This window comes from Mixophyes fleayi, chromosome 9 (genome assembly GCF_038048845.1).
Source record: "Mixophyes fleayi isolate aMixFle1 chromosome 9, aMixFle1.hap1, whole genome shotgun sequence".
In the NCBI taxonomy this organism is placed as follows: Eukaryota; Metazoa; Chordata; class Amphibia; order Anura; family Limnodynastidae; genus Mixophyes; species Mixophyes fleayi.
Genome location: NC_134410.1, coordinates 873605 through 945693, shown reverse-complemented (window position 1 = coordinate 945693; position 72089 = coordinate 873605). Strand labels below are relative to the sequence as shown.

General features: G+C 47.3%; 3 protein-coding genes and 1 pseudogene across 9 annotated transcripts in view; 2 read left to right on the top strand and 2 right to left on the bottom strand.

Moving 5' to 3' along the window:
• The window catches only part of PTGIR (prostaglandin I2 receptor), a 19589-nt gene extending 17132 nt beyond the window's left edge, over positions 1–2457 (top strand). The window contains exon 2 of the mRNA XM_075186191.1: positions 649–2457. Within this exon, the coding sequence (XP_075042292.1) occupies positions 649–903 (255 nt within the window). The 3' untranslated portion in view covers positions 904–2457. The remainder of the gene's footprint in view (positions 1–648) is intronic.
• A 17379-nt stretch (positions 2458–19836) lies between these two features.
• On the bottom strand, positions 19837–30509 carry PPP5C (protein phosphatase 5 catalytic subunit). The gene is made up of 13 exons (XM_075186190.1): positions 30320–30509; positions 28461–28702; positions 28220–28367; positions 27814–27935; positions 26968–27033; positions 26782–26880; positions 26288–26393; positions 25775–25917; positions 22469–22556; positions 21061–21101; positions 20803–20981; positions 20645–20726; positions 19837–20369 (listed from the first exon to the last, which is right to left on the bottom strand). Exons 1-13 carry the CDS (start codon positions 30492–30494, stop codon positions 20307–20309), a joined length of 1554 nt encoding a protein of 517 aa, XP_075042291.1. The 5' UTR covers positions 30495–30509; the 3' UTR covers positions 19837–20306.
• Positions 30510–32803: 2294 nt separating this feature from the next.
• On the bottom strand, positions 32804–60456 carry MEIOSIN (meiosis initiator). Of its 7 annotated transcripts, none has more exons than XM_075186182.1 (12): positions 60310–60452; positions 56375–56537; positions 53930–54005; positions 47214–47309; positions 39695–39737; positions 37892–37989; positions 37200–37301; positions 36908–36957; positions 35642–35851; positions 33835–34010; positions 33664–33753; positions 32804–32999 (listed from the first exon to the last, which is right to left on the bottom strand). In XM_075186182.1, exons 1-12 carry the CDS (start codon positions 60327–60329, stop codon positions 32864–32866), a joined length of 1260 nt encoding a protein of 419 aa, XP_075042283.1. In that variant the 5' UTR covers positions 60330–60452; the 3' UTR covers positions 32804–32863. The 7 variants fall into 7 exon arrangements, with proteins under 7 accessions (XP_075042283.1, XP_075042287.1, XP_075042288.1 ...); XM_075186186.1 differs by lacking the exon at positions 56375–56537 and adding an exon at positions 49343–49442 and having other exon boundaries at positions 60310–60443; XM_075186187.1 differs by lacking the exon at positions 60310–60452 and adding an exon at positions 56736–56958.
• Positions 60457–64022: 3566 nt separating this feature from the next.
• Positions 64023–69691, top strand: LOC142101769 (adenosine receptor A1 pseudogene; annotated as a pseudogene).
• The last annotated feature ends 2398 nt before the right edge of the window (positions 69692–72089 follow it).

The window sequence follows — 72089 nt, the reverse complement described above, 5'->3', positions numbered from 1 at the left end:
GTCTGTCCCTTGTATCGGGGTTATGGGGGGTCTGTCCCTTGTATCGGGGTAATTGGGGGTCTGTCCCTTGTATCATGATTATGGGGGGTCTGTCCCTTGTATTGGGGTAATTGGGGGTCTGTCCCTTGTATCAGGGTTATGGGGGGTCTGTCCCTTGTATCATGATTATGGGGGGTCTGTCCCTTGTATCAGAGTTATAGGGGGGGTCTATCGCTTGTGTTTTGGTTATGGGGTGTCTGTGTGTTACTACAACTACAGCTTTCAGAGATAGAATTTTAGGTCTGATCTTTGTACAGCGGTTACATTATACAGTAAATCACTCACTGTGATAGGTTGGAACATACAACCATATGATATGAAGTATTACGTGTATCTGTGCTGCGTGTGAGGGTCTCTTGTATTTCCTGACGTCTATGTTTGGACTCATCAGCCCTCACCTAATAAACCAGAGAAAGATGATATCCACATTAAATCCTGCAAATGACTGGATGCACTTTAAGGGGATTAGATTTCCCTGCAGAGCTCCTCACTCTTCCTGTAATACATCTCTCCAGCTGAGCGCTGCACCCTTTCGTCCCCAGTAATGTCTGACCTAGGCGATGTGGGGTACAGGGGTGGCTGACACGTTGTCTTCTCTCTCTCCCACAGCTACGAGCTTTTCTGGGGGCCTTGTACAAGAACAGCGAGTCTCTGGATGAATCCGGCGATCTCCTGGCCTTCAGATTCAGCGCTCTCAATCCCATCCTGGACCCCTGGATCTTCATCATATTCCGGGGATCCGTGTTCCGGAAACTCCACTCTTTGCTGTGCACGGCCTGGGGCAAATCCAAAAAACCCCTTCCAGTGGCCGGATCTCTAGAGACTGGAACTATCAGTCCAATGACCTCCATCTCCGGACCCTGAGAGACCGCCAGAATCAATCTTACGGAGAGTGCAGAGAAGGAAGAGAGAGAGCCCTCGCCACTGGACTGTTTGTAAGCAAAAGAGACACCATCTACGACAATGTGACAGTTTGTACTGTAAAAAAAAAAAAAAGACAGCTTTAAGGGGAGAAGAGACGCTGGTGTGTAAATGCTTGAAAGCAAAGAGGTTTTGTGGGTTTTATGAGAATTGTATCCATGCCCGGCTGTGATAAATCTGAGTATTATCCTATAAGTTTACATTCACCACCATAGAGCGGAGAAAAGTCCGCAAAGTAATCTAAAATGTGCTCCGTGGCCGCCTAGGGCAGAATCACAGTAAGAATATGAAGAGGATAGAAAATAAAACATTTTACAGGGCGATAAATCATTATTTACTCCTGGAAACTGTCCCAGGGTCGTAAACCTGATAAACTGTTGGTTTGAATCACTAGAGATTTAACATGAATAATAGAAGATCTCTGAGTAGTAAATGTCGTCTTCTGCAGCAGAACTTGTGTCTCCAACAAAATTGCACAATATTCAGAGGCTGTTTTGGGGAAACCATAAACTATTACAGGTCCGGAAACACAAATGTGAAGTATCAGCCACCAGGAAGAGGGACGAGGAAACGGATTCAGGCTTCCAGCGTGTATCCAATATTCACTCCAGTTATATCTGCACAAGATCAGCGTAATATGCTGCTTGTAGAGGTTACAATCCGGACTGTAGTGTTATTCTGGATAAGCAGATTTTGGCTGCAGTTTGCATGAACAAAGTTATATGGAGGTTCTCTTCTGAGCAGTGTTTATTTAGATATTGTCCCCAATTGGTCTGTATTAATAATTCTGTGCCGTAGAATTCAGCATTGCCAGGATAGAGGCGGCCAGGGGGCGAGTGCGCATTTCTTATAATATTGCTGTAAGCGCAGTGTTACACGGGCCCTATTACCATACTACAGTCACTCAAATATTTTGCCCCAATCTGTAGAGGAGTTTATGCACGGGGACTGTATAAATCTCCATCTTTGGACCCTAAATATGAACCAAGTGTATAATTGTGGGGACATTTCAAGTGCGATACAGAAAGAGGCAGAGACGGTAAAATGTTCTCTCTCTATCACATCCCTGTGAAGAGGTAAAATACTTTACAAATAAATATAATTATATGAGAGGGTGGTTTAGTCATTAATTTAAGGTGCCTATTACAGAAATATGTCATTTTGTGAGCAGACCGAGTTTCTGACATTCACAGAGAGAAGATACAACTTGTCCTCCTCTGTGACATCAGCAGCGATTCCAGAGAGCGGATTATTCCATCGATGAGCGACTGCTTGGAGCGGACGCCCAGCGGAGGTGTCAGGACAGATAATACAACATAAATCACTAGAACAGCCCAGGACCAAGTATAAGAGACAAAACTACTAATATTACTGGAATAAACATGTGGAGGGTAAAAGTATTATTTATATAAAGTGCAATAACAGCCCCCAGTAGTATCAGTGTCTGTTTATGGGATCTCTGCCCCCCACAAGGAACCACATTGTCTATGTTCTCCATACAGGGCACATGTAAATGTATAAAAACTTTTTTATAAAACAATATATAAAAATGAATACAAATGATGGCTCTGAGATGATTCTGCATTTCGGAACTAATTCTGAGACCTTTGATGTCGGTGGCAGTTCACAGTAAGCACTTGCTGTATAGTCATGTTAATGTACAGAAATTCTTATCTGTTATAGTATCTGTGGCAGGATGGACCGCCTATGTCACCCTGTCTGTTGCTTCTGGGAACCACCTGGGCTTACTTTGCCACCGTTCCCTTTCGTTATCCCAAATGCGCCCTCTAACCGCAGTAGGAGGGGCTTACAAATGCTGCCACCACTGGAATCCTTAACAGCATCCAGAACCGGGTTCCTTCTGGGTAACTGTCACTACTACTGTACCCCGTTACTGGTGTACCTGGGTTGGTACCCCTGACCTCTTACTATGGATCAGGGGTGCTGTGAATGGACCCCCCCCCTGGCCTATCACACTGACCAGAGCTGCAGAGTAGCAGGCAGAGCAGTGGTACTGGAAAGCTGGGTCCAAACCTTAGACAACTGAAAACAGATTAGCATTGGGTCTAATCTGTAGGTTACAGGGATAGAGAAGTTTCCAAGCAGGTCTATGAAGCAAGTTATCTTTATTTGCTCACACTGGTTGAAGATACCAGTGATCAGGTCACATGGAACAAGAAGAACAATTTCAAATACATGACAGTGCTTTGTATACAGATTTGGACACAGCCTCACAGGGTATGCCAGGCCACTGAGGTCCGAGCTATTGTTAGTATCAGGATGCAATTTGTTTACCCAAACATGGATTTACATGCAATGCAAAGCTAACAATATTTACACTAATCTGTGATATCCTAAAACTTGCTGTGATTTCCTGCATCTTGTTTTGGACGCAGGAAATCTAACAGCAGTTCTAATTAAACCTTCCTGTGCCTTCAGGTGCTAGACACTTGCACATCAAAAAGGTCTAATTAACATGAGATTAACATGGGTCCTTTCTTCAGACAGCTGCAGAATACACATTCCCAAAGAAAGTCACAAAACCCCAAACAAGTCATTTCCCCACATCACGATACACAATACTTCCTCCACAAAGGCTTATTGCAGGGGTGTCCAACCTTTTAGCTTCCCTGGGCCACATTGGAAGACGACGAGTTGGTTTGGGCCGTACATAAGATACACTAACAATAACGATAGTTGATCATCCAAAAAACCATAGAAAACATAGTTAACATATATATATATATATATATATATATATATATATATATATATATATATATATATATATATGAGAAAAAAAGTGATTTTATATATATATATATATATATATTATATATATAAAATCACTTTTTATTCAAATCCCCCTATACTTACCTTTCAATCGCCCTGTTCAAAAAATCCTCTCTAGTTATTATACTATAATCACTTTTTGTATTGTTTCGATGCAATATCAATAAAGTGCATTTAAGCCAGGCAGTGTATATCAGGGTGCCCTGACCAGGCCTGCGGTACCTGACATATACATCACTGTGACCCCAAATTGTCACCTGTTTTGATAATTACACCACTATGTTAGTTAAGGGATAACAACTTATAATGGGCCAAAGAGAATAGTATATAATGCCCCATTAGTATTACAAGTAGAAGTATGTAGCAGGGAGATAAGGTCCATGATGCTCCAGGACCAGGTGACTTTTATTCACTGGTCAGCGTCCCTTGAAATAATAAAAAAAAATCCCCCTTAACTTACCTTTTAATCGGCTTGTTCTCCTGTCCTCTTCTCTTCTCCAATTCTGTGCTGCTGATTGTTCTTCTCGCGCGGGTGTCTCCTCTGTGCTGGACTCCGCAATGGATGTCGACATTCACCGCGAGCACCAAACGGAGGAGGAGACAAGGGAGGGAGCCGGAGTACCAGCTGACGTGACCGCAAGGTAAGTATTTTCTTTTTTTTTTGCAGGATTTTTTTTTTCCATTAACAGTGCTGCCCCCTTGCCACAACCAAAACTCTTTCTGGGCCACATTTACAGGTGTGCTGGGCCACATGCGGCCCGCGGGTTGGACAACCCTGGCTTATTGCATCAGATATATACCTCAGAAATCATGCATTTCCTCTAGCAAGGTTAAAACAAATGAGTTTCTTCCCTGGTCTCAGAAATAAAGATTTCCTTTACCAAAATATACACAATATCAAAAATAAATGCATTTGCAACTATATAAATAATTTATTTCCTATAAATAATTTTATACCATAAAAGTACAGTCACAGTATCAAATTACAAAACCGTCAGAAACAAAACAGCCCGAACAATAGAGTTCTCCAAAGGTGGACGTCACCTAAAAGAATACCAAAATCTAGGTTGTGGTGACATTTTTATAGCGGAAAGCTACAATACGTTATTGGCTTGGGAATAGCCTCACCAATAAATGCTTTCGCTCTCGTTGCTGGTGGTAACCCCCTATAATACATAGAGTGAAACAAAAATAAGACCTATTGCCAACAAAATACCCGTTTCTGTCTTTTAATAAATCTGCCCCGGACATGTACAATTAAATGACAGCAGAATCTCTATAAAGAAAACTGGGACCAACAGGGAATCCCACTACTGGCACCATCTGCAGCGCAATAGTACAACAATGTGCTGCCGACTAGTGGCGATGTGATCTACAAGAGCGCAGTCCTATGTATAATACTTTATGTTTCACTTATTCGCAACTTAATTTAGAGCTTCCTGTTTTATTGGAAACCAGGACGCCCCCACGACAACGCCTGCACTTTATAAATATCCCTTTTCTACACTGCATTGTGTAGTGCAATAGGAAAAACAACTATAAATTCTAAAACAGCGAGCATCTCGTTGCGATAAGACGGGGATAGTCATATTTGGCGTTTTCAAAGAAAGAAAACATGATCATATATTATATAATATAGAAGCAACAGCATGTTTTTTATAAATAATTAGTTAGGTTACAAATAATTTATTTTTCTAATTCTTTTTTTGGGCGTTCCCCAAAAAAGCTGTTTCTCTTCCTCAAAATTGAAAGAAAATCTCCACATGGACGTTTCCCTACAGATCGAGGGATAGTATGCTTCATTCCAAAAATAATAATGAAACCTAACATCGAAGATTATAAAAATATAATCCTGTCCCACTAAGACCTTCCCACCCAGAGTGTCTAAAACTATCACTAAGTCATCCTAATATTACTGAGAAGTATAAATAGCAAGAACTTCTCATTGTTCACCATATATACAGTAGAATGGATTACTCTTCAACAATAAAGAATCCAATTTCCAGGATCTCTCATAAGAATATTGATACTAAATATTGGGGTGTGATTTAAGACAATAATATTAACACTACTCGACATATTGGCGGGTCCCTCCATCTCTCTCTCAGAGCGAAGACTTTGAGAGCATTTAAAACACAAATGGTTAGAATATGGCGATGACAATATAGAACATCGGAACAGAACACAGTAATACGCGGACATGTGACTCCATATTTATCTAAGAGTACAAAGAACATTTCACACTGTAAACCGTTGCTCGAAGGATTCATATAAAGTTTATTTAACCAAATGAAAAGTTGGCCAAAAAAAAAAAATCCTTTCTGGATGTCTGCATATTGGGCCTGGCATAGGGAACATGACCACAGCCCATTAACTGGGATCAGCCGCACGCCCCTGCTCAGGTGGTATTAGTCTGGAAGTAGGTGGAACCTGCGAGGCCACAGTGTTCTCCAACGCAGGGATTATAGCAGGTATCACTTCTCAGATCAGCAGCATAGATCATCGTCTGCCCATCACAGCTTCCGCCCAATACTTTCGGCTATTGTACCCCATATAAAGTTCTTGTAACCTGTTCTTTTTCATCATCCGACACCTGCTGGAGCTCAGTACCAGGCATCTTCTGTAGTATCAGTCATCAGCTTCCTCGCTTGTCCACAACACCAGTGTAAGGCATTATCTCAGCCTCTAAATGTAACACCCTTGTGGGCCCTTGTAACAGGCTGGGTGACTGTACATAGGAACTGATACGTTTTGAACCCCTTCTCCGGCCTGTGCACACTGGGGGTTGGTTAAGGAGAGCCCCTGCCCCATCCCAGACCTGGCCCCCTCCAAAGGACACTTAGACAATATAATAATGTAATAAACACCCCTATAGCATCAGATTTATTTAAGGGGCTGATTAAACCAATAAAATATTAAATAAAATATTAGCAGACAGACAATTATCCATGCACAATGTGTTTGATTAAAGATTAAATATACAATAGAGTAACTCGTCAATGTTATCTTGATTCCTGGAACCTATTTTCCTGGACAAATAAATAACCTTTGTAACACAAATATTTCCTTAATTGTTACTACTAATACTCTACTAGAGAGGAAGAATAGGACAAGGGCAAATGCAGAATTTTTAAGAGGGGGGAAAGTCTGTTTACCAAGTATCGTAGTGGTACTTGTACCGCAGCAATACCTGTTCTGTTACCGCCAGCTCAGGATGCTGATAACATTTATGCTGTCTTCCTGCCTCTTGTGCTCTCACCTCTTGTGCTCTCACCTCTTGTGCGCTTGCTATCTTCCTGCTTCCTGTGCTCTCACCTCTTGTGCGATTGCTCTCTTCCTGCCTCTTGCCACGTTCGCTTGCTATCTTCCTGCCTCTTGTGCGCCTTGCTATCTTCCTGCTGCTTGTGCTCTCACCTCTTGTGCGCTTGCTCTCTTCCTGCCTCTTGCTACGTTCGCTTGCTCTCTTCCGGTCTCTTGTGCGCTTGCTCTCTTCCTGTCTCTTGTGCTCTCACCTCTTGTGCGTTTGCTATCTTCCTGCCTCTTGTGCACTTGCTATCTTCCTGCCTCTTGTGCTCTCACCTCTTGTGCGCTTGCTATCTTCCTGCTTCTTGTGCGCTTGCTATCTTCCTGCCTCTTGTGCTCTCACCTCTTGTGCGCTTGCTATCTTCCTGCTTCTTGTGCGCTTGCTATCTTCCTGCTTCTTGTGCTCTTGCTCTTTTCCTGCCTCTTGCCACGTTTGCTTGCTCTCTTCCTGTCTCATGTGCTCTTGCTATCTTCCTGCCTCTTGTGCTCTCACCTCTTGTTCTCTTGCTCTCTTCCATTCTCTTGTGTGCTCGCTCTCTTCCTTCTCTGTAGTGCAGTGGGGCAGCCACGATCTGACAGGTCTGTTCCCACGGGGCTGCACGCTGCAGTAATAGGCTGCACGGACCCTACATTCACAGACTGAGAAAAGTTTTCTGTGTCCGTTTTCTTTTTTTCTGCTCTCTGCTTGTGTAAGAAAAACCTCTGGTTACTGGAGAAAGTGATCAGAGCATAGGGGGGTTTCTGGGCCACTGAAAAACCCCCAAGTGTGCCCCTGTAGGATACTAATTTCACTTAACATTCCGGTGATATTAAGAGATACTTCAACAATACTAAATATCCAATTACACTAAGTTGTTATTATTATTGTCAGCTGAAATGATCCCTAATCCCTCTCTCTATTGTATGTCATCACCGTCTTATTATATTAAGGGCTTAATATAAACTATTAGTTATCACTCACTGAGTGATATACAAGTAAGAAAGATGCAGATGGCTGCCCAGGATTGTTACCCCATAAACTGATTGTACAACAGCTTACAGTCTCTTCTCCATCACACGGCATATTCCTCAGTACAGCACATTATTTCTTTATAACTCACTAGGAATTATAACAAAAAAATACATTACTAGCATCTAATAAATACATTAAAACTAAATTTTAAGCCCATATTATAACATAAGTTATAAATTACACCACACACTCTATAGCTATGTAAAGTCCTCCTTATTGCGAATAGTAAATCTATGTGTACATGGCCAAGGACGTGGGTGCACATCAGAAGATAATGAATTATTTAGAACACACCGCAGATAAACGCTGGTAGAAACCACTGGTCCTGAATGGGACGCGGTATAATAGTGACCACCAGATATGGCTACGAGCTCTTAGATTGTCAGACAAGTGATGACACTGAGCATTGGGTGACTGCTGTATAATATTGTTACCTTACTAGAAGATTTACTCTGTAACTCGGCCCTTTCCATAATAAGATGAAGTTGTGTAATCCTGAGTTACATATACTGGGAGGTTTATATATATATATATATATATATATATATATATATATATATATATTACATGTTGTAGTGACTGTAAGTAGATACATCGCTCCTCATCCACTTATTGTGACGTCACCCACATCCTATCACTGTGATGTCAGCTCCTGGGATTGTATCTTTGTCCTTTCTATACTCCCATCAGTAAGTGCTGTTCACCACTATATTTATCCTTATACACAGTACAAAGAGTCTCTGCCCTCACTGATACTGATCATCTTCCATTCCCCTGAGCTCTGCATACTCAACACCTGTCCCGGCTCAGGCCAACTCCTTCCTCCCCCAGAGCATGCTGGGAGTTGTAGTTCTACACAGGTCGGTGGTACTTGCGTAGTCACAGTGTAGTCGCGGGGTTACATATAGATATTAATATCAATAATGGATCATAAATAAATACCAACAAGAAACTGTGTGAGCTTCTGCTGCCATCTAGTGTCCATTCACATAAAATTCTGCCTACTACAGAATACTTGGGGGGGAGGGGGTATGAGGAGGGGGGGGGGGGGGGGTATGAGGGGCAGCATTTTTAAATACTGGAGCCAGAGTTTGAACATTACAAAATAATTTCCGTACTTCCTCCAAACATAGTAAGTAATAGATGGGTACCACAGATGTCCGTCTGTTTTACTGAGGTTGATCATTTGTAGTCTGGAGATGAAGACAAGCTTTAGAGTGTTGCCCTGTTAATAGATCAGCCCCGTTAATAGACCAGCGATCAGCCCTGTTAATAGATCAGCGATCAGTCCTGTTAATAGACCAGAGATCAGCCCCGTTAATAGACCAGAGATCAGCCCTGTTAATAGACTGGCGATCGGCCCTGTTAATAGACCGGCGACCGACCCTGTTAATAGACCGGCGATGAGTCCTGTTATTAGACCGGCGACCGGCCCTGTTAATAGACCGGCGATGAGTCCTGTTAATAGACCAGCGACCGGCCCTGTTAATAGACCAGCGATCGGCCCTGTTAATAGACCAGCGATCGGCCCTGTTAATAGACAAGCGATCAGTCCTGTTAATAGACCAGCGACCGGCCCTGTTAATAGACCAACGATCAGCACTGTTAATAGACCAGCGATCGGCCCTGTTAATAGACCAGCGATCGGCCCTGTTAATAGACCAGAGATCAGTCCTGTTAATAGACCAGCGACCGGCCCTGTTAATAGACCAACGATCAGCACTGTTAATAGACCAGCGATCAGTCCTGTTAATAGACCAGCGACCGGCCCTGGTAATAGACCAGAGATCGGCCCTGTTAATAGACCGGCAACCGGCCCTGTTAATAGACCGGCGATCAGTCCTGTTAATAGACCAGCGACCGGCCCTGTTAATAGACCGGCGATCAGTCTGTTAATAGACCAGCGACCGGCCCCATTAATAGACCAGAGATCGGCACTGTTAATAGACCAGAGATCGGCCCTGTTAATAGACCAGCGATCGGCCCCGTTAATAGACCAGAGATCGTCCCCGTTAATAGATCAGCGATCGGCCCCGTTAATAGACCAGCGATCAGCCGTTAATAGACCAGCGATCAGTCCTGTTAATAGACCAGCGATCAGCCGTTAATAGACCAGCGATCAGTCCTGTTAATAGACCGGCGATCAGCCGTTAATAGACCAGCGATCAGCCCCGTTAATAGACCAACGATCAGCCGTTAATAGACCAGCGATCAGCCCCGTTAATAGACCAGCGATCAGCCATTAATAGACCAACGATCAGTCCTGTTAATAGACCAGCGATCAGCACCGTTAATAGACCAGCGATCAGCACCGTTAATAGACCAGCGATCAGCACCGTTAATAGACCAGCGATCAGCACCGTTAATAGACCAGCGATCAGCCCCGTTAATAGACCAGCGATTGGCCCCGTTAATAGACCAGCGATCGGCCCCGTTAATAGACCAGCGATCGGCCCCGTTAATAGACCAGCGATCGGCCCCGTTAATAGACCAGCGATCGGCCCTGTTAATATATCAGCGATCGGCCCCGTTAATAGATCAGCGATCGGCCCCGTTAATAGACCAGAGATCAGCACTGTTAATAGACCAAAGATCAGCCCTGGTAATAGACCGGTGATCAGACGTTAATAGACCAGCGACCGGCCCCGTTAATAGACCAGAGATCAGCACTGTTAATAGATCAGCGATCAGCCCTGTTAATAGACCAGCGATCAGCACCGTTAATAGACCAGCGATCAGTCCTGTTAATAGACCAGCGATCAGCACCGTTAATAGACCAGCGATCGGCCCCGTTAATAGACCAGCGATCGGCCCCGTTAATAGACCAGCGATCGGCCCCGTTAATAGACCAGCGATCGGCCCCGTTAATAGACCAGCGATCGGCCCCGTTAATAGACCAGCGATCGGCCCTGTTAATATATCAGCGATCGGCCCCGTTAATAGATCAGCGATCGGCCCCGTTAATAGACCAGAGATCAGCACTGTTAATAGACCAAAGATCAGCCCTGGTAATAGACCGGTGATCAGACGTTAATAGACCAGCGACCGGCCCCGTTAATAGATCAGCGATCAGCCCCGTTAATAGATCAGCGATCAGCCCCGTTAATAGACCAGAGATCAGCACTGTTAATAGATCAGCGATCAGCCCTGTTAATAGACCAGAGACCAGCCCTGTTAATAGATAAGCGATCAGCCCTGTTAATAGACCGGCGATCGGCCCTGTTAATAGACCGGCGACCGGCCCTGTTAATAGACCGGCGATGAGTCCTGTTAATAGACCGGCGACCGGCCCTGTTAATAGACCAGCGATCGGCCCTGTTAATAGACCAGCGATCAGTCCTGTTAATAGACCAGCGACCGGCCCTGTTAATAGACCAGCGATCGGCCCCGTTAATAGACCAGCGATCGGCCCCATTAATAGACCAGCGCCCGGCCCCGTTAATAGACTAGTGACCGGCCCCGTTAATAGACCAACGATCGGCACCGTTAATAGATCAGCGATCGGCCCCGTTAATAGACCAGAGATCAGCACTGTTAATAGATCAGCGATCAGCCCTGTTAATAGACCAGAGATCAGCCCCGTTAATAGATCAGCGATCAGCCCTGTTAATAGACCAGAGATCAGCCCTGTTAATAGACCAGAGATCAGCCCCGTTAATAGATCAGCGATCAGCCCCGTTAATAGACCAGAGATCAGCACTGTAAATAGACCAGCGATCAGCCCCGTTAATAGACCAGCGATCAGCCCCGTTAATAGATCAGCGATCAGCCCCGTTAATAGATCAGCAATCAGCCCCGTTAATAGACCAGAGATCAGCACTGTTAATAGATCAGAGATCAGCCCCGTTAATAGATCAGCGATCGGCCCCGTTAATAGACCAGCGACCGGCCCCGTTAATAGACCAGAGATCAGTCCTGTTAATAGACCGGCGATCAGACGTTAATAGACCAGCGACCGGCCCCGTTAATAGATCAGCGATCGGCCCCGTTAATAGACCAGGGATCAGCCCCGTTAATAGACCAGAGATCAGCCCCGTTAATAGACCGGCGATCAGCCCTGGTAATAGACCAGCGACCGGCCCTGTTAATAGACCAGCGACCGGCCCTGTTAATAGACCAGCGACCGGCCCTGTTAATAGACCAGAGATCAGCACTGTTAATAGACCAGAGATCAGCCCTGGTAATAAACCGGTGATTAGACGTTAATAGATCAGCGATCGTCCCCCGTTAATAGACCAGAGATCAGCACTGTTAATAGATCAGCGATCAGCCCTGTTAATAGACCAGAGATGAGCCCCGTTAATAGACCAGAGATCAGCCCCGTTAATAGACCAGAGATCAGCCCCGTTAATAGACCAGAGATCAGCCCCGTTAATAGACCAGAGATCAGCCCCGTTAATAGATCAGCGATCAGCCCTGTTAATAGACCAGAGATCAGCCCTGTTAATAGACCAGAGATCAGCCCTGTTAATAGATCAGCAATCAGCCCCGTTAATAGATCAGCAATCAGCCCCGTTAATAGATCAGCAATCAGCCCCGTTAATAGACCAGCGATCAGCCCCGTTAATAGATCAGCGATCAGCCCCGTTAATAGACCAGAGATCAGCACTGTTAATAGATCAGAGATCAGCCCCGTTAATAGATCAGCGATCAGCCCCGTTAATAGACCAGCGACCGGCCCTGTTAATAGATCAGCGATCAGCCCCATTAATAGATCAGCGATCAGCCCCATTAATAGATCAGCGATCAGCCCCGTTAATAGACCAGAGATCAGCACTGTTAATAGATCAGAGATCAGCCCTGTTAATAGACCAGCGACCGGCCCTGTTAATAGACCAGAGATCAGTCCTGTTAATAGACCGGCGATCAGACGTTAATAGACCAGCGACCGGCCCCGTTAATAGATCAGCGATCGGCCCCGTTAATAAAGCAGCGATCAGCACCGTTAATAGATCAGCGATCAGCCCCGTTAATAGACCAGAGATCAGCACTGTTAATAGAGCAGCGATTAGCCCTGTTAATAGACCAGAGATCAGCACTGTTAATAGACCAGAGATCAGCCCCGTTAATAGACCAGAGATCAGCACTGTTAATAGATCAGAGATCAGCCCCGTTAATAGACCAGCGACCGGCCCCGTTAATAGATCAGCGATCGGCCCCGTTAATAGACCAGAGATCAGCCCCGTTAATAGACCAGAGATCAGCCCCGTTAATAGACCGGCGATCAGCCCTGGTAATAGACCAGCGACCGGCCCTGTTAATAGACCAGCGACCGGCCCTGTTAATAGACCAGCGACCGGCCCTGTTAATAGACCAGAGATCAGCACTGTTAATAGACCAGAGATCAGCCCTGGTAATAAACCGGTGATTAGACGTTAATAGATCAGCGATCGTCCCCCGTTAATAGACCAGAGATCAGCACTGTTAATAGATCAGCGATCAGCCCTGTTAATAGACCAGAGATGAGCCCCGTTAATAGACCAGAGATCAGCCCCGTTAATAGACCAGAGATCAGCCCCGTTAATAGACCAGAGATCAGCCCCGTTAATAGACCAGAGATCAGCCCCGTTAATAGACCAGAGATCAGCCCCGTTAATAGATCAGCGATCAGCCCTGTTAATAGACCAGAGATCAGCCCTGTTAATAGACCAGAGATCAGCCCTGTTAATAGATCAGCAATCAGCCCCGTTAATAGATCAGCAATCAGCCCCGTTAATAGATCAGCAATCAGCCCCGTTAATAGACCAGCGATCAGCCCCGTTAATAGATCAGCGATCAGCCCCGTTAATAGACCAGAGATCAGCACTGTTAATAGATCAGAGATCAGCCCCGTTAATAGATCAGCGATCAGCCCCGTTAATAGACCAGCGACCGGCCCTGTTAATAGATCAGCGATCAGCCCCATTAATAGATCAGCGATCAGCCCCATTAATAGATCAGCGATCAGCCCCGTTAATAGACCAGAGATCAGCACTGTTAATAGATCAGAGATCAGCCCTGTTAATAGACCAGCGACCGGCCCTGTTAATAGACCAGAGATCAGTCCTGTTAATAGACCGGCGATCAGACGTTAATAGACCAGCGACCGGCCCCGTTAATAGATCAGCGATCGGCCCCGTTAATAAAGCAGCGATCAGCACCGTTAATAGATCAGCGATCAGCCCCGTTAATAGACCAGAGATCAGCACTGTTAATAGAGCAGCGATTAGCCCTGTTAATAGACCAGAGATCAGCACTGTTAATAGACCAGAGATCAGCCCCGTTAATAGACCAGAGATCAGCACTGTTAATAGATCAGAGATCAGCCCCGTTAATAGATCAGCGATCGGCCCCGTTAATAGACCAGCGACCGGCCCCGTTAATAGACCAGAGATCAGTCCTGTTAATAGACCGGCGATCAGACGTTAATAGACCAGCGACCGGCCCCGTTAATAGATCAGCGATCGGCCCCGTTAATAGACCAGAGATCAGCCCCGTTAATAGACCAGAGATCAGCCCCGTTAATAGACCGGCGATCAGCCCTGGTAATAGACCAGCGACCGGCCCTGTTAATAGACCAGCGACCGGCCCTGTTAATAGACCAGCGACCGGCCCTGTTAATAGACCAGAGATCAGCACTGTTAATAGACCAGAGATCAGCCCTGGTAATAAACCGGTGATTAGACGTTAATAGATCAGCGATCGTCCCCCGTTAATAGACCAGAGATCAGCACTGTTAATAGATCAGCGATCAGCCCTGTTAATAGACCAGAGATGAGCCCCGTTAATAGACCAGAGATCAGCCCCGTTAATAGACCAGAGATCAGCCCCGTTAATAGACCAGAGATCAGCCCCGTTAATAGATCAGCGATCAGCCCTGTTAATAGACCAGAGATCAGCCCTGTTAATAGACCAGAGATCAGCCCTGTTAATAGATCAGCAATCAGCCCCGTTAATAGATCAGCAATCAGCCCCGTTAATAGATCAGCAATCAGCCCCGTTAATAGACCAGCGATCAGCCCCGTTAATAGATCAGCGATCAGCCCCGTTAATAGACCAGAGATCAGCACTGTTAATAGAGCAGCGATTAGCCCTGTTAATAGACCAGAGATCAGCACTGTTAATAGACCAGAGATCAGCCCCGTTAATAGACCAGCGATCAGCCCCGTTAATAGACCAGCGATCAGCCCCGTTAATAGATCAGCGATCAGCCCCATTAATAGATCAGCGATCAGCCCCATTAATAGATCAGCGATCAGCCCCGTTAATAGACCAGAGATCAGCACTGTTAATAGATCAAAGATCAGCCCCGTTAATAGATCAGCGATCAGTCCTGTTAATAGACCAGCGACGGGCCCCGTTAATAGACCAGAGATCGGCACTGTTAATAGACCAGCGATCGGCCCCGTTAATAGACCAGAGATCGTCCCCGTTAATAGATCAGCGATCGGCCCCGTTAATAGACCAGAGATCAGCACTGTTAATAGACCAAAGATCAGCCCTGGTAATAGACCGGTGATCAGACGTTAATAGACCAGCGACCGGCCCCGTTAATAGATCAGCGATCAGCCCTGTTAATAGATCAGCGATCAGCCCCGTTAATAGACCAGAGATCAGCACTGTTAATAGATCAGCGATCAGCCCTGTTAATAGACCAGAGATCAGCCCTGTTAATAGATAAGCGATCAGCCCTGTTAATAGACCGGCGATCGGCCCTGTTAATAGACCGGCGACCGGCCCTGTTAATAGACCGGCGATGAGTCCTGTTAATAGACCAGCGACCGGCCCTGTTAATAGACCAGCGATCAGCCCCGTTAATAGATCAGCGATCAGCCATTAATAGACCAACGATCAGTCCTGTTAATAGACCAGCGATCAGCACCGTTAATAGACCAGCGATCAGTCCTGTTAATAGACCAGCGACCGGCCCCGTTAATAGACCAGCGATCGGCCCCGTTAATAGACCAGCGATCGGCCCCGTTAATAGACCAGCGATCGGCCCCGTTAATAGACCAGCGATCGGCCCCGTTAATAGACCAGCGATCGGCCCCGTTAATAGACCAGCGATCGGCCCTGTTAATATATCAGCGATCGGCCCCGTTAATAGACCAGAGATCAGCACTGTTAATAGACCAAAGATCAGCCCTGGTAATAGACCGGTGATCAGACGTTAATAGACCAGCGACCGGCCCCGTTAATAGATCAGCGATCAGCCCCGTTAATAGATCAGCGATCAGCCCCGTTAATAGACCAGAGATCAGCACTGTTAATAGATCAGCGATCAGCCCTGTTAATAGACCAGAGATCAGCCCTGTTAATAGATAAGCGATCAGCCCTGTTAATAGACCGGCGATCGGCCCCGTTAATAGACCAGTGACCGGCCCCGTTAATAGACCAGTGATCAGCACTGTTAATAGATCAGCGATCAGCCCTGTTAATAGACCAGAGATCAGCCCCGTTAATAGATCAGCGATCAGCCCTGTTAATAGATCAGAGATCAGCCCCGTTAATAGACCAGCGACCGGCCCCGTTAATAGACCAGAGATCAGTCCTGTTAATAGACCGGCGATCAGACGTTAATAGACCAGCGACCGGCCCCGTTAATAGATCAGCGATCGGCCCCGTTAATAGACCGGCGATCAGCCCTGGTAATAGACCAGCGACCGGCCCTGTTAATAGACCAGCGACCGGCCCTGTTAATAGACCAAAGATCAGCCCTGGTAATAGACCGGTGATCAGACGTTAATAGACCAGCGACCGGCCCCGTTAATAGATCAGCGATCAGCCCCGTTAATAGATCAGCGATCAGCCCCGTTAATAGACCAGAGATCAGCACTGTTAATAGATCAGCGATCAGCCCCGATAATAGACCAGCGATCAGCCCCGTTAATAGATCAGCGATCAGCCCCGTTAATAGATCAGCGATCAGCCCCGTTAATAGACCAGAGATCAGCACTGTTAATAGATCAGCGATCAGCCCCGATAATAGACCAGCGATCAGCCCCGATAATAGACCAGAGATCAGCACTGTTAATAGAGCAGCGATTAGCCCTGTTAATAGACCAGAGATCAGCCCCGTTAATAGATCAGCGATCAGCCCCGATAATAGACCAGCGATCAGCCCCGTTAATAGATCAGCGATCAGCCCCGTTAATAGATCAGCGATCAGCCCCGTTAATAGACCAGAGATCAGCACTGTTAATAGATCAGCGATCAGCCCCGATAATAGACCAGCGATCAGCCCCGTTAATAGATCAGCGATCAGCCCCGTTAATAGACCAGAGATCAGCACTGTTAATAGAGCAGCGATTAGCCCTGTTAATAGACCAGAGATCAGCCCCGTTAATAGACCAGCGATCAGCCCCGTTAATAGATCAGCGATCAGCCCCGTTAATAGATCAGCGATCAGCCCCATTAATAGATCAGCGATCAGCCCCATTAATAGATCAGCGATCAGCCCCGTTAATAGACCAGAGATCAGCACTGTTAATAGATCAAAGATCAGCCCCGTTAATAGATCAGCGATCAGCCCCGTTAATAGACCAGCGACCGGCCCTGTTAATAGACCAGCGACCGGCCCTGTTAATAGACCAGAGATCAGTCCTGTTAATAGATCAGCGATCAGCCCCGTTAATAGACCAGAGATCAGCACTGTTAATAGATCAAAGATCAGCCCCGTTAATAGATCAGCGATCAGCCCCGTTAATAGACCAGAGATCAGTCCTGTTAATAGACCGGCGATCAGACGTTAATAGACCAGCGACCGGCCCCGTTAATAGATCAGCAATCAGCCCCGTTAATAGAGCAGCGATCAGCACCGTTAATAGATCAGAGATCAGCACTGTTATTAGTCTTGAGATCAGCCCCGTTAATAGACCGGCGATCAGCCCCGTTAATAGACCAGCGATCAGGCCTTTCTGTGTTGTATAGAACGGACCCTCAAGGGTGCCTGCAGTTACCAGAAAGCCCAGAGAGGGGGCAGCGTTGTGCAGAGGCAGGACAAGGACTCAGACTCACACTGGACCATTATCTCTGCAGGGAATATGAATATAGACTTTGTAGTGCAGCCTCGTAAAATCTGAGGGTAACCCCACCTGGAATACCACCGACTTTCATCTTTTGGGTTTTCTTGATGACACTTATGGTCAGAACCCATTTATTTAGCATATAGGGATTACAGAGCACATTTGTTTCCATTGGAGACGTATCGAACTCTGATAGTCAATGTCAGAATAATTTTATATAAGACGCTGCCCGATACCAAACACAAATCTACATAATACCGTTGACCACTCCCTCCTTTTGCAAACTCAAATCTATAGGCCTCACCAACCGCTCCTTCTCTGTCTCTACACCTGACTCCACACCCCCCCATCTTCCCTTACTATTGGAGATCCCCAAGGATCCGTTCTTGGCCCCCTGTTCTTCTCCCTCTACACCTCCTCCCTTAGTGCCCTCATCCACTCATTTGGCCTCCAGTACCACCTTTATGCTGATGATACCCAAATCTATCTTTCATCCGCTGATCTATCCTCTCCCCTTCTGTCTCGTGTCTCCTTCTGTCTCTCTGCCCCCTCATCTTGGATGTCCCAGCGCTGTCTTAAACTTAATATTTCCAAGACTGAACCTTCCAGGGCTCTCCCACCTCCCTCCTCTCATTTCTGTTAATAACACTACCCTCCTTTCTGTCCCTCAAGTTCGATGCCTTGGGGTCATCCTCGACCCCTCTCTCCTTCAAACCTCACATTCTGTCCCTATTAAAATCCTGTTACTTCCACCTCTGGAATATACGGCCCTTTCTCACCACGGAAGCCACCAAAACTCATTCACTCGCTTGCAATCTCCCACCTCGACTACTGTAACTTCCTTCTCTCTTGCCTACCTGACTCCCACCTTGCCCCTCTTAGGTCTATCCTCAATATTGCTGCCCGCCTCACGTTTCTGTCCCGCCGCTCTGTATCTGCAATTCCCCTTCAATAAATCCCTACATTAGCTTCCCATGGTCTACAGAATTAAATTTAAATTCCTCACCTTCAAAGCTCTCAATCAATCCCCCTCCATTACATCTCCAATCTCATCTCTACCTACACTCCTAGCCGCCCCCTCCGCTCTGTGACCGCCGCCTCACTGATCACCTCCTCTCACTCCCATCTCCAGGACATCGCCCGGGCTGCTCCCCAGCTGTGGAACGGTCTCTCTCGCTCCATCAGGTGAGCATCTACTCTCAAAGGCTTCAAGCGTGCCCTTAAGACTCACTTCTTTATTCAAGTCTATCAGTCCTCCTCCTAACTCCCTTGTCCTGGCTCTCCCCCCCAGTCAGTACCACCCTATTTGTGTCTCCCCCTTCCCTTTAGGATGTAAGCTCTCAGGATCAGGGCCCTCTTTCTTTGTCTGCTCCTTCTACTATTCCATCACCCCCTGTACCTCTTGGCTGCTTCCCCAGCCCTGTCTTCTTAAGCTTTGGACTTCTTCTGCTGGTTACTACCATCACTCTCACTCACTGTCAATCATATAATTTGATCTACATTACCATGTTACCTGTATATTGATTCATTCAGTATGTCTGGCCTTTGTGTTTTGTTCTTCACTTATGTTCTGTGTTACGGATCACTGATTTCTGTATATGTCATGTACGGCGCTGCTGACCATTTGTGACGCCTTATAAATATATTAGATATATTTATACGCTATATATAGATATTAAGCTGATGAGGTTATGGCGGTCAGCGCAATAGAATCACAGATATTAAGATGATGATCAGGATTACATGAGATAGTAACACTCCATCTTTATGTGATCAGAACCTTTATTAGAAGCCAAGTAATTACAGACAGCGCAGGGGGCGGGGCTAGGGGTCTGTATACGCTCGGATATACAGGGAACACACAGGTTACACATGAGGGGAGGGGGTGTAGGACTATTGTGCGTTTCTAGCTGAAACAACCCCCCCACACAGTCATCCAGATAACAAGTGTCACACACACACAGTCACACAGTCATTCAAATAACACGTGTCTCACACACACAGTCACACGGACATCCAGAGAAAACACGTGTGTCACTCATACACGCATCGCAGACATCCAAAGAACACACGTGTCAGACATTCTCCCCCTCAGCTCTATTCCTCTTTTACAGTATTAAAAATAGTCCTCTCAATTCTTTATTGCCCTTGAAACTGGGGCAAATACTGTGAGAGCCCCATTCACTGTCCACCTGGGGGCAACTGCTGGTACGGAAACAGCAGACACGTGGTCCTCACATCATCCCCATCTGGAGCAGAGAGTTGGCGTACATCATCGGCTTTACATTGGGGTGCGGCTGTGAGAGAGGCAGGAGACACAGTTACAGGATGACGACAGAGAGGAGGGCTGTCTGACGTTACATGGAGGCCGGCTGCGCATTAGGAAATGTGTCGCACAGCGCCACCAGCAGAGCGGGCACAATGGCACAGCGCCACCAGCGGAGGGCACACAGCGCCACAAGCAGGAGCGATGGCGCAATAACAGACACGGGGGAACAATATGAACAGAGCAGGCTGCAGATTAGAATCTAACTTCCCTTATTCATTATTATAGAGTTTGTGAGAGACTTACCACAGCATCAAACTGGTGGAATTTGGGCTTGAGATCAGAGCCGTTGAGATGTATATAAGCCCCTTTATTCCCCATCTGATCGCTGAGGGAGAGAGCAGGAGAGTTAGATACAGTCTGGGAGTAACGTGAGATAATCAGGGCTCTGTTCCTGTCCTCACCAGTAGTTAGGAGCAGAGAAGACTGTGACACAGTGACCACTGTGAGTCACTTCATATCCTTCCCCCTTCACTTCGTGACTGCGGATAATGTAATCCAGACTGTTCTCTTCCAGAAACCTCCGAGTCACATCCGGGCCAAACTGACAGCTCACACCCCGCTTGCTGACAGAGCGCCCGTCCTGACGGAGAGAGAGAGAGAGAGGTGGGTCACATGGAGGGATAGATGTTGGCTGGGGGGCAGAACAGAAGTCACCTTACCTGTGGCTGGGGATCAGACCACAGAAGGTCGCACATTGGTCCTGTAAGACAAGGGGAGACTGTAAGAGAAGGAAGTCTGAGAACGCATGGTCAGGGAAGGGTGATAGACCATGGTATCGCGTTTAAATTTATAATAAACTACTATTTATATAGAAATTAAATATATCAGATCAGTCACAACATTAAAAACACCAGCCCATGTGGTTCCCCTCATGCCACCAAAACAGCTCTGACCCATCGAGGCCTGAACTCCACAAGACCCCTGAAGGTGTCCTGTGGTATCTGGCACCAAGACGTTAGCAGCAGATCCTTTAAGTCCTGTAAGTTGTGAGGTGCGGCCTCCATGGCTCGGACTTGTGTCTCCAGCACATCCCACAGATGCTCGATCAGATTGAGATCTGGGGAATTTGGAGGCCTAGGCAACACCTTCAACTATATGTCATGTTCCTCAAACCATTCCTGAACAATGTTTGCAGTGTGGCAGGGCCCATTATCCTGCTGAAAGAGGTCACTGTCATCAGGGAATACCGCTGCCATGAAGGGGTGTACTTGGCCTGCAACAATGTTTAGGTAGGTGGTACGTGTCAAAGTAACATCCACATGAATGCCAGGACCCAAGGTTTCCCACCAGAACATTGCCCAGAGCATCACACTGCTTCCACTGGCTTGTCTTCTTCCCATAATGCATCCTGGTGCCATCTCTTCCCCAGGTAAACGCCGCACACGCACTCAGCCATCCACATGATGTAAAAGAAATCGCGATTAATCAGACCACTTTCTTCCACTGTTCCATGGTCCAGTTCTGGCGCTCACGTGCCCATTGTAGGCGCCTGTGGTGCACTGTGTGATCTGACACCTTTCTATCATACCCAGCATTAACTTTTTCAGCAATTTGTGCTACGTTAGCTCTTCTGTGGGATTGGACCACAGTCTAGCCTTCGCTCCCCACACAGATCGATGAGCCTTGGGTGTCCATGACCCCAACGACAGTCCACCATTTGCCCTTCCTTGGACCACTTTTGGTAGGTACTATCCACTGTATACTAGGAACACCCAACAACACATGTTGTTTTGTGATGTCTAGACACCTGGGTCAGAGCATCTCCAATTTGACACTCAGATCCTTACATTTGCCCATTTTTCCTACTTTCAACACATCAACGTCAAGAACTGACTGTTCATTTGATGCCTAACATATCCCACCCCTGCTAAATTCATTGGTGCTGGTGCTGCCACAGTTGGTGCAGCTGGCTCTGGTGCCGGTATCGGAACAGTTTTCGGCACCCTCATCATTGGTTGTGCCAGAAACCACCTTGGATTTGCCCTGTCAGAAGCTATGAGTTTGTTTTGTTTGATGGTTACTTTCCTGATCAGAAATATATTTATGGTAAAAGTCCACAGTTCACACCTGAGTCCGGCGGCTGACGGTTCCGTTCAATGCTCCGAATCTGATCCAAGGTGACTCCATCCTCGGAGAAGAGCCCCCCGTGCATGATCTGGATGGAAATAATTCATATACTGGTGTTACACACGTGATACTTCAAGTACTCAGTCTATAGGACAAGTAGATTTGGTTACTGGTTTTGCGATATCAGGTTTTCCTTATAACAATCATTCTATTAGAGGCCACAGGCTTAGGGCCCCACTGAGGGCACGGTGCCGATAGTATAGTCCAGTCCTGAGGGAACATATTCTCCCATAAATTTATTTCAGCGTAGAGACACAGCTATCCCGGCCCACACGCCGTCAGCGAGAGGACCCCCGGCCCCCTAACCTATATACATAACAGACAGCTCTCCCGTCCCATCCGCCCTCGGGGAGAGGATCCCCGGCCCCCTAACCTATATACATAACAGACAGCTCTCCCGGCCCACACGCCGTCAGCGAGAGGACCCCCGGCCCCCTAACCTATATACATAACAGACAGCTCGCGGTGAGAGGATCCCCGGCCCCCCTAACCTATATACATAACAGACAGCTCTCCCGTCCCACCCGCCCTCAGCGAGAGGACCCCCGGCCCCCCTAACCTATATACATAACAGACAGCTCTCCCGTCCCATCCGCCCTCGGTGAGAGGATCCCCGGCCCCCTAACCTATATACATAACAGACAGCTATCCCAGCCCACACGCCGTCAGCGAGAGGATCCCCGGCCCCCCTAACCTATATACATAACAGACAGCTCTCCCGTCCCACCCGCCCTCAGCGAGAGGACCCCCGGCCCCCCTAACCTATATACATAACAGACAGCTATCCCGGCCCACCCGCCCTCAGCGAGAGGATCCCCGGCCCCCCTAACCTATATACATAACAGACAACTCTCCCGGCCCACACGCAGTCAGCGAGAGGACCCCCGGCCCCCTAACCTATATACATAACAGACAACTCTCCCGGCCCACCCGCCCTCAGCGAGAGGACCCCCGGCCCCCCTAACTTATATACATAACAGACAGCTCTCCTAGCCCATTCGCCCTCGGGGAGAGGATCCCCGGCCCCCCCTAACCTATATACATAACAGACAACTCTCCCGGCCCACCCGCCCTCAGCAAGAGGACCCCCGGCCCCCCCTAACCTATATACATAACAGACAACTCTCCCGGCCCACCCGCCCTCAGCAAGAGGACCCCCGGCCCCCTAACCTATATACATAACAGACAGCTCTCCCGTCCCATCCGCCCTCGGTGAGAGGATCCCCGGCCCCCTAACCTATATACATAACAGACAGCTATCCCAGCCCACCCGCCCTCGGTGAGAGGACCCCCGGCCCCCCCTAACCTATATACATAACAGACAGCTATCCCAGCCCACCCGCCCTCGGGGAGAGGATCCCCGGCCCCCCTAACCTATATACATAACAGACAGCTCTCCCGTCCCATCCGCCCTCAGCGAGAGGACCCCCGGCCCCCCCTAACCTATATACATAACAGACAGCTCTCCCGTCCCATCCGCCCTCGGGGAGAGGATCCCCGGCCCCCCTAACCTATATACATAACAGACAGCTCTCCCGTCCCATCCGCCCTCAGCGAGAGGACCCCCGGCCCCCCCTAACCTATATACATAACAGACAGCTCTCCCGTCCCATCCGCCCTCGGGGAGAGGATCCCCGGCCCCCCTAACCTATATACATAACAGACAACTCTCCCGTCCCATCCGCCCTCAGCGAGAGGACCCCCGGCCCCCCCTAACCTATATACATAACAGACAGCTCTCCCGTCCCATCCGCCCTCGGGGAGAGGATCCCCGGCCCCCCTAACCTATATACATAACAGACAACTCTCCCGTCCCATCCGCCCTCAGCGAGAGGACCCCCGGCCCCCCTAACCTATATACATAACAGACAGCTCTCCCGTCCCATCCGCCCTCGGGGAGAGGATCCCCGGCCCCCTAACCTATATACATAACAGACAGCTATCCCAGCCCACCCGCCCTCAGCGAGAGGACCCCCGGCCCCCCTAACCTATATACATAACAGACAGCTCTCCCGTCCCACCCGCCCTCAGCGAGAGGACCCCCGGCCCCCCTAACCTATATACATAACAGACAACTCTCCCGTCCCATCCGCCCTCGGGGAGAGGATCCCCGGCCCCCTAACCTATATACATAACAGACAGCTATCCCAGCCCACCCGCCCTCAGCGAGAGGACCCCCGGCCCCCCTAACCTATATACATAACAGACAGCTATCCCAGCCCACCCGCCTCTCCCGTCCCATCCGCCCTCGGGGAGAGGACCCCCGGCCCCCCCTAACCTATATACATAACAGACAACTCTCCCGTCCCATCCGCCCTCGGGGAGAGGACCCCCGGCCCCCTAACTTATATACATAACAGACAGCTATCCCAGCCCACCCGCCCTCGGTGAGAGGACCCCCGGCCACCAGCCCCCTGACCTATATACATAACAGACAGCTCTCCCGTCCCAGCCATCCTCAGTGAGGGAGGACCCCCGGTCACCGGCCCCCCTAACCTATATAAATAAGACATCTGTCACGTCTGACCTGCACTCAGTGAGAGGACCTCCGACCAAGAAGGACCCCGGCCCCCTAGCCTGAACTCTCTGTACTGTCAGCTCTATTCCTTCTACGGCCCCGTGAGGGAATCAGCCAGCTGAACCCCCCCCCCCTCCGAACCACAGCCCCCGACTCATTTACATTCTATATTCTGCTAAAACTAACCCAAGCAGCATGTTCCAGTGTCAGACCCTACTCACACCGACCCCCCCCCCCCCCCTCAAACCTCCCCTACTCCCACCAATACACCCTCACACCTCCCCTACTCCCACCTATACTACTCACTGGTACACACTCACACCTGCCCCAATCTCCATTCTGAACCACACTCGCTCTTCGTGTCTCACCTTTACCCTGTTTCACTTACAATGTGAGCTCTATAATGAGCTGGATCCTTCACACCCTTTGTTTTCATGGCTGCATTTATTTTGTCTGCCTTGTATGTCCCTGGTTTATGTGTGTCCTGTTTTCCCTACTGTACAGCGCTGCGGAGCACTGTGGTGCCTACAAATCTACAGTGATATTAATAATAATAATAATAATAATAATAAATCCTAGAATGAAAAGTGAGCATAGAAAATAGAAGGAAGGCCTACGACATAAGAGAAGCGGTGCTGAGTAGGGGGTTAGGGGGGGTCTTCAATCCAACCCAGAGAACCTAGCTCTGAGCTCTAGTCATACGATCTTTACATGGGAACATATCTCACCAGGATGCGCTGATTAACGCACATCGCCAGCGGCAGCCACTGGAAGACCTCGCTGAAGAGCTGGAACATCTGGGTGGAGTATTTGGCCTTCACTTCTCCCTCAAATCCGTACATCTGGTTCATGGTGTCTGTCTCGTGGTTACCTAGGAGAACACAAGGCCGTGTGAGCTCCAGAAACACGCTAGTAACATACAATGCGAGAGTAGAATTGCTGAAAACAAGGTGGAGAACCATGAAGAAGAAAGAAAACTTGGAAACACGAGAGGAGCCTCAGACAGCATTGACATGATGAGTGAAATCTAGGACACAAAGATGACAGAAATGGGTCAAGAGGAAAATCAGTAGAGATCGCATGGTAGAAAATTAGGATTTTCACCTAATGTGAAGGGCCGGGAGGCAGAAAAACAAAGCACTGCGAGGGCTGCATAGAATTCTTAGAATTGTGGCGCAGATGGTAATATCTTGAATGCGTTAAAGCTCTGACCATAGATTAGCGATATGGGCGGGGCTTACCTCGCAATAAGTGGAAGTGCGCAGGATACAGCAGTTTGAAGCCACAAAGCGTCACTATTACTTCTACTGAGAATGAGCCTCGATCCACAAAGTCACCATTAAATATCTGCAGGAACTTAGGAAATTAGTTACACAACGGCATCTTACAGAAACTCAATGGGCGGCAACCGTGGCGTCTTGGGGGGCAAATGAAGGTAAATGGAGTAAATTCACCTGTGTATCTGGGGCAAGATGTTTAACGTTTACAACTGCAGGAGAACAAAAATATCCATAGAGCGAGGTGTAATACATAGGGCAAGTGCTTAACATGGAGAAGACGAGTGTACACCTGATATATACACACACACATATGTATTATAAGATAACACTGCTGGTTACACGTGCTAGATTCTTTTTTTAGTTCAGTTGTGTTTTGGGATTTAACGGAATTAGGCAGAGCCTTAAGATCCCACGGATGCTGCAACAAGAGGTCGCACAGCGCTAGTAAAGGATACATAGGGATTACTCTCAGACGGGACCCCGTTGAGATGGAAAATGTTCATGAGGTCGTAGTACTGGCCGTGTGTGTCGCCGCAGACAGTCACCTGCTGGGACTGTCAGAGAGAGAGAGCGAGAGAGAGGATGAACTGTGAGATAACACCAAACCAAGAGCAGGAATCAGCTAGTGCAGAGGTACAAACCTTGTCCAGCGAGATCTCCACCAGACTCGGGAGCTGGGACAGAATCTCTTTCACCTGTACAAGTATCTGAGCGGAGAGACGGACACAGGATTTATAAAACTACATAATGTGACTGTTCTTCCCCCATCATACAATACAATGTATAGCACAGTATTCATAGAGCAGGAATTAGGCAGTCTACATACAGACTCATTGATTGCCTTATACTTCTCATAGAGGAATAATGTAACTGAGAAAATATCCCATTGTCTCCTCCACATCAATAGTACAACTCAAACTGCAAGAAATTCACCTGTACTCCCTGCCCCGTATCCCCTGGGCGCCCCATCCATGCCCAGCACCCACTGGGCCCACCCACCCTGTATCCTCCAGCGTCCCCCCCCTCCGGCTGCCCATCCTGTATTCCCCCAGGCACCCCTACATCATCTGGGTTCATATACATATACATACTGTAACATTCCCTGTAAATATGCGAGATTCATCTCTCCTTATTTGCCTCTAACAAGGAAACATATTAATGTTCTACGAGGCTCCATTCTGAATGTATAAACCAAGCTGGCACCGGGTCCATCTATAACCTCTACAGCCGGTGCAGTATGTGAAGCGATGTTTAGGGGTCTGTGCACCCATTAACAAGGCTGAGAACCTAATAACATTGGTCTATACACAGCAAATTATACTGTTTTTAGATATCTAAGGTGGACGGAGAAACCCACTATTACTAAGGACATTGTCGCACATTAATCCCAGCTCACAGTTAGATATATCTGATCGGGGAAGACTGGACTATACCAGTGATATAGGTCAGTATGTGCTACAGATAATTCTTTACGTTTCCACAATTACCTGATAAACACATTTTCGGTGAAGCTTCTTCTGGTCTTTATAAAATGTCATTAATTCCAGCATGAACTCCAAGGTGACCTTTCCATCCTGTAGCTGTGGGCCGGTGTATTCATCTTCTATGGCTGGAGAGAAGCAAGGAACCCACTGTCAGACACACACAGTCTGTTCTGTTATTTGTTACCAATTTACTGAAAATGACAGTTTTCTACAGGATACCTGTACAATAATTCACATTAGATATCACTGAAACATTGTTACTCTACATAAGAACAGATTCTATCCTGGACACAATATCTGCACCACGCAGGGTAATGTAGGTGACAGAGCGACGGTCCGGTGGGTAAATACAATACAACTAATCTAATATCACATTGTCCTGTACTCTCTTATCTCCGCTGCTACTTACTCATCCCTTCAATGTCCAGGGAATCCACCACAGAGCGGTTGTGCTGGTCGCATGCGATCGCTCGTTCAAACGCTTTTTGCCGCACTAGTTTGCTGCACTCCTGAAACTTCATCTGAGCGTCTTTATCTTGGGGGCGAACTTTCACCACCTGGAGAGGAAACATGGAGGGTCAGGAGAGGGACGGATAATGGGGAAGGACAGGTGGAGAGTTATAGAGAGATAGAAATATAGAGGCTCTGACCGTTTCATAGTCTTTCAGGGCGGCTTTCAGTTTCCCCAGGGCCATATTGCTGGCCGCCCGCCTGTAATAGCCTTTAATGTATTTGGCGTCAAGCTGGATGGCACGAGAGGCATCAGCCAAAGCGTAGCCATAACATTCGGTGCGGAGATATGCCAAGCTGCGGTTCCCATAGTAAATGGCGATGCTTGGATTGAGATCAATGGCTTGTGTGTAATACTGTACAGCACGGTCATAATCCTTTACTGAGAGATAAAAGAACATTACAGATTGTGAATCCATTTCAGGTCAATATATCCCATGTGGACAATAGCAGCAGAAATCCGAGAGGACTCAGAGAGTATTACCTTTCATCCATCTATAAATAGGGCGTAACCCCAAATATAAATGTCTAACCTCTAACTCTTTCCCTGATGCTGAGCTGCAGTACATACAATTTAGGTATATACACTTATATAATATATAAAATTAGAGCCTGATCATATATATATATATATATATATATATATATATACACACACACACACACACACACATCTCACAGAGGAAAAAAACACTAAACAGAAAGACTGACATATTGTGCTGTGTAAGAAATGGACAGTAATACTGGCAGCCATTGTGGTCTTATGGTGGTCACAGCAACCTTCTTCTGAAGCCTCAGAAACAACTAAGGAACATCATCACTTATGAATGATTTCTGAGATAGAAAAAAGATAAAATGTCTGTTGCACGAATGAACTAGAGGCACAGGCTGAGCTAATAGTATTTTAAAGGGGAGAGGAAGGGGGACACAGGCAGGGTTAACAGTGTCCTGGGGAGGGAACTTGTAGTGCACCCAGAGAGGCGGGCAGGGCACGCTGGGACTTGTGGTGCACCCAGAGAGGCGGGCAGGGCACGCTGGGACTTGTGGTGCGGCAGGAGAGGCGGGCAGGGCACGCTGGGACTTGTGGTGCGGCAGGAGAGGCGGGCAGGGCACGCTGGGACTTGTGGTGCGGCAGGAGAGGCGGGCAGGGCACGCTGGGACTTGTGGTGCGGCAGGAGAGGCGGGCAGGGCACGCTGGGACTTGTGGTGCGGCAGGAGAGGCGGGCAGGGCACGCTGGGACTTGTGGTGCGGCAGGAGAGGCGGGCAGGGCACGCTGGGACTTGTGGTGCGGCAGGAGAGGCGGGCAGGGCACGCTGGGACTTGTGGTGCACCCAGAGAGGCGGGCAGGGCACGCTGGGACTTGTGGTGCACCCAGAGAGGCGGGCAGGGCACGCTGGGACTTGTGGTGCACCCAGAGAGGCGGGCAGGGCACGCTGGGACTTGTGGTGCACCCAGAGAGGCGGGCAGGGCACGCTGGGACTTGTGGTGCACCCAGAGAGGCGGGCAGGGCACGCTGGGACTTGTGGTGCACCCAGAGAGGCGGGCAGGGCACGCTGGGACTTGTGGTGCACCCAGAGAGGCGGGCAGGGCACGCTGGGACTTGTGGTGCACCCAGAGAGGCGGGCAGGGCACGCTGGGACTTGTGGTGCACCCAGAGAGGCGGGCAGGGCACGCTGGGACTTGTGGTGCACCCAGAGAGGCGGGCAGGGCACGCTGGGACTTGTGGTGCGGCAGGAGAGGCGGGCAGGGCACGCTGGGACTTGTGGTGCGGCAGGAGAGGCGGGCAGGGCACGCTGGGACTTGTGGTGCGGCAGGAGAGGCGGGCAGGGCACGCTGGGACTTGTGGTGCGGCAGGAGAGGCGGGCAGGGCACGCTGGGACTTGTGGTGCGGCAGGAGAGGCGGGCAGGGCACGCTGGGACTACACCCCCGGGTGACACTGGCAGCACGAGGTGACACAGGGTGCCCGGGCTGCAGGCAGCGCTCAGTGACCTAGTTACCCCGGAAGTACTCGTTAGCTTGCTCCTTGAGCTCCTCCGCGGTTCTCTCCCCGCCGGTCCCTGTGTCTGACCCTCCGGTCTCCGCCGCCCGCTCTCCCTCAGCCATCTTCCCGCTGCCGGTCACTGACACTGCGTCACCAGGAGAGCGACACAGTGCGACATCCGGCGGCCACATTGGGAATGGCACCAGCGCCGAGACCACGTGACCTGGATGCCATCTTGTAGTTGTCAGACGCTCTGTGACCTGTTCAGCCGGCCATGTTGTGAGTGGCACGATGCTAAACTATGCTGTAGCCCAGGCCTGTCCAACCTGCGGCCCTCCAGATGTTGTGAAACTACAAGTCCCAGCATGCTCTTCCAGCTATCAACTGGTTGTCTACTGGCAAAGCATGCTGGGACTTGTAGTTTCACAACATCTGGAGGGCCGCAGGTTGGACAAGCCTGCTGTAGCCCATAACAGCCAGTCACTTCTACATAGTACACATCTGTTTTATAATACCCCCAATGTGGTCATCATCTGCCCTATAACTACCCCCATGTGGTCATCATCTGCCCTATAACTACCCCCAATGTGGTCATCATTTGCCCTATAATTACCCCCAATGTGGTCATCATCTGCCCTATAACTACCCCCACGTGGTCATCATCTGCCCTCTAACTACCCCAATGTGGTCATCATCTGCCCTATAATTACCCCCACGTGGTCATCATCTGCCCTATAAATACCACCATGTGGTCATCATCTGCCCTATAACTACCCCCACGTGGTCATCATCTGCCCTATAACTGCCCCCATGTGGTCATCATCTGCCCTATAATTACCCCAATGTGGTCATCATCTGCACTATAATTAACCCATGTGGTCATTATCTTCCATTTAATTACCCCCCATGTAGTCATCTCCCCTATGATTACCCCAACATGATCACCAGCCCCATAATTACCCCAACTGATCACCGCCAGCCTCATAATTACCCCAACGTGATCACCACCAGCCCCTAAATTACCCTAATGTGGATACACCATTATTGCAGGGAGAGCAGGAGCAGAACATAATACCCCAGTCCTTACTTTACATCCATTCCCTTCTGCACTGTTCCCTGAATTCTCCGTCTTTATGGCTCCCACACCTGGAGTTACCCTTCCTGTTATTCTGTATATAAGACACTGCTCCCACATTTCTCTTCTTGTGGTAGAAATGCCAATGTGCACTGAGCCTAATACCAGACTAGCAGTGTATGCTGGGACTTGTAGTGCAGTAAGAGAGGCCAGCAGGGTATGCATATCAGCTATTGCTATTTAGAGACGCGCTCACATGTACTCTTTTGGGGGGGAGCACCCCAGACCACAGTGGAGGTTATGGTTATATGACATTAGTGTCATAATACAGACACTTTACAACAGGGGTGTCCAACCTTTTAGCTTCCCTGGGCCATATTGGAAGACGACAAGATACACTAACAATAACGATAGCTGATCATCCAAAAAACCATAGAAAACATAGTTAACATATATATATATATATGAGAAAAAAAGTGATATATATATTATATATATATATATATATATATATATATATAAAATCACTTTTTATTCAAATCCCCCTATACTTACCTTTCAATCGCCCTGTTCAAAAAATCCTCTCTAGTTATTATACTATAATCACTTTTTGTATTGTTTCGATGCAATATCAATAAAGTGCATTTAAGCCAGGCATTGTATATCAGGGTGCCCTGACCAGGCCTGCGGTACCTGACATATACATCACTGTGACCCCAAATTGTCACCTGTTTTGATAATTACACCACTATGTTAGTTAAGGGATAACAACTTATAATGGGCCAAAGAGAATAGTATATAATGCCCCATTAGTATTACAAGTAGAAGTATGTAGCAGGGAGATAAGGTCCATGATGCTCCAGGACCAGGTGACTTTTATTCACTTGTCAGCGTCCCTTGAAATAATAAAAAAAATCCCCCTTAACTTACCTTTTAATCAGCTTGTTCTCCTGTCCTCTTCTCTTCTTTTCTCCAATTCTGTGCTGCTGATTGTTCTTCTCGTGCGGGTGACTCCTCTGTGCTGCGCTCCGCAATGGATGTTGGGCGTGATGACATCACGCCCGACATTCACTGCGAGCACCGCACGGAGGAGGAGATAAGGGAGGGAGCCGGAGTACCAGCTGACGTGACCGCGTGACCGCAAGGTAAATAGTTTCTTTTCTCTTTTTTTGCAGGATTTTTTTTTCCATTAACAGTGCTGCCCCCTTGCCACAACCAAAACTCCTTCTGGGCCACATTTACAGGCGTGCTGGGCCGCATGCTACCCGCAGGCCACGGGTTGGACAACCCTGCTTTACAACATGCGGATGGTGCCCCCTGTCTGTCTGCATTATATTGCAGGAAATGGGAGCTAGCATAGTGGTATCACTTCATGTTCCATAGTGTCTCATCTTTCCTGTATATAAGTATTTACAGACCACTTGATACCTGAATTTAACCTTTATTGAGAAACAGAACAAGTAACAGTGGGAAGAAATAACGTGATTAGAGTGGATGAATCGCCTTCTCCGCCAGCAGCACAGACAGAGGTTTGGGTGATAAGACCTCCTCACAGGGGTACCCCGGGGACCCGCGTTTCACCAAACGGTCGTTCAGCAGACTGAATTGCAGCGCCTTAATACTGAGAGACAACGCGGTACGTCAGGACGAGACACAGCTCCTGCTCTGCAGACTTTACAGATGGCTGATACACCAGGACATATATATATCTTACAGATCATGTTTAACATCAAATTAAACGGTGCAGGAAAATGTGCTTGTATCCTCTTATTATTGTGTAAATGTGTCTGTTTATTAATGTGTGTGGAAACTGCCGTGTCATCTGCTTGGCCAACAGAAGTCAGTTACTGTCCACGTTTACACAACTCCCCGTCGTTATGACCTAACCATGTAGCACTATGGGACAGAAGGGGTGGGGGGGCTTTTCCCCTGCGACCTCTCCTATCCTGGGGCTGTATGCCGTATGCTATACGGGGCACAGGTCAGAAAGAGTGGTGCTGCCCAAGAGTGTCACGTTATTCAGCAAAGTATTATTTATCAGATATTAAACATCTATAATGGAAACGATAAATCCTTCTGAAGCAGACGGTTTATTTCTGGTTATTATTAGTTGGGTGTCAGTGGATGAGGTGGGATTAGATTCCGGGCTACATCTATTGATCACACTTGCTGATCCATTGAAGGAACAGCAGGCCAGGGGATATAGTCCTAAGTCTGACAGCTGCAGCTCTGCCTCCCCCCCAACGAGCACAGGCTTTCTATATGAAGGTATAACCTCCTCTCACCAGTAGGGGCGCCGTTCCTGAGCTGACATGACTCTCCACAGGTCGGCCAGATCCTTGGTGGCAGTGGTGGAGGCTTTTCCTGGGTGAGCACTAAACAGAAGGGATTATATTCAGTAACTGCCCCCCTCATTGTCACATCCTCCATTCCTCTATGATCCGGCCCCCGGGTACCTGAGGTAAGGCCGTCTGTTCAATCTGCAAAACATGATGAATCCATTCACGCATTTCTTTCGGAGACGCTGCAGCTGGTAGAATCCGCAAGTCTTCTTCGTCAGGCTCTTCCTTGCGCTTAAACCGCGACGAGGGCTCTGTGTATTGGAGTCATCGCTGGATGAGGAGGAGAGAGCCTGAAAGACAACACTCTGATATATATATATCATATATCTAGATCTGCAACACAAGCTGGAGAAGCACTAACTGCTGTAACTCATCCCATGTCACCCATGTCACCCATGCTTCCCGTGTCTTCCTGGGCTGCCATTTACACTGACTGTGCTCTGCGTGTACAACTGTTCTGTAACTAATCCATAAGTCCCTCTAATGTACCTGGTCACCCCGAATCACCCCACATCGCCTCTTATCCTCACCTACAAAAATTAATGATGCAATTTATTGTGTAAACGATTTTTCTTTTAAATCCCAAATTATTGGAAGGGAGATCATTCTTTGACTGGTTAATTCAATATTTAGCTGTAAACACGAGTTATACACCTGTCTGTACCCAATCCCTCCCTGATAACTGCACATGCGTGAATGAACTGAGGATAACACAGACACACACATGGCAATGATTAGCGCATGCACACGGACAATAAAGGAGACACAGTCGCCATGGAACGTCTTCAGTGCAAGTCAAATCTGACATCATCATTTGGGGCCAGAGACCCCTGACAGGCAGTTACTGCGGGAATATTGTGTAATAGCTCCTGTGATCCTGCAACTGACTTCTGTGATGGCCCTTGGCTTTGTCTGGCTATTTCTCCATCTCTTACTGCCTGGCTCTGTCTGACCAACTCTCTGACTCTGACTGACCCACTCCCTGTCTCTGACTGACCGACTCTCTGACTCTGACTGACAGACTCTCTGACTCTGACTGACCCACTCCCTGTCTCTGACTGACAGACTCTCTGGCTCTGACCGACCAACTCTCTGGCTCTTACTCCCTGTCTCTGACTGACCGACTCTCTGGCTCTTCCTCCCTGTCTCTGACTGACCGACTCTCTGGCTCTGACTGACCGACTCTCTGGCTCTGACTCCCTGTCTCTGACTGACCGACTCTCTGTCTCTGACTGACTAACTCTCTGACTCTGATTGACCAACTCTCTGGCTCTTACTCCCTGTCTCTGACTGACCGACTCTCTGACTTTGACTGACCGACTCTCTGTCTGACTGACCGACTCCCTGTCTCTGATTAACCGACTCTCTGGCTCTGACTCCCTGTCTGACTGACCGACTCCCTGTCTCTGATTAACCGACTCTCTGGCTCTGACTCCCTGTCTCTGACTGACCGACTCTCTGTCTCTGACTGACTGACTCTCTGACTCTGATTGACCGACTCTCTGTCTCTTACTCCTTGTCTCTGACTGACCGACTCTCTGTCTCTGACTGGCCGACTCTCTGGTTCTGACTGACCGACTTTCTGTCTCTGACTGACCGACTCTCTGTCTCTGATTGACCGACTCTCTGGCTCTTACTCCCTGTCTCTGACTGACCGACTCTCTGGCTCTGACTGACCGACTCCCTGTCTCTGATTGACCGACTCTCTGGCTCTTACTCCCTGTCTCTGACTGACCGACTCTCTGGCTCTGACTGACCGACTCTCTGCTTCTTACTCCTTGACTTCCCTGGATAATATGTCTCACCATTGTACAATCTGTATCCTTGGCACCCGGACACTGGAATCCAGCACAGCCAGATCTAGTCTCCAGCCAGCCGTATCACACCGTATATAAACCAGAACTGGCCACCTATTATTTACCATCAGCCTCCTGACTCTGCCTTTGGTTGGAGACACTTGGGGATGTCTGTTAATTTCAGCCAATGGCCATTGGTTTTGACTCTTCGATTCACCAACTGTGTTGACTGCATTCTGTGGTTGCTGGGTATGATTCCACCATCTAGGAACTTCGACGCTGCGCTCGTTCTGGTAGCTGTGATCCAGAGAGAAGGTGGAGGGCAGCGCGGGATCCTAAAAAATGAGGAGCCAAAATAAAACCACATCAGCTGGGAGAAAAGTCAAGTGAAACGGGCCCTGAGTATTATAGATAAAGAGGAAATACTAATTACCCATACTATTCGTAGGGTTATCCCTGCTAGTTATAAGGGCTATAAAAACATTGGTTATTCAGATATTGACATTAAATAGACATTTACATTGTGAGGACTGATTGCCCCCTACAGACCACGAGGATGTACTACAGGATGCAGAACAGGAATTAAGCTCTAAAGTAAAGGAACAAGAGGATGCTGAATAAGCAGTGAGGGGAGGAGAGTAAAACTCGGACTAGGGGAGAGTACGGAACGTGCAGAGGAGACAGCTGGACCTAAGATGAAGAAGGAGCATCTATTGGTGTGTAAATGACATGGACTCAGGGTTGGGGAATAATGTTATTCATGGGAGAAAGGAGATGCTGGAAGCACAGAGAGGCACAGAGAGGCACGAGGCTCTGACATTACAGAACATTACCTGCGGATCAGTGGAGGTGATAATGAATGTGTCTATTCCTAATAACATTATCATCATTACATAGAACTTTTAGTTATGTTTAAACATAGATAATATAATTGTTTTATGCTATTTTCTAACATTTTCCATAAACGTTTGTATGTTATTGGTGTAACACAGGAGATTCTTTACTAATAACAATGCACAAAAGCTGAAATCTCCAGGAAACCTCCAGGAACTAATTCGGAGTTAGCTTTTATCTGTCTAGTTAGACATTAAGGGACAAAAATCAGCTAAAATGGGCTCTGAGTGTTATGGATGAAGATTAAATACTAATTACCAATCCTGCTGATATCATGTATAGACGGACTGAAGAGGTACCATAGAGGTAGGAGGCTGGAGATTGGCCTTATTCTGGTGAGTCCATAAACCAGGGCAGTTACCTGGGCGTGTGTCTATGCGAGGTGGACAAATCAATTCACTTCAGGAGATTAGACTTAATCTGATTGGTTGTTAGTTAGTACATTACACTGCTTATTTTCGGGGATAGTGTCACATGACGGAATACATCACTGTTACCTCAACATCCAGAGAAGACCAGGAGCCGATCTGCACGTCCTCAAATAAAACTGATGTGAAAAAGGCACAGCGTTATTCTCATAAACATTCATTTACCTTCAGTCTGTCATCTGTGCTGTCCCTGCCCCCCATATAATAATGTTCCCTCCCCCCATATACTGCTGTCCCTGTGTATATACACACACCTTGTGGGGAGCCTCCCCGTAGGACGCCATCTGTGCTGTCCCTGCCCCCCATATAATAATGTTCCCCACCGCCCCATATACTGCTGTCCCTGTGTATATACACACACCTTGTGGGGAGCCTCCCCGTAGGACGCCATCTGCAGGAGAGGACAGGAGCGACGGGCTGAGGTCAAGCTGTGGAGCTGATGATTGTTGAATGATTCGGGGTCCTACAGCACAAACATCTTACTGATTTATGTATTCTGTGATAGGTGCTTATGTACAAATATGGCTTGTGATCGCCCCTCTCCGATCGTCCCACAGGACACTCCACACAAGTTATCCCTAAACTGATTATAATAAATGCTGAATATTATTTGTAATCCTTTTTCTGCTATCTTTTGGAGGACAATTAAACATAAATTAAGGTTGTTTCTAACCTATATACTTGTAAACCGGAGAATCAGCTGACTTGTTATGTATGATCTGACCTCTCATGCTTCTCCCTATTCCCTGTAACAGACCTTATTAGCCAACCAGGACTATTATTAGCCTAAAAACAGTTAACGCCTTTTTATGAGCTGACACGGTAGTCTCGAGAACGCATCCTTCCAATCCCCTAGGACCCTCTACTTCAGCAATAGTAGCAGAGCCTCTATATAACTAGTTCTAAGAGTATTAATAGGCTGCATTCTGGTGAACATGACCGCCTGCACGTTGTCCACGATACCGAGGCTCCTTCCAACCATAAATACCAGCATTCATCTTATTATCATTAGTGGCAGTAAAGTTAATAACAGAAAGTAACGACATAACTCACTCTGAGGAGAACCCGGGGAGACAGACACGGACACCAGCCAGGGACCTGTGTCCCCATTATCGGAGGACGGGGAAGATACGTACGGGACCAGCGTCTGTCTGCGATCAGAGGAGAGGAGATATTAGCCTGGATCCCTTATAAAGAAACAAAACATTATATTCTGAACGTGTCACTAATTCTCCTGCACTATGTAATGCTGCCATAGAGGTGACATTTACACATGATCAGCCACAACATTACAACCACTGACCTGTGAGGTGAATAACACTGATTATCTGGTTACAATGACACCTGACAAGGGCTGGGATATATTAGGCAGCAAGTGAACAGCCAGTTCTTGATGTTGATGTGTTGGAAGCAGGAAAAATGTGCCACGTAAGGATCTGAGCAACTCTGATAAAAGCGAAATTGTGATGGTTAGACGACTGGGTCTGAGCATCTCCAATACAACCGGACTTGTGGGGTGTTCCCGGTACGCAGTGGTTAGTACCAACCAAGAGTGGTCCAAGAAAAGACAACCGGTGAACCGACGACAAGGTCATGAGCGTTCATCGCTCACTGATGTGGAGCCAGCTAGCCCGTCTGGTCCAATACCACAGCAGACCTCCTGTAGCACAAATTGCTGAAAAAGTTAATGCTGGTTATGATAGAAAGGTGTCGGATCACAGAGCATCGCAGCTTCCTGCCTATGGGGCTGCGTAGCCACAGACCGGTCAGAGGGCCCATACTGACCCCTGTCCACCGCCGAAAATGCCTACAATGGTCACATGAGCGCCAGAACTGGACCATGGATCAATGGAAGATGGTTGCATGGTCTGATGAATCACGTTTTCTATTCCATCATGTGGACGGTCGGGTGCGTGTGCATCATTTAACTGGGTAAGAGATGGCACCAGGGTGCACTATGGGAAGAAGGCAGCTGGCAGAGGCAGTGTGATGTTCTGGGCAATGTTCTCCTGGAAACCTTGGGTCCTGGCATTCATGTGGATGTTACTTTGACACCTACCACCTACCTACCTAAACATTGTTACAGACCAAGTACACCCCTCATGGCAGCGGTATTCCCTGATGACAGTGGCCTCTTTCAGCAGGATAATGCCCCTGTCACACTGCAGGAATTGTTCAATAATGGTTTGAGGAACATGAGATCTCTATCTCATCAAGGTGTTGACTTGGCCCCCAAATTCCCCAGATCTCAATCTGATTGAGCATCTGTGGGATGTGCTGGAAAACCAAGTCCGAGCCATGGAGGCCCCACCTCACAACTTACAGGACTTAAAGGATCTACTGCTAACGTCTTGGTGCCAGATACTACAGGACACCTTCAGAGGTCTTGTGGAGTCCAGGCCTCGACGGGCCAGAGCTGTTTTGGTGGCATGATGGTGACCTACACAATATAAGGCAGGCGGTTCTAATGTTGTGGCTGATCTGTGTAACCAGAGTGTACAGAACGAATCCCTCAGTATCCTGTCATGTAAATATCATGTATTGCTGCTAATAGCTGTCTACCAACCGATCTCAGAGACGTGAGATCCATGGTAAAATATACATGTTTGGGTAAAAAATATACTAGAGACCGACATAAGAGAGAGAGATAATAACTTTCTCTCGGACATATCGCCAATGCCTCGGGCTTCCAGCCTGGGTAAATGGCCTCACACCGTTCTCTACCTGTTATATAAATATATATTTCCTCAACATTAAAATGATCTGTAACTGATGGAAGTAAAAGGTTTATGGATGATTATGTGCGATGCAGATTTTGGAAACACAAACTCTATATTATTAAAACATTTGTTTTACCTCATCATCAACCCAGACTTCGGCTCCGGTCTCTTCGCAGAACCTAAAATGAATTGCAGAGAATCAATCCTGCAGAGCGCAGCAGAAACCACCTATTCCTGCGCCCTACGCGGTTTACCTCTGCTTTACACCCTGTATACGTCACGGAGAGGGGACAGCGGAGGCTAGGACAGCGGAGGCTAGGACAGCGGAGGCTAGGGAGCGGAGGCTAGGGACAGTGGAGGCTAGGACAGAGGAGGCTAGGGACATCGGAGGCTAGGGACATCGGAGGCTAGGACAGCGGAGGCTAGGGACATCGGAGGCTAGGGACATCGGAGGCTAGGACAGCGGAGGCTAGGGACATCGGAGGCTAGGGACATCGGAGGCTAGGACAGCGGAGGCTAGGACATCGGAGGCTAGGACAGCGGAGGCTAGGGACATCGGAGGCTAGGGACATCGGAGGCTAGGGACAGCGGAGGCTAGGACAGCGGAGGCTAGGGACAGCGGAGGCTAGGGACAGCGGAGGCTAGGACAGCGGAGGCTAGGACAGCGGAGGCTAGGGAGCGGAGGCTAGGACAGCGGAGGCTAGGGACATCGGAGGCTAGGACAGCGGAGGCTAGGGACAGCGGAGGCTAGGACAGCGGAGGCTAGGGACAGCGGAGGCTAGGGACAGCGGAGGCTAGGACAGAGGAGGCTAGGGACATCGGAGGCTAGGGACAGCGGAGGCTAGGACAGCGGAGGCTTGGGACAGCGGAGGCTAGGGACAGCGGAGGCTAGGACAGCGGAGGCTAGGACAGCGGAGGCTAGGGACAGCGGAGGCTAGGGACAGCGGAGGCTAGGACAGCGGAGGCTAGGGACAGCGGAGGCTAGGGACAGCGGAGGCTAGGACAGCGGAGGCTAGGGACATCGGAGGCTAGGGACAGCGGAGGCTAGGGACAGCGGAGGCTAGGACAGCGGAGGCTAGGGACAGCAGAGGCTAGGACAGCGGAGGCTAGGGACAGCGGAGGCTAGGACAGTGGAGGCTAGGGAGCGGAGGCTAGGACAGCGGAGGCTAGGACAGCGGAGGCTAGGGACAGCGGAGGCTAGGACAGCGGAGGCTAGGGACAGCGGAGGCTAGGACAGCGGAGGCTAGGACAGCGGAGGCTAGGACAGCGGAGGCTAGGGACAGCGGAGGCTAGGGACAGCGGAGGCTAGGACAGAGGAGGCTAGGGACAGCGGAGGCTAGGGACAGCGGAGGCTAGGACAGCGGAGGCTAGGGACAGCGGAGGCTAGGGACAGCGGAGGCTAGGGACAGCGGAGGCTAGGACAGCGGAGGCTAGGGACAGCGGAGGCTAGGACAGCGGAGGCTAGGGACAGCGGAGGCTAGGACAGCGGAGGCTAGGGAGCGGAGGCTAGGACAGCGGAGGCTAGGACAGCGGAGGCTAGGGACAGCGGAGGCTAGGACAGCGGAGGCTAGGGACAGCGGAGGCTAGGGACAGCGGAGGCTAGGGACAGCGGAGGCTAGGGACAGCGGAGGCTAGGGACAGCGGAGGCTAGGACAGCGGAGGCTAGGACAGCGGAGGCTAGGGACAGCGGAGGCTAGGACAGCGGAGGCTAGGGACAGCGGAGGCTAGGGACAGCGGAGGCTAGGGACAGCGGAGGCTAGGCTCTGCAAGGGTCAGAGCTAGCAGCTAATCAATAAAGGGGGTAGATAATCCCCTGGACACACCGTGCTGTGATGTAACGGGTGTATTATTATTACACTGAGAATTAGAGCCCCCCCAGCATGGCTGTGGAAGGTGAAGAACTGCACCTTCTAGCTGGATTTACTCTGTATGAGCCGGTGTGTAAATAATCACTTCCAAAAGCTGGTAGCTATCACATACACAGAACTACCCACTGGTCTATGTATATCCCACACAGGGCCTCATTCATTGAGGAATGTAAATGGCGATACATGCATTATTTTGTGTCAAATCACAGCGGGCATACCCAGAACTGGACCCTACGTGAGAGAACGTGGCAACATCCAATTCATCTTCGAGCGCAGAGGACCCTACTACAGACTATGACTTCATGGGTGTAACGGGGAGAGGACTGGGCGTATGCCCGTAGTCAGTGTACAGTGAGGGCGTATGCCTGTAGTCAGTGTACAGTGAGGGCGTATGCCTGTAGTCAGTGTACAGTGAGGACGTATGCCTGTAGTCAGTGTACAGTGAGGGCGTATGCCTGTAGTCAGTGTACAGTGAGGGCGTATGCCTGTAGTCAGTGTACAGTGAGGGCGTATGCCTGTAGTCAGTGTACAGTGAGGACGTATGCCTGTAGTCAGTGTACAGTGAGGGCGTATGCCTGTAGTCAGTGTACAGTGAGGACGTATGCATGTAGTCAGTGTACAGTGAGGGCGTATGCCTGTAGTCAGTGTACAGTGAGGACGTATGCCTGTAGTCAGTGTACAGTGAGGGCGTATGCCTGTAGTCAGTGTACAGTGAGGACGTATGCATGTAGTCAGTGTACAGTGAGGACGTATGCCTGTAGTCAGTGTACAGTGAGGACGTATGCATGTAGTCAGTGTACAGTGAGGACGTATGCATGTAGTCAGTGTACAGTGAGGGCGTATGCCTGTAGTCAGTGTACAGTGAGGGCGTATGCCTGTAGTCAGTGTACAGTGAGGACGTATGCATGTAGTCAGTGTACAGTGAGGGCGTATGCCTGTAGTCAGTGTACAGTGAGGACGTATGCCTGTAGTCAGTGTACAGTGAGGGCGTATGCCTGTAGTCAGTGTACAGTGAGGACGTATGCCTGTAGTCAGTGTACAGTGAGGGTGTATACCCGTAGTCAGTGTACAGTGAGGGCGTATGCCTGTAGTCAGTGTACAGTGAGGGCGTATGCCTGTAGTCAGTGTACAGTGAGGGCGTATGCCCGTAGTCAGTGTACAGTGAGGACGTATGCCTGTAGTCAGTGTACAGTGAGGGCGTATGCCTGTAGTCAGTGTACAGTGAGGGCGTATGCCCGTAGTCAGTGTACAGTGAGGACGTATGCATGTAGTCAGTGTACAGTGAGGGCGTATCCCCGTAGTCAGTGTACAGTGAGGACGTATGCCCGTAGTCAGTGTACAGTGAGGACGTATGCATGTAGTCAGTGTACAGTGAGGGCGTATCCCCGTAGTCAGTGTACAGTAAGGGCGTATGCCCGTAGTCAGTGTACAGTGAGGACGTATGCCTGTAGTCAGTGTACAGTGAGGGCGTATGCCTGTAGTCAGTGTACAGTGAGGACGTATGCCTGTAGTCAGTGTACAGTGAGGGCGTATCCCCGTAGTCAGTGTACAGTAAGGGCGTATGCCCGTAGTCAGTGTACAGTGAGGACGTATGCCTGTAGTCAGTGTACAGTGAGGGCGTATGCCTGTAGTCAGTGTACAGTGAGGACGTATGCCTGTAGTCAGTGTACAGTGAGGGCGTATCCCCGTAGTCAGTGTACAGTAAGGGCGTATGCCTGTAGTCAGTGTACAGTGAGGACGTATACCTGTAGTCAGTGTACAGTGAGGACGTATACCCGTAGTCAGTGTACAGTAAGGGCGTATGCCCGTAGTCAGTGTACAGTGAGGACGTATGCATGTAGTCAGTGTACAGTGAGGGCGTATCCCCGTAGTCAGTGTACAGTGAGGACGTATGCCTGTAGTCAGTGTACAGTGAGGACGTATGCCTGTAGTCAGTGTACAGTGAGGGCGTATGCCTGTAGTCAGTGTACAGTGAGGACGTATGCCTGTAGTCAGTGTACAGTGAGGGTGTATGCCTGTAGTCAGTGTACAGTAAGGGCGTATGCCTGTAGTCAGTGTACAGTGAGGGCGTATGCCTGTAGTCAGTGTACAGTAAGGGCGTATGCCTGTAGTCAGTGTACAGTGAGGGCGTATGCCTGTAGTCAGTGTACAGTAAGGGCGTATGCCTGTAGTCAGTGTACAGTGAGGACGTATGCCTGTAGTCAGTGTACAGTGAGGGTGTATGCCTGTAGTCAGTGTACAGTAAGGGCGTATGCCTGTAGTCAGTGTACAGTGAGGACGTATGCATGTAGTCAGTGTACAGTAAGGACGTATGCCTGTAGTCAGTGTACAGTGAGGGCGTATGCCTGTAGTCAGTGTACAGTGAGGACGTATGCCTGTAGTCAGTGTACAGTGAGGGTGTATGCCTGTAGTCAGTGTACAGTGAGGACGTATGCCTGTAGTCAGTGTACAGTGAGGGCGTATGCCTGTAGTCAGTGTACAGTGAGGGCGTATGCCCGTAGTCAGTGTACAGTGAGGACGTATGCATGTAGTCAGTGTACAGTGAGGGCGTATGCCTGTAGTCAGTGTACAGTGAGGGCGTATGCCTGTAGTCAGTGTACAGTGAGGGCGTATGCCCGTAGTCAGTGTACAGTGAGGACGTATGCATGTAGTCAGTGTACAGTGAGGGCGTATCCCCGTAGTCAGTGTACAGTGAGGGCGTATGCCTGTAGTCAGTGTACAGTGAGGGCGTATCCCCGTAGTCAGTGTACAGTGAGGACGTATGCCTGTAGTCAGTGTACAGTGAGGGCGTATGCCTGTAGTCAGTGTACAGTGAGGGCGTATGCCCGTAGTCAGTGTACAGTGAGGGCGTATGCCTGTAGTCAGTGTACAGTGAGGACGTATGCCTGTAGTCAGTGTACAGTGAGGGCGTATGCCTGTAGTCAGTGTACAGTGAGGGCGTATGCCCGTAGTCAGTGTACAGTGAGGGTGTATGCCTGTAGTCAGTGTACAGTGAGGGCGTATGCCTGTAGTCAGTGTACAGTGAGGGCGTATGCCTGTAGTCAGTGTACAGTGAGGGTGTATGCCTGTAGTCAGTGTACAGTGAGGACGTATGCCTGTAGTCAGTGTACAGTGAGGGCGTATGCCTGTAGTCAGTGTACAGTGAGGACGTATGCCTGTAGTCAGTGTACAGTGAGGACGTATGCCTGTAGTCAGTGTACAGTGAGGGCGTATGCCTGTAGTCAGTGTACAGTGAGGGCGTATGCCTGTAGTCAGTGTACAGTGAGGGCGTATACCTGTAGTCAGTGTACAGTGAGGGTGTATGCCTGTAGTCAGTGTACAGTGAGGGCGTATACCTGTAGTCAGTGTACAGTGAGGGCGTATGCCTGTAGTCAGTGTACAGTGAGGGCGTATGCCTGTAGTCAGTGTACAGTGAGGGCGTATGCCTGTAGTCAGTGTACAGTGAGGGCGTATGCCTGTAGTCAGTGTACAGTGAGGGTGTATGCCTGTAGTCAGTGTACAGTGAGGACGTATGCCTGTAGTCAGTGTACAGTGAGGACGTATGCCTGTAGTCAGTGTACAGTGAGGACGTATGCCTGTAGTCAGTGTACAGTGAGGGTGTATGCCTGTAGTCAGTGTACAGTGAGGACGTATGCCTGTAGTCAGTGTACAGTGAGGACGTATGCCTGTAGTCAGTGTACAGTGAGGACGTATGCCCGTAGTCAGTGTACAGTGAGGACGTATGCCTGTAGTCAGTGTACAGTGAGGGCGTATGCCTGTAGTCAGTGTACAGTGAGGGCGTATGCCTGTAGTCAGTGTACAGTAAGGGCGTATGCCTGTAGTCAGTGTACAGTGAGGACGTATGCCTGTAGTCAGTGTACAGTGAGGGCGTATGCCCGTAGTCAGTGTACAGTGAGGACGTATGCCTGTAGTCAGTGTACAGTGAGGGCGTATGCCTGTAGTCAGTGTACAGTGAGGGCGTATGCCTGTAGTCAGTGTACAGTGAGGACGTATGCCTGTAGTCAGTGTACAGTGAGGGCGTATGCCTGTAGTCAGTGTACAGTGAGGACGTATGCCTGTAGTCAGTGTACAGTGAGGGCGTATGCCTGTAGTCAGTGTACAGTGAGGGCGTATGCCCGTAGTCAGTGTACAGTGAGGACGTATGCCCGTAGTCAGTGTACAGTGAGGGCGTATGCCTGTAGTCAGTGTACAGTGAGGGCGTATGCCTGTAGTCAGTGTACAGTGAGGACGTATGCCTGTAGTCAGTGTACAGTGAGGGCGTATGCCCGTAGTCAGTGTACAGTGAGGGTGTATGCCCGTAGTCAGTGTACAGTGAGGGCGTATGCCTGTAGTCAGTGTACAGTGAGGGCGTATACCCGTAGTCAGTGTACAGTGAGGACGTATGCCCGTAGTCAGTGTACAGTGAGGGCGTATGCCTGTAGTCAGTGTACAGTGAGGACGTATGCCTGTAGTCAGTGTACAGTGAGGACGTATGCCCGTAGTCAGTGTACAGTGAGGGCGTATGCACGTAGTCAGTGTACAGTGAGGACGTATGCCTGTAGTCAGTGTACAGTAAGGGCGTATGCCTGTAGTCAGTGTGCAGTAAGGGCGTATGCCTGTAGTCAGTGTACAGTGAGGACGTATGCCTGTAGTCAGTGTACAGTGAGGGCGTATGCCCGTAGTCAGTGTACAGTGAGGGTGTATGCCCGTAGTCAGTGTACAGTGAGGGCGTATGCCTGTAGTCAGTGTACAGTGAGGGCGTATACCCGTAGTCAGTGTACAGTGAGGACGTATGCCCGTAGTCAGTGTACAGTGAGGGCGTATGCCTGTAGTCAGTGTACAGTGAGGACGTATGCCTGTAGTCAGTGTACAGTGAGGACGTATGCCCGTAGTCAGTGTACAGTGAGGGCGTATGCACGTAGTCAGTGTACAGTGAGGACGTATGCCTGTAGTCAGTGTACAGTAAGGGCGTATGCCTGTAGTCAGTGTGCAGTAAGGGCGTATGCCTGTAGTCAGTGTACAGTGAGGGCGTATGCCTGTAGTCAGTGTACAGTGAGGATGTGCCCAGCTGGAGCGCACGCAGCAGCGCCCGATTCAAGCTTTGGGCATCTCTCAGGTACATGATTTTATATTGTATCACTTGTACCAGCTACAGGTCAGGTTGCAGATTAATATTGATGACGGCTGTGTATACATAGTAGAAGATGCAATCAGGATCAACTAAAAATGTATTTTATGTACAGTAGACATTAATAAAATCATCCCAAATGTATTTTATGGAAGAAGAAAAAATAATAATTTAATATTTTGCCATTAATGACTATAATATTAACAGGTGACATTAATTGAATACTGTGTGTTCTTTTGTGACTTTATATTGTATATGTATTGGACGTATCCTGCAGTGTCTGTACCTAGACCCGTGTCCATCACCAGACACTGTCATTTACGCTCCTTGTTGCCTACGTTCATCTTGCGCACCTTAATGAATCAGGCCCACTGTATTCATGTTATAAAGTCTCATACACACGTGTGCTTGCCATGCTTCGGGGACACGTCCTGTCTCAGCTGTACATGTAACACCATCACATGAATAATATCTGTGTCTGCAAACCCTAAAAATGTCCCCTCAATTTAATAACATGTTTTACAGCCCAGCCGAATGGTCTCATATCATTAGTTCCCCGCCTCCCTCTCCCTGAAATATAGATGAGAATAGAAATATAAAGAAGACCCCTGGCCCCTTACAGGACCGTACAGCTGCCTATAACATCATTACATAGATATAGTGAGAAGTGGACGTCTCACCCTTCAGCCGACATCTCTTATTGGGTCTCGGGTCAGATTTTCCTCTCTTGCGTGCGACATTTACAGAACATCTAGGGGTCCAGAGGGGCAAGAAGGCTACAAGGGTAAAACATATTACTAATTACCTTTATATACTCATAGTCTCACTTCCCACTCTAAGTCTGCCCCCACCCTCCACAATGCTGGAAGAAGCAGCGCTCTATACTGTGACATAGAGCGGGAGGACTGTAAGATCACATTGCTGCTGATCCGCTAAGTCTCACCTGTGTTACCTCAATGATACAGAGATTGTGCATCCTATAGAAACCATCACTATTCCTGCTGTGTCTGACCTAACATGGATCCTAAACCCTAATACTGGATGCAGACAAATAACTTGGAGAAACTTCCCCATGTCCTGATCACATGAATCCACTGAACACTGAAACCATCAGCAGCGATGACTTCACACATTTCATTATCACACGTATCAGCTGGAGTACTTCCCTTACACTCACTCATATTACGTCTCTTCACGTCTCAGCGGATCACTTGGGACAAAGCCAGGACTGTGACACAGACATTAATGCTGTAGACTTACTAGTGTTCCCATCATAGATCTACGAGTTCCCGAATCCTCATCAGTGGATTTAGCCAAACTCCGGACCAAATCCTGTTTAAGGGATTAAAGAGATGGTAATGGAAGCGGTGGGAGTCGGCCAGAGGCGAGGAATAGAGACGTCAGATAGATGGTTCTACCTATAATTCTGATGCGGATTTGATTTACGCTCTAGGACAGCTTAATGTGGAGTATTGAGGCCACAACCTGTCTCTGTCTAGTTCTCTCATCAGATACTCTTCTTCTTTGCTGCTATTTAACTAACAACAGTGATATTAATTGTGTGCATTGTAAAATCGGTCTCTTCCCCCCTATATAGGCTGTTAGAGCCACTCCTCCCTTCCCCTATACATGTATTGTTGCCACTATTTCCCTGTAATTATTGTAAACGTAACATTTCCTCCTCTCACCCTGATGTCATCTCAGGGTGAGACGCTTCTTCTCCCATAATCCCATGGTGCGTACACAACGCGTCAGGGCCTCCTATAGAACAAACTGGTAAAGCAGGAGATGCTGGTGTATGTACAGAACAGAATCCAGGAGTGGGTACACAACTACTTTGGGTCATAGTTGTACTGTGTCACCCACATTCTGTTCAGCTCCAGCTCATGGATCAATCACACATTCTTCTGTGATGTTCTGCTACTGCCATTTAATCTACTGAGCGCCAGCAAGTAATCATATCATTGTTATTTGTAACATTCTTTGTTTTTCACATTTCTGCCTCTTCTCTTAATGCTTCCTATGTGCCAGTTGCTGCCTATAATGTGGCAGCTAGTGCAGAGTAACAACCTCATAAGCGCAGTGTACTTTTCTTTCCCTGGCTCCTTTAGGTTTGGTCTGGTTCCTACATCTTCGCACACTTCCTCTATAGGTATGTCGTGTACATAGGAAACACAGGATTGGAATCTGCGGCCGGAATGTACAATAACTTGGAGAACACCAGTTATAGGTCATCCAAGTGTCTGATAAACCTGAGACAGGTGCAAGGGTAATGTCCTAGGGTACACTAGTAATTGTAAATGTTCTCTGATATGGACGACCCTCTCCATGCACCGTCACACAACTGCCCCTCTCCATGCACCGTCACACAACTGCCCCTCTTCATGCACCAACACAGAACTGCCCCTCTCCATGCACCCTGTCACATAACTGCCCCTTTCCATGTACCGTCACACAACTGCCCCTCTCCATGCATTGAGACATAACTGCCCCTCTCCATGTACCGTCACATAAGTGCCCCTCTCTATGCACTGAGACATAACTGCCCCTCTCCATGTACCGTCACATAACTGCCCCTTTCCATGCACTGAGACATAACTGCCCCTCTCCATGTACCGTCACATAACTGCCCCTTTCCATGTACCGTCACATAACTGCCCCTCTCCATGCACCCTGTCACATAACTGCCCCAGTCAGTCTACACTGTCACATACGTGCCCCTCTCCGCCCACCCTGTCACATACCTGCCCCTCTCTGCCCATCCTGTCACACTTTCTGTCCAATCTCCACCGTGCTCTATGTTACCTACCCTTACCCTGGTGGCTGCTGTGTGGAAACAGCCTGTTCTGTGTATCTTGAATCCTCCGCTGCAGAAACTCAATGTATAAGATGACGTGAAGGAGCAGGCTCTGTGTGATTTATACAACATATAACAAATATAAAACATATGTAGATATATATTTATACAGACACAGCCTGGAAAATACCGCTGGGATTCGCCTGTCAGGAAGATTTACTACTAATTTATATATATATATCTGCCTGGTATTATAAACACTGTTACACTGCTCTATAGACATATAAGGCTTCACACCGTCCCACACACAGCTTACGCTTCCACCCACTGGTCATTATATGGAACTACACCTGAAAATAATAATGCAGTATGTTGGGCTGTTATTATAACTCAAATACAGTGTTAACATATCCTGTAGCACTAACATAAATTACAAGATTATTCCTAACACTTCTGCACAAACTGCTTTCTGCGGTACAGGAGATTAACATCAGACATTTCTGGGTTTGGAGGACTCCCTGCGCTATTCTCAGACATAGGCTGGGATCTGTTCCGGCTTCTCACACAGACAGAGGTCATGTAATGATAATGATTCAGGAGGGATTACTATCAGTCCAGTGTTGCAGTTTGTTGACCAGCTGTATAAAGTCTGATGTTTGTCCCAGGGTTAATCACACTATTGCAGACACATAGGACCTGGTTCATTAAGGAAAGTAAGGTTAAAAAAAAAAAGAGTTTTCTCCTGGACAAAACCATGTTACAATACAAGGGGTGCAAACTAGTTTATTATTTTACACATAAGTTAAATACTGGCTGTTTTTTTCATGTAGCACACAAATACTTTATAGCTTATTTGTACATTGACATTTAAATTGGATCTAGGACATGCCCTACCCCAACTATAAATCTGCCATCACATTTTAAATTTACACCACCCCCCTCCAATGCAACATGGTTTTGCCAAGGTGCAAAGTTACTAATTATTTTTGCTTTCCTTTCCTTAATGACTCAGGCCCATAGAAAGAGGACAGAGCAGTTGGATTAAACATAAGAGCAAGGGGCTGAATTCAGGGGGCGGGGACAGTCTAAAGCAGAGAATTGGGCTACTCTGCAAGGAAGAAGCTCTTAGTGGAGAAAGGAAAGCTAAAACCAAGTAAGAAACAACACCACAACCACACACTGCAGCTAATTGTACCACGTAGATAAAGTAAAGTTGCCGAACTGTTACAGTGTATCACTGCTGATGAGCAGAGTGTTACTAACATATCACTGTTACACAGAGCCGTAACGACGGCGGTGCGGGCGGTGCCACCGCCCCGGGCGCAAGCCCAAGGGGGCGCAGCCGCCCGATACCTGACTCCGTGCCCAGAGGAATCGCTGCTCTAATTCAGCTCCCCTACAAGCAGCAATTCATTCCCGGCAATGCAGTGAAACGCATGTGCGTTCCACCGAAAGCAGGAAGTTCGGCATTTGGAACGCTTTTGCGTTTCAAATGCAGAACTTCCTGTTGTTGGAACACATGCATTGCCGGGAATGGATTGTTACTTGTAGGTGAGCTGAATTAGAGCAGCGATTCCTCTGGGCACGGAGTCAGGTATCGGGCGGAATGCAGGACGGTAAAAGGCTGAAGACAAAAAACCCAGGATTCTACTAGTCGGAGGTAGGGGCGTGATCTACATAAGGACATATATATTTATATAGGCTTGCATTGGAACACATAGCGAGGAGTCTTTTACCTTGCTCTTCCATTAAACCATAGCAGACAAACCTTCAGCAGTTTTTTTAAAAAGGCTCAGCCACCACCACCTTTACATACAAGGGAAGAGAGCAGCGGCACACACAGAAAAGTGAGTCTATTTACAACAAAAGTATTTTATGTAAACCTCATCCTGTCTTGAAGCTGAACATGTCCTGCATATAGCCTAGGGAGATAGTAAAACCAGACAGAGAATTTATCATTGCTTAGAAACAGATACAGCAATAAAACAATAATATTTTGAGGGAATTAAAGAGATATATGTTGAGCTAGTTTTGTTATGGCTTTGTATATTAATAGAAGTATTTTTAATTGATTTGTGTAAAGTACCGGGAAACAATTGGTAGAGCGGAGATGCAGTAGAGGAACATATCTGGCCTCATTTAAAGGTGAAAGCAATTTTTCGTCCCAAAGGTACAAAATTGCACTCTTACCTAGTTGTTTTGAGTTGCTCATATCTGAAGATTTATTCTATGAATAAAGCATTTTTTTTATGCTTTTGGTCTATTAACAGAACAGGTGTCATGGCATTAGTGTCATAATACTCGTTGAATAGACTTCCCCATGCCAAGGAATAGGGAAGCCTTTGCGAATGATGGGCTGTGAATATCGCTAGTGGTAACTGCTTTATTATCACTTAGTCCTATATTAATACATACTATTGCAATAGGAGTACAAATAAAAATATATTTCCCCCCATAAAGGACAAATTAATAAAGTAAAAATGTTTTGCAAAGAATTAAAAATGCACATGTGTGTGTGTGTACATATATATATATATATATATATATATATATATATATATATATATATATATATATATTATAATATACAAATTAAAGTGCTAGCCACACCCACATTAGGTTGGCCACACCCACTTGTCAAATGCCACTCCCACTTAGATGGGGGGCGCCGGTGCCCAGTCTCGCCCAGGGCACCAAAATGTCTAGTTACGGCACTGCTGTTACACACATAACTAACGCCTCTTCCTTGTGGATGTTTAATATGATCCAAGGGATAGAACCAGAGGAGGAAGGTCTGTAAGTAGTGATATAAGGAGGACCAATCCTTGTCCTCTCGGCACCCATCCCCTCTCTCTCCGGACCCATCCCATTTCTCTCTGGACCCATCCCATCTCTCTCCGGACCCATCCCTGTCCTCTCTGGACCCATCCCCTCTCTCTCCAGACCCATCCCTGTCCTCTCTTGACCCATCCCCTCCCTCTCCGGACCCATCCCATCTCTCTCCGGACTCATCCCATCTCTCTTGACCCATCCCATCTCTCTCTGGACCCATCCCATCTTTCTCTGGACCCATCCCCTCTCTCTCCAGACCCATCCCCTCCCTCTCCGGACCCATCCCAGCTCTCTCTGGACCCATCCCATCTCTCTCTGGACCCATCCCCTCTCTCTCCGGACCCATCCCTGTCCTCTCTAGACCCATCCCCTCTTTCTCTGGACCCATCCCATCTCTCTCCGGACCCATCCCATCTTTCTCCGGACTCATCCCATCTCTCTGGACCCATCCCATCTCTCTCTGGACCCATCCCATCTCTCTCTGGACCAATCCCCTCTCTCTCCGGACCCATCCCATTTCTCTCTGGACCCATCCCATCTCTCTCTGGACCCATCCCATCTCTCTCCGGACTCATCCCCTCTCTCTCCAGACCCATCCCTGTCCTCTCTGGACCCATCCCCTCCCTCTCCGGACCCATACCATCTCTCTCCGGACTCATCCCATCTCTCTGGACCCATCCCATCTCTCTCTGGACCCATCCCATCTCTGGACCCATCCCCTCTCTCTCCAGACCCATCCCTGTCCTCACTGGACCTATCCCCTCCCTCTCCGGACCCATCCCATCTCTCTCTGGATCCATCCCATCTCTCTCTGGACCCATCCCCTCTCTCTCCGGACCCATCCCTGTCCTCTCTAGACCCATCCCCTCTTTCTCTGGACCCATCCCATCTCTCTCTGGACCCATCCCTGTCCTCTCTGGACCCATCCCCTCTCTCTCCGGACCCATCCCATCTCTCTCCGGACTCATCCCATCTCTCTGGACCCATCCCATCTCTCTCTGGACCCATCCCTGCGATCTCTGACCCATTCCCACTTGCTCATTTGGACAGGACCATCTGTACCTTCTGTGTCATGTCATTGTGCAGAATATTGATATATCATTATCCCCATTATCACACTGGCACTTTATAAATAAAAGATAACGATAACAGAACATCCAGAGAAATGAGAAAGTCTTTACATTGGGAGAACACAAACCAGGCTAGAGGGAAGGACCCAGGCCTAAACCTGTCCCAAAGGATACAAGACAAACTGTCTGATCGCCCTCTGGAGTCATGTCACGGGTGACTGCGCTTAAGGAATCCATCTATAGCTTATATAACATGTCTCTGTGGGCCAGAAACCGAAGGGTTAATGTGAGGTACTTGTTTTCTAATTGAAGCCATGTGTCATCATGTACATCTGGACAATATACCATATTATAAAGCGTCAGCAGGTCAGGTGCCTGTTATATTTAGTATGAATTAGTAAACGAGCTGTCGCAGGAGTGCTCGCAGACTGGAAACATCACCTCTGCTCGGCTGACAATGTCTGGAGTCACAGCGACATTACACCAACTGCATCATCATAGGAAGATTACTGGAGGGGTGAAGGAGATTCTTCCTGGTTAAGTCCATTATCTCCACTACTGTGACATAGAGGGAAGGATTCATACCCCACCCTCATCTGAGCGGATACTGGAGCCACCCAGTATTACATATAATAATGATAAATGATATATATGCTAAAGATTGTGTATCAAGAAGCGGAGAACGATGGGAACAGACCTGGACACCATGCTCTGGTTTCCGTCCACCAGGGAGGGTCCTCGCCAGCTCCTCTATATCCATTGGATGCTTCTCCCTTAATGGAAAAAAAAAATATTACTATTCAGTCCCTTAGCCGCCCACCTAGTATTGACTCAATGTACAAACCTGTCATCTCCACCTCTCTAATATATGTAATTTACAGACAATACCTGGATTGTTTGTCGGGATAGTATGACATAGACATACTCCACGAACGCAGCATCCACTCTATCCACCTCAATATCTAGTCACTTCCTCATTACCATAACGTATCACCTCAATATCTAGTCGCTTCCTCCTCACCATAACGTATCACCTCAATATCTAGTCACTTCCTCATTACCATAACGTATCACCTCAATATCTAGTCACTTCCTCCTCACCATAACGTATCACCTCAATATCTAACCACTTCCTCCTCACCATAACGTATCACCTCAATATCTAGTCACTTCCTCCTCACCATAACGTATCACCTCAATATCTAGTCACTTCCTCCTCACCATAACGTATCACCTCAATATCTAGTCACTTCCTCCTCACCATAACGTATCACCTCAATATCTAGCCACTTCCTCCTCACCATAACGTATCACCTCAATATCTAGTCACTTCCTCCTCACCATAACGTATCACCTCAATATCTAGTCACTTCCTCCTCACCATAACGTATCACCTCAATATCTAGTCACTTCCTCCTCACCATAACGTATCACCTCAATATCTAGCCACTTCCTCACCTCAATATCTAGTCACTTCCTCCTCACCATAACGTATCACCTCAATATCTAGTCACTTCCTCATTACCATAACGTATCAGCTCAATATCTAGCCACTTCCTCATTACCATAACGTATCACCTCAATATCTAGCCACTTCCTCATTACCATAACGTATCACCTCAATATCTAGCCGCTTCCTCCTCACCATAAAGTATCACCTCAATATTTAGCCACTTCCTCACCATAACGTATCACCTCAATATCTAGTCACTTCCTCACCATAACGTATCACCTCAATATCTAGTCACTTCCTCCTCACCATAACGTATCACCTCAATATCTAGTCACTTCCTCATTACCATAACGTATCACCTCAATATCTAGTCACTTCCTCATTACCATAACGTATCACCTCAATATCTAGTCACTTCCTCATTACCATAACGTATCACCTCAATATCTAGTCACTTCCTCATTACCATAACGTATCACCTCAATATCTAGCCACTTCCTCACCATAAAGTATCACCTCAATATCTAGCTACTTCCTCACCATAAAGTATCACCTCAATATCCAACCACTTCCTCACCATAACGTATCACCTCAATATCTAGCCACTTCCTCACCTCAATATCTAGTCACTTCCTCCTCACCATAACGTATCACCTCAATATCTAGTCACTTCCTCATTACCATAACGTATCACCTCAATATCTAGCCACTTCCTCAATACCATAACGTATCACCTCAATATCTAGTCGCTTCCTCCTCACCATAAAGTATCACCTCAATATTTAGCCACTTCCTCACCATAACGTATCACCTCAATATCTAGTCACTTCCTCACCATAACGTATCACCTCAATATCTAGTCACTTCCTCCTCACCATAACGTATCACCTCAATATCTAGTCACTTCCTCATTACCATAACGTATCACCTCAATATCTAGTCACTTCCTCATTACCATAACGTATCACCTCAATATCTAGCCACTTCCTCACCATAAAGTATCACCTCAATATCCAACCACTTCCTCATCATAAAGTGTCACCTCAATATCTAGCAGCTTCCTCACCTCAATATCTAGCCACTTCCTTACTTCCTCACCTCAATATCTAGCCACTTCCTCGCCATAAAGTATCACCTCAATATCTAGCCACTTCCTCATTACCATAAAGTATCACCTCAATATCTAGCCACTTCCTCCTCACCATAACGTATCACCTCAATATCTAGCCGCTTCCTCCTCACAATAAAGTATCACCTTAATATCTAGCTACTTCCTCCTCCCCGCACAGCACCACCACAAAAGCTAGCTGCCTCCTCCTTCTGAAAGGTCTCAGGGATGCCCAGATATACTTTAACATGTTCTCTGGCCATCCATCAAGTTCACTATATGAAAATCACTCTCTGCACACCTGAGGCCACTTCCCAGCTACTAGATAAACTCAGGTGACGCAGCGTTCTCTCATGTGTTGCTGTCTGCTATTTCTCAATATAATCACATTTCTTTATTTCTTTTAGAAAGACAAAAAAAGTGTTGGGACTAGTTTAGCCTTCCCAAACTGTAAGTGAAGCCGTGATCGACAACAATTTCTTTAACATTTTTAATTGAAAATGACAGGTGGGTCCTCTCCAGAGTATACCTATTAGTTGGGAGGGGGTCTTGGATGTGCGGAGAGATTTGGGATTGCGTACATGGGGTTTGTGGATACAATGGGTGCCAACATCTTCTTGATTGTTCAATGCATTTCCACCACCCACTTTGCAGGCCGGTGATCGTACTTCCATGAACTTGACCTGTTCTCCGCTTAGAGACGTCTCCCAGGGGTCAGTGAGATTTCCCAATAATCCGGAAATCCTGGACATTAGAGAAAAGTAGGCAACGTTTTTTAATGGACCGCATAGTCGCTGACAACTTGGGTCTCTAGGTGTCTGCGCTGTACATTGTGCATCTCTAATTAGGGTGTTCTAGTGAAATCAAAATATCTCAGTTATTTGTCCTATGCTACAGCCTTGAGAAAGTCCCATAGTGGGACGAAATGGGTGGGATATTTACACTACATCCACTGAGATCTGTAATCCCGGAGAGGAGGTCTCGGAATTCCACTGGTCTGAGTCGCCGGTGACTGATAGTTCCACATTGTTTTATCTTTTAGATCCATTGCAATTCTTATCTTAGAATATTATCTTATTCTCTTTCACTGTTCATTCTGTACCTTTTATATAATTGTATATATGTAAATGGGTTGGAAACTACCCCTGTGCGTGCAGCAAATTTTATATTACACATACTAATGGAAGCTTGAACTTCTATAGCTATTAATCACTAGGTTGCGGCTACAGTATGGAAAGGGGATTATAGTATGAGGTGAGGTTACAGTATGGGAAGGGGATTATAGTATGGGGTGAGGTTACAGTATGGGAAGGGGGTTATAGTATGGGGTGAGGTTACAGTTTGGGAAGGGGGTTATAGTATGGGGTGAGGTTACAGTTTGGGAAGGGGGTTATAGTATGGGGTGAGGTTACAGTATGCAGATGAGGGTTATATTATGTGAGGGGGTGCAGTTTTCTTATGGAGTGGTTGATAAAGTTATAGTATTGGGGAGAGGCTAGAGTATGGGGGTGGGTGAGGTCATAGGTTGGGGGGTAATAGTATGGGAGGGGGAGAGATTATAATATAGGGAGTGGGGTGGGAGAGGCTATAGTATGGGGTGGGATATAGTATAGGAGTGATTATAATATCTATGTGTGTGGGGGTGACATTATAGTAATTTTACGGTGGGGTCATAGTATGGGGGTGGTTGAGGTTACAGTATTGGGGGGGATAAGGTTATAGTATGGGGGGGTAACATTATAGTATTGGAGGGTGGGATTACAGTATTAGGGGGGAGGAGATTATAGTATTGGGGGGTTAAGGTTACAGTATGTGGAAGGTGGGGTATTAGTATGGGTGTGGTTACAGTATTGGGGGGGTAAGGTTATAGTATGTACGTGAGTGGGGGGGTAACATTATAGTATTGGGGGAAGGAGATTATAGTATTGGGGGGTTGTTACAGTATGTGGGAGGCAGGGTTATAGTATGGGGGTGGTTGAGGTTACAGTATTGTGGGGGTGAGGTTATAGTATGTACATGTGTATGTGTGGGGGGGTAACATTATATTATTGGAGGGTGGGATTACAGTATTAGGGGGGAGGAGATTATAGTATTGGGGGGTTGTTACAGTATGTGGGAGGCAGGGTTATAGTATGGGGGTGGTTGAGGTTACAGTATTGTGGGGGTGAGGTTATAGTATGTACATGTGTATGTGGGGGGGGTAACATTATATTATTGGAGGGTGGGATTACAGTATTAGGGGGGAGGAGATTATAGTATTGGGGGGTTTAGGTTACAGTATGTGGAAGGTGGGGTATTAGTATGGGTGTGGTTACAGTATTGGGTGGGTAAGGTTATAGTATGGGGGTGGTTGAGGTTACAGTATTGGGGGGGATAAGGTTATAGTATGTACGTGAGTGGGGGGGGTAACATTACAGTATTGGGGGAAGGAGATTATAGTATTGGGGGGTTGTTACAGTATGTGGGAGGCAGGGTTATAGTATGGGGGTGGTTGAGGTTACAGTATTGGGGGGGATAAGGTTATAGTATGTACGTGAGTGGGGGGGGGTAACATTACAGTATTGGGGGAAGGAGATTATAGTATTGGGGGGTTGTTACAGTATGTGGGAGGCAGGGTTATAGTATGGGGGTGGTTGAGGTTACAGTATTGTGGGGGTGAGGTTATAGTATGTACATGTGTATGTGGGGGAGGGGGGTAACATTATATTATTGGAGGGTGGGATTACAGTATTAGGGGGGGTTATAGTATGGGGTGGGTGTGGTTACAGTATTGGGGGTTAAGGTTATAGCATGTCGTCGGTGGGGTTATAGTATTGGGGAGAGGCTAGAGTATGGGGGTGGGTGAGGTCATAGGTTGGGGGGTAATAGTATGGGAGGGGGAGAGATTATAATATAGGGAGTGGGGTGGGAGAGGCTATAGTATGGGGTGGGATATAGTATAGGAGTGATTATAATATCTATGTGTGTGGGGGTGACATTATAGTAATTTTACGGTGGGGTCATAGTATGGGGGTGGTTGAGGTTACAGTATTGGGGGGGATAAGGTTATAGTATGGGGGGCTAACATTATAGTATTGGAGGGTGGGATTACAGTATTAGGGGGGAGGAGATTATAGTATTGGGGGGTTAAGGTTACAGTATGTGGAAGGTGTGGTATTAGTATGGGTGTGGTTACAGTATTGGGGGGTAAGGTTATAGTATGTACGTGAGTGGGGGGGGGTAACATTATAGTATTGGGGGAAGGAGATTATAGTATTGGGGGGTTGTTACAGTATGTGGGAGGCAGGGTTATAGTATGGGGGTGGTTGAGGTTACAGTATTGGGGGGGATAAGGTTATAGTATGTACGTGAGTGGGGGGGGGTAACATTACAGTATTGGGGGAAGGAGATTATAGTATTGGGGGGTTGTTACAGTATGTGGGAGGCAGGGTTATAGTATGGGGGTGGTTGAGGTTACAGTATTGTGGGGGTGAGGTTATAGTATGTACATGTGTATGTGGGGGGGGGGTAACATTATATTATTGGAGGGTGGGATTACAGTATTAGGGGGGGTTATAGTATGGGGTGGGTGTGGTTACAGTATTGGGGGTTAAGGTTATAGCATGTCGTCGGTGGGGTTATAGTATTGGGGAGAGGCTAGAGTATGGGGGTGGGTGAGGTCATAGGTTGGGGGGTAATAGTATGGGAGGGGGAGAGATTATAATATAGGGAGTGGGGTGGGAGAGGCTATAGTATGGGGTGGGATATAGTATAGGAGTGATTATAATATCTATGTGTGTGGGGGTGACATTATAGTAATTTTACGGTGGGGTCATAGTATGGGGGTGGTTGAGGTTACAGTATTGGGGGGGATAAGGTTATAGTATGGGGGGGTAACATTATAGTATTGGAGGGTGGGATTACAGTATTAGGGGGAGGAGATTATAGTATTGGGGGGTTAAGGTTACAGTATGTGGAAGGTGGGGTATTAGTATGGGTGTGGTTACAGTATTGGGGGGTAAGGTTATAGTATGTACGTGAGTGGGGGGGGTAACATTATAGTATTGGGGGAAGGAGATTATAGTATTGGGGGGTTGTTACAGTATGTGGGAGGCAGGGTTATAGTATGGGGGTGGTTGAGGTTACAGTATTGTGGGGGTGAGGTTATAGTATGTACATGTGTATGTGGGGGGGGGTAACATTATATTATTGGAGGGTGGGATTACAGTATTAGGGGGGGTTATAGTATGGGGTGGGTGTGGTTACAGTATTGGGGGTTAAGGTTATAGCATGTCGTCGGTGGGGTTATAGTATTGGGGGGCTATAACATAGGGGACAATAATGTTAGTCAGGAGCTCCCAGCTCTCTAACACAGACTATAACACAGACAGTAGGTAAATGAATGGCTCTTCCCAGTATAGTCGGTGTCACTGACACTTATTGGTCCGGGAAGGAGAAGGTGAGGTGAGTTCAGACCTGGATGACATTTGGGTGAGAAGGGGCAGAACATGATCATAACCCCCCGGACCCCACACACCTGCCCCGGGGTCTCGTCATACAGACGCCGGCGGGAACCCAGAGACTGAAACAATTAAAAGCGTCCTCTAACACGGTGTACAAGTTGTACAGCACCGGACATTTTCCCGGAGACCAAATCACGCTGACACATGTAACTGACACATGGAAAATGGCCGCTGTCCCGGAGACTGAGGCAGAGGTTCTGTTCGGTCTCTTGTAGATCAGGGACGGAGCGGCTTCCCTCACGGCTAGTGGTCCGAGTCCTGATAAGCCCCGCCCACCCGCTCCGCCCACAGAAAGAGGCGGGAAACTCATGTATGAGGGGACTTTATACACAGTGTAAATATGGGATTATCCCTCAGGGATCCGGACCAGCGCTGGATAATAATACACCCCTCAGATTACAACTCATTTTATCCATTTATTCTTATTGACTCTTCCTACTAGTTTTTATCTGTTGGATTTGTACTAAAGTGTTTATAAATGTTCATCAGCATCTTCCCCCTCTATATATTGTACTATAAGGGGATTTTTCTGTTTTCCCCAAAATTCTCCATCTGACACAATGCAGGTGGGACGCGGCGCCTTTCCTATATATGTCCCATATTTCCTCTGTTATATTCCATACAGAGCTCTGCACATTACTGGAGTGTTGCTGTATTTCAGCAGAAGATTTTGGGCGCCATCATATATTTCGTTCTGAATACATACTTGATTTTCTCTCCTCTTCCCTTGTTTCATTAACGAAGCACGCCAGATACACGCCAGATGCACGCCAGACGCACGCCAGATACACACCAGACGCACGCCAGATACACACCAGATACACGCCAGACGCACGCCAGACACACGCCAGACGCACGCCAGATACACACCAGACGCACGCCAGATACACACCAGATACACGCCAGACGCACGCCAGACGCACGCCAGATACACACCAGATACACGCCAGACGCACGCCAGATGCACACCAGACGCAAGCCAGATACACGCCAGACGCACGCCAGATACACACTAGATGCACGCCAGATGCACGCCAGATACACACCAGATGCACGCCAGACGCACGCCAGATGCACACCAGACGCACGCCAGATGCACACCAGACGCACGCCAGATGCACACCAGACAACGCCTCGGCTGCCCACCAGGTGCACGCCAGACAACACCTCGGCTGCCCACCAGGTGCACACCAGACAACGCCTCGGCTGCCCACCAGGTGCACGCCAGACAACGCCTCGGCTGCCCACCAGGTGCACACCAGACAACGCCTCGGCTGCCCACCAGGTGCACGCCAGACAACGCCTCGGCTGCCCACCAGGTGCACGCCAGACAACGCCTCGGCTGCCCACCAGGTGCACACCAGACAACGCCTCGGCTGCCCACCAGGTGTACACCAGACAACGCCTCGGCTGCCCACTAGACAACGCCTCGGCTGCCCACCAGGTGTACACCAGACAACGCCTCGGCTGCCCACAGGTGCACACCAGACAACGCCTCGGCTGCCCACCAGGTGCACACCAGACAACGCCTCCGCTACCCACCAATGCGCGTATATCGTCCGTCTTGAGCGCATCATGGTGCAGAAATATTCTCTGCTCTCACCAGATGTCTCCTCAAGCTAGAAGTGAGGCTCAGCATGGGGAGCGGTAGAACAATCGGAGGATGCGCGCCGTGTTAAAGTGTAAACATCACATCAAAGTCCATCCTCCGACTACTTCACAACCATCTTTGTCATGAAATACGCTTTACCTAGTATCTGAGCATTTTATAAGCTGATGTTTTATTGTTGGTGTGACAGGCGCAGGAGAAATAACATAGACTTCTATGAAGCACATTTGCTTCAGCTGTTTTCTTGCTGTCTCCAAATGCTGCATTTTCAGACCAGTAATCCTGCTAATTTGACACCATCTAAAAAAAACATATCTAGAGGACAACGTCTCATGTGATACTACTCTTAGGCCTACTGCTGTTATATATAATACGGATGGCTCAGTTCAATTATACATGGGGTGTGCTCTCTACAGAAGGGTTGAAAAGAGGACACCTCTTTTACTGTAAAAAATTTGGTCTCATTGCTGCGTCCTAACTGTGAGGACGTTTGTCCCGGCTGACGTGACTGTTTGGAAATGTGTCCGGCCACCGCGGTGAGCATGTGGCACACACAACTACCATTGGTGTATGCAACAATGCAGGGTGATGGGAGGGAAGTTGGGGGCAGCCTTGTATTTACAAACCAAGGCACACCTGCGGGTGACTACTTGACAAAGTTTAGATATTGGGAGGTATGTCAATGGCTGGATGATCATCAACCCATCATTCATGTAGGAATTTGTTCATTAGCTGACCCCCCTTCTTTCTTATTTGTAAAGAGAACCCATAATGCTTTATAAAACCCTGCTACCGTCTGTGCTATTAGTGTATGTAAATTGAATAAAAACTTTCCTTATTATTATTATCCTTTATTTATATGGTACCACAAGGTTTCCACAGCGCCATACAGAATAGAGTTGACCATACAGGGTAAACAGTACAGAGCAATGAACAAGTAAAACCAAGACTCCAATAGCCCCAAGTGTAGCTAGTACAGTGAATTTGGAGAGGAGATGGTGTAGATCAGGGGTGTCCAACCTTTTACCTTCCCTGGGCCACATTGGCAGGCGAGTTGGTTTGGGCCGCACATAAGATACACTAACAATAACGATGGTTGATCATCCAAAAACCCATAGAAAACATAGTTAACATATATATATATGAGAAAGAAAGTGATAGATAGATATATATATATATATATATATATATATATATCTCACTTTTTTTTCAAATCCCCCTATACTTACCTTTCAATTATTGTTTCAATGCAATATCATTTAAGCCAGGCATTGTATATCAGGGTGCCCTGACCAGGCCTGCGGTACCTGACATATACACCAAATTGTCACCTGTTTTGATAATTACACCACTATGTTAGTTAAGGGATAACAACTTATAATGGGCCAAAGAGAATAGTATATAATGCCCCATTAGTATTACAAGTAGAAGTATGTAGCAGGGAGATAAGGTCCATGATGCTCCAGGACCAGGTGACTTTTATTCACTTGTCAGCGTCCCTTGAAATTATACAAAAAAATCCTCCTTAACTTACCTTTTAATCGGCTTGTTCTCCTGTCCTCTTCTCTTCTTTTCTCCAATTCTGTGCTGCTGATTGTTCTTCTCGCACGGGTGACTCCTCTGTGCTGCGCTCCGCAATGGATGTTGGGCGTGATGACATCACACCCGACATTCACTGCGAGCACCGCACGGAGGAGGAGATAAGGGAGGGAGCCGGAGTACCAGCTGACGTGACCGCGTGACCGCAAGGTAAGTAGTAGTTTTTCTCTTTTTTTGCAGGATTTTTTTTTTACATTAAGAGCGCTGCCCCCTTGCCCCAACCAAATCTCCTTCTGGGCCACATTTACAGGCGTGCTGGGCCGCATGCGGCCCGCGGGCCGTGGGTTGGACAATCCTGGTGTAGAGACAGGAGAGAAGAGGCCCCTGTTCGTAAGAGCTTACATACTAAGGGGAGGGAAAACACTGGGCACAAGGGAGTCAGTGGAGGGAATCACCTGGAAGAGGAGCGCTTATTGGGACGGAAGGAGAGAGGTGAGGGGATCAAGTATGTATGGATGTGTGTAAGATAATTAGGCGGTAGGATATGAGGAACAGATGCCCGTTTGAAGGAGCACAGATTAGGGGACTGTCGGATAGAACATGGGAGATCGTTCCAGTGGAGGAGTCAGCCAGGGAGAAATCTTGAACCTTATTTTAAAGTAACTGCAGAATTGAAAACTTTGCTGAGCTAGCATTAAATCAGATTCATGGATTATATCAGTAAGTACTTCAAGAAATATGTGTCACTCCAGTAAAGAAATAAAAGACATTGAAAACCAAGATTAAACAAATGAGAGTAAATATGTATCTGCGGGAAGAAAATGTCATGTTGTTGCCGGCAGCATCCACAGGTTCTGATGTTTTTGGACTGTACACGCAACATGTAGACGTGCAAATGTTTTTATACGTTCTCAAATGGTGGGAAAGCAGCCAGCTGTTTGCACCGTTGGAGTAGACATGGAAACCGGGGGACTAGATCATACACTGCTACGTGACCATTTGCAATCTATAGATGACGACAATTGCTCGCTGCACAAATATTTATTGCATCTCGGATGGTATCAGTTGGAACCCGTCCAGCTTTTATTTGCAGAGCTCTGTCTGTATTAATTGGCTCTACACAGACCTGACACAATTGTCTGACAGTTTAATCCATTAACTACGCTCTGCGTTCTCTATGCAGGGAAAATAGACCTTTACATTGTTGTTGGTGTCACTAACGTTAGTGCTTTATTGTCTGTAGTCCATCATCTATTCATACACAGGAACATGACGAATATGGATTTTATGGTGTCGGAAGTCGGTGGTTCTGAGCTGTATACAATGAGGAAAATAATACAACACAAATACTTAGCTCTGATTTCATATTTATTTAAAAATGTGTTATGTATAAATAGAAGAGGATAAAACTGTTACATTATAAACTGCCATTAAGAAGACAGTTTATTGATTGATTGAAGTTAGTGTCCTGTGATAGATTATCACAGAAATGTGGTAGTGTTCCCATTCTGATTGTTTTAAACTATTCTGAAATTCTTGGAAAAATAACTTATTAATTATTAGGAGCTTTAGTTTAACTTTAAACATAAACTACGATTACTCACTGTAAAACATCAAATAGGGGGGTATCTTTGTTTTAAAACTATTAAAATGCTGGTTGAATCTGTCTCCTTTCATTTACACATATAGCACAGCAGCCGCCATGAATATTCAGATAAAATAATAAATGAACAGCACCTTTGCATTATGACCTATGTCTATTAATCTACAACTCGTTTCATCAATAAATCCTCACACAACGCTTTGTGCTGTGGACAAACATACAGTGTTACCTTTCTACATATTACATTGTATTGCACGTACACAATTGTTTTTCCTGTTAAACAATTCAGTGGTGTTATGGATATAGCAGTTTAGACCAAAAATAATATTTATTTTCTTTATTTTTTTTCTTTTATTCTGTTTCTTTGCTACTCTCCGCTCGGGAATCATGCCACAGTCCATCTAGCAGATGTTTGCGTAACCTTTCCGGATTTCACGCTTGGCTGGAATAAAACATTACAGCGAGCAATGAGGCACATCAGTGATAAGAGATGGGGAACAATGTCCTACATTGGCTGAGGATATTGTCACATCAAACAGAGCACGAACAGAACCAGGTGGAACACAAGGTACCTGCATGAAATATAGCCCATTATGTTATACATCAGTCGCTGGGAACAGGAACAGCTAAGAATGTATACATCTCTTACATATACCCCATATACATGGAAGCAGTCTTCTACTTGTATTTGGAGCACACAAACTTTGATTCACACTTAGAGACTTATTTAGAGTAGGTTGCAGTATGGAAACCCAAAAGTAGTCGTAAAACTATAGCTGCAAAATTGTGGCTTTCGTGGATATTTATATTGTATGCATGTTAAGATATAATGTGTATATATACACCCGCTCCGAGATAAAATAAACTTGATCTGTATTTCCAAAAAAGATTCATTAAATAGGTTTCAAAATATTCCTGTGTGTTCCCCCTCCTAAATTAAACAGCCCAGCCCAGTCAGGAGGATCAGGCCTGCAAAAAATCTCCCTCACCCAGATAAAGCAGCAGAATAGCACCGTGGCTCATCCCTTTGGGGGGTGAGTGGCAGGGAAATAATGTACAGTCAAAAATAGTTTACATACTATTGTGGAACTACAACCCCCAGCAGGCCATAGGAGCCATTGACTGGGCATGTTGGCACTTGTTCCACAGAAGAACCTATTAGTAGAAAAACCTAAAAGCTATTGTAAAGTATTCCTTCTAGGGAAGCAGTGATGTGTATGAAGAGTGGCTTGTGTCTGATTGTCTGGAGCATGCTAAAACCTCTCTCATTGGTTCCTCGCATATTGACCTATTGGGGTCAATTAATTACTTTGTTTCCAATCCTCTGGCGCTGGATACTTATTTTAGGACGAAGGGAACGTCAATTTTTGAAAAATGCATTTATTTAATTAATCTCTTTTTTAAACAGTAAGGATAGATGCTGGCATCAGCATCCATGTTTACAACAAGGCACCTTACTGCAATCTAGGTGTGCTTGCTCACCCTCAGTCTGCCTCTCCAGATCTAGGGTGCAAGAACGGATATTTGCAGCTCGCCATTGGACTTATATCCTACTATAAATAACAAAAAGTGCAGGAAACAAACTAGGAAAAGAACAAACACTGCTTGTATGTCGAGACCCTATAACATTAGTTTTCCTCTTTAATTTAACTATGCAATGGAATAATCTGTGCAGCCTTCTCTACATTTAGAAATCTGAATTCCACATTAAAGGCCTAAAATATTTTTTGTAGCTCTTCATTATTTAAGGTTCCAATTTGCTATTCTCTTTCAAATAGTAGAAGTAGTGATGAGGCTGAATGTAACTATAGACATGTAGAGTTATAGTCTCTGAGGGAGAGTCACTGTCCTTTCATTGATGCTGTTATCACGGAAGACACTGGTGTGAATTGTAGGTGTGTATCTGCTGCTCAGATGTGGTACCAGCCCCTTCCTTGGCTCCAGGTCTTTATTCTGACAACCGAGGCATTGGGACACGTTGCAGATCTGTAGACGGATGATCTCAGCTTCCTGATCTCCAGAATAGACTGGGTCTGCAAAAGGATAAGACTATCGATCTGCAAATGATCCCAGCACCCAAGGATTGACTCTGCTTTCCAGGATATAGAGGAATATTCCAGGATAAAGACTATTCACCATTCAATATACTGTTTGTGGGAGATTCCTGGAACAACTCTCCAGAACTCTAGGTGAGACTCAACATTTTATGTCAGATACATGGACAGGTTATTAGCAAAGACTGACAACAAGTGAGGTGTGTGATGAGCTTACTATGGACAGAAGGATAAGACCCCTTTCTTAGCAGGAAGAACATGGGACAAGGCTTTGTCTCTTGTATCAGTGACTTGTTATTAAAGAATGTGATCATTGTACATATTTAATGTGGATAATAACAGAATACTTGGATTGGGTGTAGGGACACTAACCCCTAAAGCAGATGAGTCTAGGGGTATATGTACTAAACTGTGGGTTTGAAAAAGTGGAGATGTTGCCTTTAGCAACCAATCACATTCTAGCTGTCATTTTGTAGAATGTACTGAAGAATAACTAGAATTTGATTGGTTGCTATAGGCAACATCTCCACTTTTTCAAACCTGCCGTTTAGTAAATATACCCCTAGGAGTCTAGGATGGGGACTCATTCTTGCTAAATCCTGATCCTGATTTAGGGAAACACAAAAACAGAGAGGAACACAGGCTGGCCCATTATAAAAGACAAATTGATATAATAAGGTTCAAAGACAGTAGATGAATATCAAAATAGAGTAATGAGACAATAAACTATGCTGGGTGTTTGCCTCCACCATGAGAAGTATGAGAAAATATTGCCCAATACAAGGATGACATAAGGAAGAATTTGCCTCAATCACCAAGATTTATGGGGCTGCAATCTCCATTTTCAACAATTAAAAATGTACATTTTTCTGCTATTGTTTAAAATGGTTTTTCTCTTTTGTAATGTATCTGACCAATCAGGTTTGTGTAGATGAAGAGATCCACCTCCTTTCCTAATGCTCCAGACCTCTGTATATATAAAAGTCTCTTATCATCATCATCATCACCATTTATATAGCGCCACTGATTCCGCAGCGTTGTACAGAGAACTCACTCACATCTTATCTTTTTGGGGTCATTCCTGCAGATATCCTGGCTAGGTGCTTCCAAAAATTGTAGTCCCACGTGTCTCATTTCACTAATACTATACTGTTCTTTTTTTTATAGCTCATCATAATACCACAGAGGACAAAGCATCATCCAGAATGTTCCATTGCCTACCATGAACTCATCGCCTGCTAATCCAGGAAGCATCTCAGCCCCCTTGGTCACTGTTACCAATGTCCCCTACTTGGTGACCGAAGTGCTGATGGCGGTTACTTCTGTGGTTGGCAACACTCTAATCTGCTTGGCAGTTGTTAATGACCGCAGGCTTCGTACTGTTACAAACTACTTCCTCTTCTCCTTGGCCACTGCGGACATCCTGGTGGGAGCTGTGGCCATTCCTTGTGCGATCCTGCTGGACCTGGGTGTGGAGCGATGCGGTCTATACTCCTGCCTGCTTATGCTTTGCAATCTCATGACTTTTTCTTTGGCCTCCATCTTTGGACTTTTGGCAGTGGCAGTAGAGCGCTATATCTCCATCTTGTGCCCCTTCCATTACCGTGCGGTGGTCACACCTAGGGCCTCCATAATAGTAATAATCTTTACCTGGATGATGGCGGCGCTCGCTGGCCTGATGCCACTCATGGGCTGGCACAAACCATTCCCTCCCGAAAGCGAATGTCTTTTTAGTAGCCTCATATCCGAATCGTACATGGTCTACGTGATCTTCTTTGGCTGTGTAATTCCTCCTCTAGTTGCAATGCTTGTGTTCTATGCTCGCATCTTCTTGGAGATTCGGAGACAGATACGACAGATTGCAGAATGGGAAGTGGACGTGAGCCGAAGGCGCAGAAGGAGGCGCATAGTGGTCAGGGAGTTTCGCATGGCTACCTCGCTTTTCCTTGTGGTCTTCTGCTTTGTACTTTGCTGGTTCCCCATTCATATTCTCAATGTTGTGCGATTTTTTTGTCCAAAGTGTGAAGTACCCACAGATCTGATTCTCTCTGCAGTTATCCTCTCTCATGCAAACTCTGCCATCAATCCTATTATTTATGTCTTCCGCATGAGGACTTTTCGACGGGCAATAGAAGCCACTTTATCCTGTTCTTGTGCCATAGGGACTGTAGGAAGTGTCACTGGGTCCAGTCTTGCAAAAACCGTTCATGAACAGAGGGGGGAAGGTAACCTGAGAGATGGCCCTTTGCCTGGGACCTAGGTGAGGATGTCTCTTCTGGTAGATAGTAGAGGGCTGCCCAGTGCCTTAAGTGAAGAAGAGTCTGTCGAAGTTCTTCTCATGTTAACATACATGATCCATTATATGGTTAACATGTCCCTCTTCTGACACCATCTCTGGGATTGTGTGAGTGAAAAGCTTTCCTCCGTTGACATATATACTCCGTTCAGTCAGCTTGGTCCTCTGCCATGACGTTACTTCCGTCACAGAACCTTAGGTGCAATAGGTATAAAACTTAAAAGAAATATTAATCTAAAAAATATGGAATTGAGAATATAAATGAAATGTTTATTTATAATGTAAATAAAAAAGATTTGCCTTGGTTTCTTCTTGTTTTTTTCCACACAATATCACTTTCGTTTATCACAATATATTAACACAGATTATTACAACAGGAAGACGTTCCTGCACATTGGGTAGGGCATGTATTATTATTATTATCCTTTATTTGCAAAGAGGAAACATATTATTCAGCGCTCTACCCTAAGGCAGTGATGGGCAACCAGTTGCCCTCCGATCCTAGACCTGTGGCCCCAACTTCTTCCTGCCTTATTGTCAGATGTTTGTTATAGGGTGTAACACTTGTTTATATTGCTGCCGATAGGTTATTATTATTATTATTAATTTTTATTTATAAGGTGCCACTAGGTATCCGTAGCGCCGTACAGGGACAAACAAGTACAATACAAGGTGAGACAGCACGATACAGTAAACAAAATGCACAGTAACTCCGAGATCTCAAAGCACAGCTAGAGGGGCGGGGGAGGGGAAGGTCCCGCATACGGCGGAGCCCAAGAGGGCACGGAGGGCAGGGAAACCCCCAGAGTGGAGAGGAGGGAGCAAGAGTGAACGGGGAGGAGGAGGGCAAGGTAGCTGGAGAGCAGAGTTAAAGTGAAGACAGGAGGAGAGATGACCCTGCTCGAAGGAGCGTACAATCTAAGGGGTGGGGTAGACAGACAGAGAGACACGAGGGAGGGAGAGAAGGAGGATAAGGGAAGGGGAGTGAAGGGGAAGAGGCAGAAGATCAGGTAGGGAGTTAAGTGGGAGACAGAAAGGCTTTAAGAAAAAGGTGGGTTTTTAGAGCCCGTTTGAAACTGGACAGATTAGGGCAGGTTCTGATAGAGGGAGGGAGCTTGTTCCAGTGGAGGGGGGCAGCGCGGGCGAAGTCTTGGATACGCGCATGGGAGGAGGTGATCAGGGGGGAGGAGAGGCGACGGTCATTGGCAGATCGGAGAGGGCGGAAAGGAGCATGAATAGAGAGGAGGGTGGAGATGTAGGGTGCAGTGGAGTTGGCGAGGGCCTTGTAAGTAAGAGTGAGAAGCTTGAAGAGGATTCTGAAGGGGAAGGGGAGCCAGTGAAGGGATAGGTAGAGGGGGGAGACAGACGCGGAGCGGCGAGAAAGGAAGATAAGCCTAGCGGCTGCGTTAAGAACAGATCGAAGGGGAGCGAGATGAGATTGGGGCAGGCCAGTAAGGAGGAGGTTGCAGTAGTCCAAGCGGGAGATGATCAGAGAGTGAATAAGACATTTGGTGGTATCCTGGGAGAAGAAGGGCCGGATGTCAGCGATGTTACGCAGCTGGAAGCGGCAGGATTTCGCGAGAGAGAGAATGTGGGGGAGAATGACTGGCAATAGGTGATTAAATGTATTGTTTTATTTTATTACTGAGATTAAAGGTAATGTGTAGCCCCTTTGAAGGTTAGAGGGCCACATGATATGACCCCTGAAGTGTATGAAGTTACCTATCACTGTTTACTATATAAATAATATGAGACAGATGACCCTACAACCTATAAGGCATGGGGTACAAATAAGGTAGATAGAAATAACAATTGTATCAGGGGCAATTTGAAATAAGGAAGCGGTGTGAGAACAGTGAATGGAGGCATCAGGTTTTGTAAAGTGACGATGGGACTTCAGGAACCAATACAAGATTGTGAGTGTGGAGCAGATGAGGACTGGCAATGTGTAAACCAGACAGGAGGAAGTAGTCAATGTGGTACAATCATGGTGCCATTGAATGATAGAGATATGATACGGAATCAGTTCATGTTTAATGTTCAGTTCCTTTGATATATCCAGGAGTAGATGACTGATAGACATGGGTGTGATGAGATTACATTGAAGGAAACCTTGAATGATTGGTCAGACAATGGAAATCAGGAGAGGACAGTGTAACAGATGTGAAGGGAATGGAGTGTTTTCAGGACCAGAGACTGGTCCACAGGAGGAAGGGAAGGGGGAATTCCATATGTTTATTTGTTCATTGGCTTCTGTTCCGAGGACCATGACTGTGATGGGTGAAACCCAAATTGAAGAGGGTCCAGCGTAGAGAAAAGGTTCAGTCTATTGTAAACAAGGTGTTCCGGTAGGACTGAGGGAAATGGACGTAGAGAAATGGGTCGGTAGTTATAGGTAGGGATGTGCACCGGCCACTTTTGGTGTCTCTTGTTTTGGATTCAGATTTGCTTGAGGTTTTGGGTTCGATTTGTTTCGCAAAACACCTGACGAAAGGTTTTGGTTCGGATTTATTTTAAAAAAAAAACATAAAAAGTGCTAAAAAACAGTTTTGTGGTTTTTTTTTCCACTCCTACGCTATTATTAACCTCAATAACATTCAATAACAATCATTTCCACTAATTTCCAGTCTATTCTGAACACCTCACAATATTGTTTTTAGGCCAAAAGGTTGCACCGAGGTAGCTTGAGCACA

Coding starts and splice junctions, on each gene's coding strand:
- PPP5C (XM_075186190.1), bottom strand. CDS start 30,494: ATGTGGCCGCCGGATGTCGCACTGTGTCGCTCTCCTGGTGACGCAGTG. Junction 21,102..22,468: donor CCGTCAGCCGCCGGACTCAG/GTGTGAACTGTG, acceptor CTTGTCTTACAG/GACCAATGTGCGACCTTCTG. Junction 20,370..20,644: donor TCCACCAGTTTGATGCTGTG/GTAAGTCTCTCA, acceptor CCTCTCTCACAG/CCGCACCCCAATGTAAAGCC.
- MEIOSIN (XM_075186182.1), bottom strand. CDS start 60,329: ATGACGAGACCCCGGGGCAG. Junction 39,738..47,213: donor TAAGAGATGTCGGCTGAAGG/GTGAGACGTCCA, acceptor AATTCATTTTAG/GTTCTGCGAAGAGACCGGAG. Junction 37,302..37,891: donor CTCCCCGGGTTCTCCTCAGA/GTGAGTTATGTC, acceptor TTTGTGCTGTAG/GACCCCGAATCATTCAACAA.